Here is a 50,740-nt window from a genome sequence, read left to right on the forward strand (position 1 = left end):
GGTAGGGTCAGGGTATTAGCTCACCAGATGGTTACTATTTTATACTTTCATCATTTCATTTAGTTTCTATCTTTTTCCCTCTTTCTTATTATCTTTAAAGATGTCTGCTCCTAATAACTATACATTTATGACACTTAACATTAAGGTACTGTAATGAATACTCAGGGAGAAAAAGGTGTAGATTCAAGCGCAGAGCGGCAGGTGTGTATTACGCCTTTACAGAAGACAGGAATCGTGGTCACAGGCAGGCAATGGTCATACACAGGTAGGCAAACAGGCAGGTGAATCAAAACTAGGACTGAAGGCTAAAACTGGTTCTCACAAACGAGCTAGGAAAAGGCTTAGTAACTAGTGGTTCTGGTGAAAAATGTATTTTAAGTATCTCCACAATATCCCCATACGTCTTATTACCTGTTCTGTCTGGCTGTAGCAGGCTGCCTAGTAAATTAAATGTCTTTGGCCCCATTACACTAAAACATGGAGGCACAATGTTGTCCTCATCCATGTCATTTACAAGAACAAAATATTCAAACCGTTCCGTATATGAGCTCCACTGCTCAATACTTTTATCAAACTGTCCAATGTTTCCATCAATTCCAATAATTGTTCGTTTCTCAATAAGCTCCTGATTGTCACTCACTTCAATATTGTCCTCAACCAAAGCAATATTTTCCTCAGTCACGTGATCTTCATTCACTTCACTCACTGACGTTTCCTCCTAAGTTCGCTCATTTAGCAGTTTTAATTAAAAGGTTTGTCTTCACAGTTGAATAAATGTCCTTTCCTTTAATCAATGTATATTCCTCCTTTTTAATCATGTTGTTTTCCCGCTCCGATGTCCATCTCGAGTCCTTTTCTGCCGTCCATGACGATGTTAACTCTCTCTCTTAGCTAGCTCTACTATGCACTTGCCTCTGCTAGCAATACACTGTGCTAACATTAGCCTTTTTTTTATATATGTACATTCAGCCAGAGGCACACTCCAACACTCAGACAATTTACAAACAAAGCATTTGTGTTTAGTGAGTCTGCCAGATCAGAGGCAGTAGGGATGTTCTCTTGATAAGTGTGTGAATTGGACCATTTTCTGTCCTGCTAAGCATTCAAAATGTAACGAGTACTTTTGGGTGTCAGGGAAATTGTATGGAGTAAAAAGTACATTATTTTCTTTAGGAATGTAGTGAAGTAAAAGTAAAAGTAGTCAAAAATATAAATAGTAAAGTCAAGTACTGACACCCCAAAAAAACTACTTAAGTAGTACTTTAAAGTATTTTTACTTAAGTACTTTACACCACTGGTTAACTCTCTTTCTTAGCTAGCTGGACTATGCACTTGCCTCTGCTAGCAATACACTGTGCTAACATTAGCCTATTCTGGACGACAGAAAATAACAGTTTTAAACAGTTGTAAAAACTCACTATTCTTCCAGACAGAATAGTTCCTGTAGATTCAGACTTACTCATCACCAATCTTTTGTTATGTCTCGTGGGTTTTATAACCACGTCTGTATAACAATTCAATAATGATGAGACAGGAGACGGGAATCAGTTCAACCATTTATCTGGAACGTGATCATCTCAACACATACAAACCCCCATGATGCTCTGCAGCACAACCCCAATATACAACAAATACATAGATAAGTAAATGGAAACTAAACTAAACTCATAGAGGAATTTAAATGTTCAGTTGTAGAAAGTAGGGCCATGGGATAGGGTCAGAAAGGTCAGTATGTTTGATAACTGGTTACAAAGGTGACATAACAAGCATAAGGTCCATTATAACACAGTGAAGTAGAGGTGGGAGCTAAAAGCAGACATGGACAGTGAGACGGTGTGAGGAGGTCAGGGGTGAAACACTAGATCAGGACAGGTAGAAATGGCAGGGCTGGAAATAGACACAGAGACACATTCTGATCATGGCTCAGACCTGACCTGAGACACCCAAACAGAAGATGCCATAGCAAAGTCCTGTCCAGTAGGCTATATGGGATTTCCTTTCATCAAAATCCAAAACATGGAAATATGTCCAGTGTGTGTGTCCACTGTGTATCCAGTGTGTGAGTGTGTCAAGTGTGTGTGTGTCCAGTGTGAGTCTGTCCAGTGTCTGTGTGTGTGTTTCCAGTGTGTGTGTGTCCAGTGTGTGTGTGTGTGTGTCCAGTGTGTGTGTGTTTGTCCAGTGTGTGTGTTTGTGTGTGTGTCCAGTGTGTGTTTTTGTGTTTGTGTGTGTCCAGTGTGTGTGTCCAGTGTGTTTGTGTGTTCAGTGTGTGTGTGTGTGTGTGTGTGTGTGTGTGTCCAGTGTGTATGTGTGTGTGTCCAGTGTGTGTGTGTGTGTGTGTCCAGTGTGTGTGTGTGTGTGTCCAGTGTGTGTGTGTGTTTGTCCAGTGTGTGTGTCCAGTGTGTGTGTGTCCAGTGTGTCTGTGTGTGCGTGTGTGTGTGTGTGTTTCCAGTGTGTGTGTGTGTCCAGTATGAGTGTGTCCAGTGTGTGTTTGTCCGGTGTGTGTGTGTGTGTCCAGTGTGTGTGTGTGTCCAGTGTGAGTGTGTCCAGTGTGTGTTTGTCCGGTGTGTGTGTGTGTGTGTGTGTGTGTGTCCAGTGTGTGTGTGTACAGTGTGTGTGTGTGTCTAGTGTATGTGTGTGTGTGTCCAGTGTGTGTGTTTGTCCAGTGTGTGTGTGTGTGTGTGTGTGTTTGTGTGTGTCCAGTGTGTGTGTGTGTCCAGTGTGTGTGTGTGTGTGTCTTTGTGTGTGTCCACTGTATGTGTGTGTATATTCAGCATGTGTGTGTTCAGTGTGTGTGTGTCCAGTGTGTGTGTGTGTGTCCAGTGTGAGTGTGTCCAGTGTGTGTTTGTCCGGTGAGTGTGAGTGTCCAGTGTGTGTGTGTGTGTGTTTGTGTGTGTGTGTCTAGTGTGTGTGTGTATGTGTGTATGTGTGTGTGTGTGTGTGTGTACAGTGTGTGTGTTTGTCCAGTGTGTGTGTGTGTGTGTGTTTGTGTGTGTCCAGTGTGTGTGTGTGTGTGTGTGTGTCCACTGTGTGTGTGTGTGTGTTCAGTGTGTGTGTGTGCATTGTGTGTGTGTCTATTGTGTGTGTGTGTGTGTGTCCCCAGTGGGTTTGTGTGTGTGTGTGTTTGTCCGGTGTGTGTGTGTGTGTTTGTCCTGCGTTTGTGTGTCCAGTGTGTGTGTGTGTGTGTGTGTGTGTGTGTGTCCAGTGTGAGTCTGTCCAGTGTGTGTGTGTCCAGTGTGTGTGTTTGTGTGTGTGTCCAGTGTGTGTGTATGTGTGTTTGTGTGTGTCCAGTGTGGGTGACAATGTGTGTGTGTGATCAGTGTGTGTGTGTGTGTCCAGTGTGTGTGGGTCCAGTGTGTGTGTGTGTGTTCAGTGTGTGTGTCTAGTTTGTGTATGTGTGTTCAGTGTGTGTGTGTGTGTGTGTCCAGTGTGTGTGTGTGTGTGTTCAGTGTGTTTGTGTGGTGGTGTTTAGTGTGTGTGTTCAGTGTATGTGTGTCCAGTATATGTGTGTGTGTGTGTGTGTTTGTCCTGCGTGTGTGTGTCCAGTGTGTATGTGTGTGTGTGTGTGTGTGTGTGTGTGTCCAGTGTGTGTGTGTGTCCAGTGTGTGTGTGTGTGTCCAGTGTGTGTGTGTCCAGTGTGTTTGTGTTTGTCCAGTGTGTGTGTTTGTGTGTGTGTCCAGTGTGTGTGTGTGTGTGTCCAGTGTGTGTGTGTGTGTGTGTCCAGTGTGTGTGTGTGTGTGTCCAGTGTGTGTGTCCAGTGTGTCCTGTGTGTGTGTGTCCAGTGTGTCTGTGTGTGTGTGTCCAGTGTGTGTGTGTGTCCAGTGTGTGTGTGTGTGTGTGTGTGTGTGTCCAGTGTGTGTGTGTGTGTGTGTGTGTGTGTCCAGTGTGTGTGTCCAGTGTGTCCTGTGTGTGTGTCCAGTGTGTGTGTGTTTGTCCAGTGTGTGTGTGAGTCCAGTGTGTGTGTCCAGTGTGTGTGTGTGTGTGTCCACTGTGTGTGTGTGTGTGTGTGTCCAGTGTGTGTGTGTGTCCAGTGTGTGTGTGTTTGTCCAGTGTGTGTGTGAGTCCAGTGTGTGTGTCCAGTGTGTCCTGTGTGTGTGTCCAGTGTGTGTGTGTGTCCAGTGTGTCTGTGTGTGTGTGTCCAGTGTGTGTGTGTGTGTGTCCAGTGTGTATGTGTGTGTGTCCAGTGTGTGTGTGTGTGTGTGTGTCAGTGTTACCTTGGTTATTATTTACAGGGACACTGAGGCGCCATCATCCCAAACCCTAAACCCTGGATAGAGGGGCTCAGTGAATGTGGAGTGGAATGTGTTCAGGTGGGTCAGTGTGTCAGAGGAGACTCTGTAGAAGGACAGAGTGCCGGCTGGCCAGTCCAGATACACTCCTACTCTGTGGGGGCTGGAGGGGGCTGGAGGGGGGGACGTCTATGGTAGTGGACTTATTATTGTGCCAGGCATAGTAACTCTTGTCATTGCAGCTCAGACTCCAGGACTTGTCATTCCATCCAATCCTACAGACACCAATCATTCCTCTCCTGCAGATTTCTTTATATGTCACTCCTATACCAGCCCTACTCCCACTCCACTCTACCTCCCAGTAACAGCGCCCAGTCAGACCCTCTCTACACAGCACCTGATGCCAGTACTGAAATCTCTCTGGGTGATCAGGATACGGCTGCTTCTCTTTCGTAAGTGTCACCTTTCTGTTCTCCTCAGACAGAGAGAGGTGTCTGTTTACTGTGTTTAGGTCCAGTGTGAGATCACAGACATCTGATGGACGAAACCAGACACAATATTAGAAATCATCATCATTCACATTAGAATGTTAACTCACTTTTCACTAATTCATTTAATGTAGATGTTTCTAGGTATCAAAAGGAGAAGTTAAGGTAACTTGAGAATTGCAGAATGATCATATGTTATACTGTATGGTAATATAAAACACACTTATTCTAATTAATTACACACAAACACAGACACACACACACACCGGTATGCATGCATGACAAACACACATCCTGAGCACACACACACACACTGGACACACACACACACACACACATACACAGACACACACACATTGTCAAAGCAACTCTTTGTAAACTTTGGTGTCCCTGATTTGTGCTTCTGTAGAACTACAGCTGATATTTAATATGACCAAGTAAGTAATGATGGTGGTCTTTGACTTTGACTTCACTTGAATTAAGACTTATTCTTAGTCATATTCTTCACAGCAGTCAACACTCACATTTTCTAAGTCCAGGTTTCATTGTGTTCTCTCCACCATGTTCCACACTGTAGCGGTAAACAGAAGAACAGACAGTCATTGAGGGATACACCTGAACTCACACACACACACACACACACACACACACACACACACACACACACACACACACACACACACACACACACACACACACACACACACACACACACACACACACACACACACACACACACACACACACACACACACACACACACACACACACACTCACACTCACACACACACACACACTCACACACACACAAACACACATACACACACACACACACACACACTCACACACTCACACACACACACACACACACACAAACACACACACACACACACACAGTCATTATATAACTTTGTCCAAGCGGTCGTAATAACTGTGTGTAACTTGTGTGTGTGTGTGTCGAGTGTGTGTGTGTGTGTCCAGTGTGTCTGTCCAGTGTGTGTATGTCCAGTGTGTGTGTGTGTCCAGTGTGTGTGTGTGTGTCTAGTGTGTGTGTCTAGTGTGTGTGTGTTTCTAGTGTGTGCGTGTGTGTGTGTGTGTGTCTAGTGTGTGTATATCTATTGTGTGTGTGTGTGTCTATTGTGTGTATATCTAGTGTGTGTGTGTGTGTCTATTGTGTGTAGCCAGTTTGTGCTTGTGTGTGTGCGTGTGTGTGTCCTGTGTGTGTGTGTTTGTGTTCAGGGTAAGTTTCTCTGTGTGTGTGTCTAGTGTGTGTGTTAAGTGTGTGTGTGTGTGTGTGTCCAGTGAGTGTGTGTATGTGTGTATGTGTCTAGTGAATATATGTGTCCAGTGTGTGAGTGTGTGTGTGTGTGTGTGTGTGTCCAGTGTGTGTGTGTGTGTGTCCAGTGTGTATGCGGGTCCAGTGTGTGTCTGTGTGTGTGTCCAGTGTGTGTCTGTGTGTGTGTGTGTCCAGAATGTGTGTCCAGTGTGTGTGTGTGCAGTGTGAGTGTGTGTGTGTGTGTCCAGTGTGTGTGTGTGTGTGTGTGTGTGTGTGTGTCCAGTGTGTGTGTTTGTGTGTGTGTGTGTCCAGTGTGTGTGTGTGTGTGTCCAGTGTACTTGTCTGTGTGTGTGTGTGTGTGTGTGTGTGTGTGTGTGTGTGTGTGTGTGTGTGTGTGTGTGTCTGGTGTGTGTGTGTGTGTGTCCAGTGTGTGTGTGTGTGTGTCCAGCGTGTGTGTGTGTGTGTCCAGCGTGTGTTTGTGTGAGTGTGTCCAGTCTGTGTGTTTGTGTATGTGTGCGTCCAGTGTGTGTGTGTGTGTGTGTGTGTCCAGTTAATGTGTGTGTGTGTCCAGTGTACGTGTCTGTGTGTGTGTTGTGTGTGTGTGTGCATCTTGTATGTGTGTTTATGTGTGTGTCTAGTGTGTGCGTCCAGTGTGTGTGAGTGTGTGTGTGTGTGTCTAGCGTGTGAGTGTGTCTAGTGTGTGTGTGTGTGTGTGTGTGTTTGTGTGTGTGTGTGTGTGGGTCCAGTTTGTGTCCAGCGTGTGTGTGTGTGTCCAATGTGTGTGTGTGTGTGTCTAGCGTGTGAGTGTGTCCAGTGTGTGTGTGTGTGTGTGTGTGTGTGTTTGTGTGTTTTTGTGTGGGTCCAGTGTGTGTGTGTGTCCAGTGTGTGTGCGCGTGTGTCCACACCAGACACACACACTGGACACACACTGGAGCCACACAAACACACACACACACACACACACACTGGACACACCGGACACACAGTCTTTATATAACTTAGTCCAAGTGGTGGTCAGAATGTTTGTCTTAACTAGCCTGATAACTAATATGAACATTGACATAAACCCTCTACATACTTGAGTTTCTCCAGTCTGCAGTGTGGATCCTCCAGTCCAGCAGAGAGCAGTCTGACTCCTGAGTCTCCTGGGTGATTGTAGCTCAGGTCCAGCTCTCTCAGGTGTGAGGGGTTTGACTTCAGAGCTGAGACCAGAGAAGCACAGCCTTCCTCTGTGACTAGACAGCCTGACAGCCTGCAAAGAGTCAAATCATATTAAAACCACACTGATTTTCTTTGGTGGTGAAAATAGTGGCAGTGTGTTTTTTCAAAATTTTCAGATATATCAGCATCCTGAAACCTGCCATATCTATTCATAAATGAATGTATCATTATTAACAATAACAAAATATTTTATAGTACAAATATTTGAGTACTGACCATATCAGTTTAAAAAGCAGTATCAGTCAAAAGACAGACAGTGAGGTATCAGATTTAGATTGAATTGAGTATACAGTCCACAACATATCTATTTTGACAGTGAAGCTAACATTTTAAATGTGGCTCTATACTCCAGCATTTTGGATTTGAGATCAAATGTTTCATATGAGGTGACAGTATATAATGTCACCTTTTATTTGAGGGTATTTTAATACAAATCTGTTTCACCGTTTAGAAATGAAAGCACTTTATGTATCTAGTCCCCCTATTTGCAGAAGTCAAACGTATTTTGACAATTTCACTTACAGTGCATTAAAGTAGTCAAAAGTTGAGTATTTGGTTGTAAACTCGTTGGTTGCATTTGCAGTTTGTTTTGGTTGTGTTTTGGGTTATGTTTTGTCCAATAGTAACTGAAGGGTGGATGATGACTGGAGTAATTTTCTGTCTAAGTGAGTAGATAACATGTTTCTAAACACTACTGAATTAATCCGGATGATGACATGATTAAGAAAAATCATGAATGAATCATGAATAATAATGAGTGAGAAAGTTACAGAGGCTACAACAAAACATGCTAACCTCTCACCATTACCAATAACAGAGGGGGTATGATCCTTGTTCCTCTGTAACTTTCTCATTCATCATCATTCATGATTCATCATGATTATTCATAATCATGGTAGCATCCACATGAATGTAGAAGTGTTCAGAAACATCTTCTATTCTTACTGACAATACAAGTGAAGTAACTCCAAAATGACAGGACATTATTCACCATTCAGTTTCTATTGGGAAAAACATCATCCAAAACACAACCAAGACAAACTGCAAATGCATTAAACCAGTTTGTAGAATCACAAGCTTGATGTAATCACTGCAGGTAAGGAATATGGGACCAAATACTAAACTTATGACTACTTTAATACAATATAAGTGAATATGTCCAAATTATTAAGACTTTTTCAAATGGGAGAACTAGATGCATAAAGATATTTCATTTCTAAACAGTAACACAGATATGTATGAAAATACTCTCAAATAAAATGTGACATTCTGTAATGTCACCTAACATGAAACATTCTATCTCAAATCCAAATTGCTGGCGCATAACACCAAATGTAAAACTGTAAGCTTCACTGTCCAAACACATATGGTGTGGACTATGTGTGCAGATAAACACTACTAAATTAATAATTGTGTGTGTGTCCAGTGTATGTGTGTGTGTGTCCATTGTGTGTGTGTGTGTGTGTGTGTGTGTGTGTGTGTGTGTGTGTGTGTGTGTGTGTGTGTGTCCTGTGTGTGTGTGTGTGTGTGTGTGTGTCCAGTGTGTGTCCAGTGTGTGTGTGTTCATTGAGTGATACAGCAATACTGACCTCAGAGTCTCCAGTTTACAGTGAGGATTCCCCAGTCCAGCAGAGAGCAGCTTCACTCCTGAATCATTCAGGTCATTGTTACTCAGAGCCAGCTCTCTCAGGTGTGAGGGGTTTGACTTCAGAGCTGAGACCAGAGAAGCACAGCCTTCCTCTGTGACTAGACAGCCTGACAACCTGCAAGAGTAAAAATATTATTAAAATCACACTGCTATTCTTCAGTGTTGAAAATATATTTTTTCAACATTTTCAGATACATCAGAGTCCTGAAACCTGCAATATCTATTCATATATGTGTATATACAGTACCAGTCAAAAGTTTGAACAAATCTACTCATTCAAGTCTTTGTTTTGTTTTTTTTAAACTATTTTTTTACATTTTAGAATAATAGTGAAGACATCAAAACGATGAAATAACACATTTGGAATCATGTAGTAACCAAAAAAGTGTTAAACAAATCAAAATAGATTTTATATTTTAGATTCTTCAAATAGCCACCCTTTGCACAATCTTGGCATTCTCTCAACCAGCTTCATGACGTAGTCACCTGGAATGCATTTCAATTAACAGGTGTGCCTTCTTAAAAGTTAATTTTTGGAATTTATTTCTTTCTTAATGCGTTTGAGCCAATCAGTTGTGTTGTGACAAGGTAGGGGGGCTATTCAGAAGATAGCCCTATTTGGTAAAAGACCAAGTCCATATTATGGCAAGAACAGCTCAAATAAGCAAAGAGAAACGACAGTCCATCATTACTTTAAGACATGACGGTCAGTCAATACGGAACATTTCAAGAACTGTTAAAGTTTCTTCAAGTGCAGTTGCAAAAACCATCAAGCGATATGATGAAACTGGCTCTCATGAGGACCGCCACAGGAATGGAAGACCCAAAGTTACCTTTGCTGCAGAGGATAAGTTCATTAGAGTTACCAGCCTCAGAAATTGCAGCCCAAATAAATGCTTCACAAAATTCAAGTCACAGACACATCTCAACATCAACTGTTCAGAAGAGACTGTGTGAATCAGGCCTTCATGGTTGAATTGCTGCAAAGAAATCACTACTGAAGGACACCAATAATAAGAAGAGACGTGCTTGGGCCAAGAAACACAAGCAATGGACATTACACCGGTGGACATTTGTCCTTTGGTCTGGAGTCCAAATTGGAGAGTTTTGGTTCCAACTGCCGTGTCTTTGTGAGAAGCGGTGTGGGTGAACAGATGATCTCTGCATGTGTAGTTCCCACCGTAAAGCATGGCTGAGGAGGTGTTATGGTGTGGGGGTGCTTTGCTGGTGACACTGTCTGTGATTTATTTAGAATTCAAGGCACACTTAACCAGCATGGCTACCACAGCATTCTGCAGCGATACGCCATCCAATCTGGTTTGGGCTTAGTGAGACTATCATTTGTTTTTCAACAGGACAATGACCCAACACACCTCCAGGCTATGTAAGGGCTATTTTACCAAGAAGGAGAGTGATTGAGTGCTGCATCAGATGACCTGGCATCCACAATCCCCCGACCTCAACCCAATTGAGATGGTTTGGGATGAGTCGGACGGCAGAATGAAGGAAAAGCAGCCAACAAGTGCTCAGCATATGTGGGAACTCCTTCAAGACTGTTGGAAAAGCATTCCAGGTGAAACTGGTAGAGAGAATGCCAAGAGTGTGCAAAGCTGTCATCAAGGCAAAGGGTGGCTATTTGAAGAATTTCAAATATAAAATATATTTTCATTTGTTTAACACCTTTTTGGTTACTACATGATTCCATATGTGTTATTTCATTGTTTTGATGTCTTCACTATTATTCTACAATGTAAAAAATAGTAAAAAATTAAGAAAAACCCTTGAATGACTAGGTGTGTCCAAACCTTTGACTGGTACTGTATATAAATGAATTAATGTGGGCAGGTAGCTTAGTGGTTAAGAGCGTTGTGCCAGTACCCGAAAGGTCGCTGGTTCTAATCCCCGAGCCCACTAGGTGAAAAATCTGTCGATGTGCCCTTGAGCAAGGCACTTAACCCTAATTGCTCCTGTAAGTCGCTCTGGATAAGAGCGTCTGCTAAATGACCAATTATTATTATTTATTATTATAATGTATCTTTATTAACAGCAGATAAACACTACTAAATTAATCATTGTGTGTGTGTCCAGTGTATGTGTGTGTGTGTCCATTGTGTGTGTGTGTGTGTGTGTCCTGTGTGTGTGTGTGTGTGTGTGTGTGTGTGTGTCCAGTGTGTGTGTGTGTCCTGTGTGTTTGTGTCCTGTGTGTGTGTGTCCAGTGTGTGTCCAGTGTGTGTGTGTTCATTGAGTGATACAGCAATACTGACCTCAGAGTCTCCAGTTTACAGTGGGGATTCCCCAGTCCAGCAGAGAGCAGCTTCACTCCTGAATCCTTCAGGTCATTGTTACTCAGATCCAGCTCTCTCAGGTGTGAGGGGTTTGACTTCAGAGCTGAGACCAGAGAAGTACAGCCTTCCTCTGTGACTAGACAGCCTGACAGCCTGCAAGAGTAAAGATCATATTAAAATCACACTGTTATTCTTTGGTGGTGAGTAATTTTCTGTCTAAATGAGTAGATAACATGTTTCTAAACACTACTAAATTAATCCTAATGATGCCATGATTAAGAAAAATCATGAATGAATCATGAATAATAATGAATGAGAAAGTTACAGAGGCTAAAACAAAACATGCTAACCTCTGACCATTAACCTCAAATAAAAGGTGATATTCTGTAATATCACCTAATATGAAACATTTTATCTCAAATCCAAAATGCTGGAGAACAGCACCAAATGTAACACTATAAGCTTCACTGTCCAAACACATATGGTGTGGACTATGTGTGCCTGGTAAACACATGTGGATCTGGTGAACAGTTCTCACTTGTTGACCAACTACAGGAATACTGACTTCAGAGTCTCCAGTTTACAGTGTGGATTCCCCAGTCCAGCAGAGAACAGCTTCACTCCTGAATCCTTCAGGACATTGTTACTCAGATCCAGCTCTCTCATGTGTGAGGGGTTTGACCTCAGAGCTGAGACCAGAGAAGCACATCCTTTCTCTGTGACTCCACAGCCTGACAGCCTGACAAAGAGATCATCATGATTTCACAAACAAACTGTTATTTTAACACCAGTAGTGTAGATGGACAATGGCAGATGCATTTGGTTTATTCTCTTAAACAATATACAGATTCATCTTCCATCTCCTAGAATTGTATGGTCATATTGTAATACTAATGTGAACATCAATGCATTGATTCATTATGTTATTCAATAATACATATTTTCTCTAAACTTAATATTTATTCCTGATGAGTAGTATTTAAATGTAATTTTATGTACTCACAGAGTAGCTCTGGAGGCTTTGACCACTGGCAGCAGCCTCAGAAGACCTTCCTCTGATCTGGTGTATTTATTCAGGTCAAACACATCCAGCTCCTTTTCTGAAGTCAGCAACACAAAGACCAGAGGTGACCACTGTGCAGGTGACCGTTTGGCCATTGAGAGACTTTGTGAGCTCAGGTAGCTTTGGATCTCCTCCACTAGAGAATGGTCATTCAGTTCATTCAGACAGTGGAACAGATTGATGCACCTCTCTGGAGAGCGATTCTTCCTGATCTTCTCCTTGATGTACTTGACTGTTTCTTCATGGCTCGGTGAGCTGCTTCTTGTCTTTGTCAGTAGACCTCGTAAGTGCTTCTGATTGGACTCCAGTGAGAGGCCCAGAAGGAAGCGGAGGAAAAGGTCCAGGTTTCCTGTCTCACTTTGTAAGGCTTTATCCACAGCACTCTTGTAGACAGTAACTTCAGTAACTTGCGGTTCGGCCATTAGATTCTCATTGTTGTTGATGAATGAGAGGAACACATATACAGCAGCCAGAAACTCCTGAATGCTCAGATGCACGAAGCAGTACACCTTGTCCTGGTACAGCACACATTCCTCTTTAAAGAGCTGTGTGCACAATCCTGAGTACACAGAGGCTTCATTGACATCAATGCCAGCCTCTTTCAGGTCTTCTTCATAGAAAATTTGATTGCCATTCACAAGCTGTTGAAAAGCCAGTTTTCCCAGTGACAGAATGCTCTCTTTTTTCCAGTGTGGACCTGTCTCTTCTTTCCCAAGATACTTTTCATTCTTCTGTTTGGTATGAAACTCCACAAGGTGTGAGTACATCTCAGTCAGAGTCTTGGGCATCTCTTCTGTCTTGTTTGTACTCAACATGTGTTCAAGGACTGTTGCAGAAATCCAACAGATGACTGGAATGTGGCACATGATGTGGAGGCTCCTTGATGTCTTTATGTGTGAGATGATTCTGCTGGCCAGGTCCTCATCACTGAATCTTTTCCTGAAGTACTCCTCCTTCTGTGGGTCATTGAACCCTCGTACCTCTGTCACCTGGTCAACACCCCCTGAGGGGATTTTATTGGCTGCTGCAGGTCGGGTAGTTATCCAGAGGAGAGCAGAGGGAAGCAGATTCCCCTTGATGAGATTTGTCAGCAGAACATCCACTGAGGTTGACTCTTCAACGTCACAACAGATCTTGTTCTTCTGGAAGTCTAGGGGCAGTCGGCACTCATCCAGACCATCAAAGATGAACAGAACTTTGTACTTGTCGTAGTTGGAGATTCTTGATTCTTTGGTTTCCATTGAGAAGTGATTGAGAAGTTCAATGAAAGTGTGTTTTTCCCCTTTCATCAAATTCAGCTCCCGAAAAGGGAATGAAAATACAAATTGGACATTCTGATTTGCTTTTCCTTCAGCCCAGTCCAGAATGAAATTCTGCACAGAGACTGTTTTTCCAATGCCAGCGACTCCCTTTGTCAGCACAGTTCTGATAAGTTTGTTTTGTCCAGTTAAGGGTTTGAAGATGTTGTTACATTTGATTAAAGTCTCTGGTCTTGCTTGTTTCCTGGTTGTTGTCTCAATCTCATATTCAGTCTTGACCTCTCCTTTTCCACCCTCTGTGATGTAGAGCTCTGTGTAGATCTTATTGAGAAGTGTTGGGTTTCCTTGTTTAGCGATCCCCTCAAATACACATTGAAACTTCTTCTTTAGATTAGATTTGAGTTCACGTTGGCAAATCACAGCAAGCTCATCTGAATGAAGAAATAACACAGAGGATATTAATAATATGTCTGTTTTAATGCCTACAGTATTATAGGACTGTGTTATGAACTGACTGTATACATGTGTAAATGTTTAATGCATTCCACACTGGAGTGACTGATTATATTATTATTATTATTTGGTATTACTGATGGTATCATTAATGTTGTCTATATCTCTCTCTGTCTCCTTCTGTCTCTGTCTATCCTCTTCTCTCTGTCTAAATTAATCATCACAACACATCCCTGCTGCTACTTGATGAGGTCACTAGTTCCTTACTTTCTCCCCCTTCCACTTTCCTCTTCCATTTTTGCGGTAAGGCTGCAATTATTTGGTTGTAATTTTGGGTAGAGCAGACATTTCCATATGTTTTTGTTAGCTGCTTGTGCGACATAACTCCACCAGTCCTACAGATTATATCATTTACGAAGATTATACCTTTTTTAAACATTCTGTCAAAAAAAAAGGTTCTTTGTCAATTGGTATATTTGAGTTTAACCACAATATTTGTTGCATTATTTGTTCTGTAGTTTCTGGAGGACTAAATTGATATTGTAACCAACTTTCAATATCTTTTTAGAAATTTAGAAATAGTGATGTTTGGGAGATGATTTACTTTTCAAATAACTGAAAGTGAGAGGTTGTAATCTGAATAAAGGGAAAAAGGCCATTCTTGAACATTGGGTGAGACGATCTTACTAATTTGCTAGAGAACCAGTTCGCATTTAAGTATAACTTTTGTATGACTGAAGCTTTTAGTAATAGGTCTAATGCTTTAATATTTAAACATTTCTGTCCTCCGAATTCATATTCATTATATAAATAGGCCCGTTTAATTTTGTCTGGCTTGCCGTTCCAAATAAAATGGAATATTTTTATATTCTCATATAATTTAAAAAAACTGTTCGCTAGGCGTAGGCAAGACCATAAGCAAATAGGTAAACTGGGATAATACTAAAGAGTTAATCAGGGTGATTTTTCCACAAATTGACAGGTATTTACCTTTCCATGGTAGCAAGATCTTATCTATTTTTGCTAACTTTCTATTAAAATGTATTGGAGTGAGATCATTTATTTCATTTGGGATATGTATTCCGAGTATATCCACATCACCATCAGACCATTTTATTGGTAAACTACATGGTAATGTAAAAACTGTATTTTTTTGTGATCCAATACGTAATATAGTACATTTGTCATAATTTGGTTGTAATCCAGAGAGGTTAGAAAATGTATCTAGAACCTCTATGAGGCTGTGGAGGGATTCTAGTTGTGGATTTAAAAGAAAACATGAATCATCAGCGTACAATGACACCTTTGTTTTTAAGCTCTGGATTTCTAATCCCTTGATATTATTGTTGGATCTGATTTTAATAGCTAACATCTCGATGGCCAAATTAAATAGATATGCCGATAGCGGACAACCTTGTTTCACTCCTCTTGACAGTATAAAACTTTCGGAGAAATAGCCATTATTTACTATTTTACACCTAGGGTTACTATACATGATTTTGACCCATTTTATAAGAGATTCTCCAAAATTGAAATGCTCCAGGCATTTATATATAATCCCCAGTCGTACTTTATCAAATGCTTTTTCGAAGTCTGCTATGAATAGCAGGCCAGGTTTCCCAGATTTTCCATAGTGTTCTATTGTTTCCAGTACTTGCCTTACATTATCTCCAATGTATCTTCCATGTAAAAAACCTGTCTGATTAGAATGAATAATGTCCGACAATACCTTTTTAATTATATGCGCTATACATTTTGCTAGAATTTTTTCATCACAACACAGAAGTGTAAGGGGCCTCCAATTTTTTAAATGGACTGGATCTTTATATTTTCCACTTGTATCCTGTTTCAGTAATAATGAAATCAGACCTTCTTCTTGAGTGTCTGATAATCTACCATTTACATAGGAGTGGTTAAAACATGCTAATAACGGTCCTCTTAGTATATCAAAAAAGGTTTGGTATACCTCGACTGGTATGCCATCCAACCCTGGAGTTTTCACGGACTTAAAGTCTTTAATTGCATCCAGAAGTTCCTCCTCTGTAATTTCACCTTCACATGAGTCTTTCTGTATGGCTGTTAATTTTACATTATCAATAGAAAAAAAATCTCTACAATTAGCTTCAGTTAGAGGAGATGGAGGCGACTGAAACGAAAACGTATGCTTAAAGTACTTTGTTTCCTCCTTCAAAATATAATTTTGTGAATCATGGGTAACAATTTGGTGAATCATGGAGGATTTTTTTTCCTCAATTTGTCTGTCATAGTTGACGTGTACCTATGATGAAAATTACAGGCCTCTCTCATCTTTTTAAGTGGGAGAACTTGCACAATTGGTGGCTGACTAAATACTTTTTTCCCCCACTGTATCTACTAGTTCTAATGTATCCATCTATTCACGATTTCCTTAAGAGCATGTGGATGATTGTTTGTGGTGTGATTTCCTTTACGGTCCATTGAGCTATTTAAAACAGTATAATAATCCCCCACCATAATAATATTGTCTTGAATTGCTTGCAGGGTTGATAATTTATTATATATATTCTCAAAGATGTGTGGATCATCATTATTTGGTCCGTAAAGGTTAATGAGCCATATATGTTTATGGTCCAATAACATATTTAAAATAATCCATCTACCTTGCATATCTATTTGGACAATTTGCACATTCGGATCGAAATTACTATTCATTAATATCATCACCCCTTTTGAGTTTCTTTGCCCATGGGAGAAGTATATTCCTTTTTCCATGCAACTTCATCTAGAATTGTTGAATGACTTTCCTGTAAACAATAGATTTTATATTCCTTCTCTTGGAGCCATGTAAATATTGTTATTCTTTTGTTATTATCAGCTAAGCCATTACAATTATAACTGGCTACAGTGAGGGAAAAAAGTATTTGATCCCCTGCTGATTTTGTAAGTTTGCCCACTGACAAAGACATGATCAGTCTATAATTTTAATGTTAGGTTTATTTGAACAGTGAGAGGCAGAATAACAACAATAAAATCCAGAAAAACGCATGCCAAAAATGTTATAAATTGATTTGCATTTTAATGAGGGAAATAAGTATTTGACCCCTCTGCAAAACATGACTTAGTACTTGGTGGCAAAACCCTTGTTGGCAATCACAGAGGTCAGACGTTTCTTGTAGTTGGCCACCAGGTTTGCACACATCTCAGGAGGGATTTTGTCCCACTCCTCTTTGCAGATCTTCTCCAAGTCATTAAGGTTTCGAGCCTGATGTTTGGCAACTCGAACCTTCAGCTCCCTCCACAGATTTTCTATGGGATTAAGGTCTGGAGACTGGCTAGGTCATTCCAGGACCTTAATGTGCTTCTTCTTGAGCCACTCCTTTGTTGCCTTGGCCGTGTGTTTTGGGTCATTGTCATGCTGGAATACCCATCCACAACCCATTTTCAATGCCCTGGCTGAGGGAAGGTGGTTCTCACCCAAGATATGATGGTACATGGCCCCGTCCATCGTCCCTTTGATGCGGTGAAGTTGTCCTGTCCCCTTAGCAGAAAAACACCCCCAAAGCATAATGTTTCCACCGCCATGTTTGACGGTGGGGATGGTGTTCTTGGGGTCATAGGCGGCATTCGTCCTCCTCCAAACACGGCGAGTTGGGTTGATGCCAAAGAGCTCGATTTTGGTCTCATCTGACCACAACACTTTCACCAAGTTCTCCTCTGAATCATTCAGATGTTCATTGGCAAACTTCAGACTGGCCTGTATATGTGCTTTCTTGAGCAGGGGGAACTTGCCGGCGCTGAAGGATTTCAGTCTTTCATGGCGTAGTGTGTTACCAATTATTTTCTTGGTGACTATGGTCCCAGCTTCCTTGAGATCATTGACAAGATCCTCCTGTGTAGTTCTGGGATGATTCCTCACCGTTCTCATGATCATTGCAACTCCACGAGGTGAGATCTTGCATGGAGCCCCAGGCCAAGGGAGATTGACAGTTATTTTGTGTTTCTTCCATTTGCGAATAATCGCACCAACTGTTGTCACCTTCTCACCAAGCTGCTTGGCGATGGTCTTGTAGCCCATTCCAGCCTTGTGTAGGTCTACAATCTTGTCCCTGACATCCTTGGAGAGCTCTTTGGTCTTGGCCATGGTGGGGAGTTTGGAATCTGATTGATTGATTGCTTCTGTGGACAGGTTTCTTTTTATACAGGTAACAAGCTGAGATTAGGAGCACTCCCTTTAAGAGTGTGCTCCAAATCTCAGCTCGTTACCTGTATAAAAGACACCTGGGAGCCAGAAATCTTTCTGATTGAGAGGGGGTCAAATACAAATTTCCCTCATTAAAATGCAAATCAATTTATAACATTTTTGACATGCGTTTTTCTGGATTATTTTGTTGTTATTCTGTCTCTCACTGTTCAAATAAACCTACCATTAAAATTATAGACTGATCATTTCTTTGTCAGTGGGCAAACATACAACATCAGCAGGGGATCAAAAACTTTTTTCCCTCACTGTATACTTATTTCACCATACACCATAATGAGATACACGTTTCAAGTCCATTTATCATTTATCATTATATACAGTGGGGAAAAAAAAGTATTTAGTCAGCTACCAATTGTGCAAGTTCTCCCACTTAAAAAGATGAGAGAGGCTTGTATTTTTCAAATACTTTTTTTCCACCATAATTTGCAAATAAATTCATAAAAAATCCTACAATGTGATTTTTTGGATTTTTTTCCCTCATTTTGTCTGTCATAGTTGACGTGTACCTATGATGAAAATTACAGGCCTCTCTCATCTTTTTAAGTGGGAGAACTTGCACAATTGGTGGCTGACTAAATACTTTTTTCCCCCACTGTATGTTTGTAAATTTACCAATAAAAAATACTGTAATGATTGAGTGTCCATCCATTGCTGTACCATGATATTTGCATTGCTACTAAGTAACCCTCCAATTGTTCTCCACTAATTCCCCCACTAAAGCACCTCCCCATCCCAAGTTGAGCCGTCAACCCAGTGATCGGCATCCCACCCCCGTCCCTCCGGATCCCTAGGGCCTCGAGAGGCCAGGAGCCATCCATCAAAAACAGCACACAGTGCCACCCACAAAACAGAAGCAGGTTAACCGCCAAAAGCATTTCCAATGCTGTCACCTCAATATATATATATATATAAATATATATATATATATATATATATACAAATATTTAAATTAATAAATTTAAAACATATATATCTATTCAAATATCTTTCATATCTTATTTTCCATCATTATCAATTAATATGCGTAATAATGTTGGCAGTTCATGCGTAGGATTTTAACATATAACCCCGATTGCCATTGTATTACATTTCATTTTTAACAAGCAATTATTATTTTAGCAAACAGTTATTGTGGTTCATCCTATATTCTCCCTGACATCCCCTTGCAACAGATGTGGAATATACACACACTCAACCCCTTTCCTCCACAATCAACCATAAAATCAGATGCTCAACGGTTGTTACATCTCAGAGCCCAACTCAAGAAAGAACCTGATTTACGAATGCATATACAGTTACAGCTGATTGAGAAAGCATGCAAGATTGAGCAGAAATTGACAACAATGTGAGATTTGATTACTCTATTTAATCTGTGTTAAGTCCTAAGTGATGGAGGTCCAGCTACAGCTTTTAAATGTTTGTTATAAAACAGCTTTCAACATGAGGCAGACAACTCTTACTTTTCTCCAGTGTGTCAGCAAGCTCCTTCTGGTTCATTTTCCTCAGGACGTGCAGTGTGATCTTCAGAGCCCCCTCTCTGGCACTGCTCTCCTGCTTCTCATCTTCAGCATCCACCACTTCCTTATCCTGCTTCTGACTCTCAAAGCCTTCTGGGAGTTCTGGACTAAGAATCCTTTTGAACATCTTCAGCTCGTTCTTCACAAATGTCATAATATTCTCTTCAAGCAACTGAAATAAATCAAGTAAATAAGTTAAGCAAGAGACTAAATGCTTTCTCATTAACACATTAATGAATGATTGACAGATCAACATTACTTGAGATAAACAAAAACAAATGTACATAACAGGACCACATACACTGAATATGGAGGTCAGGTCTGTTTGATGACTCTGGGAAGACTGACCACTGAGAATCTCTGACTCTGATCTCTCCTGTTGGTTTCTGTGGACAAAACATGAGATTACATCTCCTCATCCAGGGAGTGCACTCACACTCATACACACACACACACACACACACACACACACACACACACACACACACACACACACACACACACACACACACACACACACACACACACACACACACACACAGACACACACACACACACACACACACACACACACAGGGAGGGAATGTTGTGTTAGTTTAATATTGATTCAGGACCATGAAAATGGAAAAAAGGATTAGCCTATGGATTATGAAAACAATAAAAATAAATTGGAAAATGGGAGAGGAGAAATGACTAGAGACAGTGTTGTTTAACTCACTGACCATGACCCATGAGTTATTCTTACCTTTGTTCAGTAGAAACGTCTCCCTCTCTGAAGAATATAGGTTGATCCATAGACTGGTCACTCTTCATGGACACACAGCTGGGGACAGGGGAGGCTGGTCTCTCTTGCTTGATTGGGCTTCAACACAACAGAGACAAACATTACGTCTCTCATCTACTCTAATCATGTTTTTTGCTAAATACTACATATCTGCCTCACTCTCAGAGAAATAAGTAGTACTGCTATGTTTTACACAGTAATAATATCTGCCTCACTCTCAGAGAAATAAGTAGTACTGCTAGGTTTTACGCAGTAATAATATATATCTGCCTCACTCTCTGAGAAATACGTATTACTGCTAGGTTTTACACAGTAATAATATATCTGCCTCACTCTCAGAGAAATAAGTAGTACTGATAGGTTTTACACAGTAATAATATATATCTGCCTCACTATCAGAGAAATAAGTAGTACTGCTAGATTTTACACAGTAATAATATATCTGCCTCACTCTCAGAGAAATAAGTAGTACTGCTAGGTTTTACACAGTAATACTACATATCTGCCTCACTCTCAGAGAAATAAGTAGTACTGCTATGTTTTACACAGTAATAATATCTGCCTCACTCTCAGAGAAATAAGTAGTACTGCTAGGTTTTACACAGTAATAATATATATCTGCCTCACTCTCAGAGAAATAAGTAGTACTGCTAGGTTTTACACAGTAATAATATATACCTGCCTCACTCTCAAAGAAATAAGTAGTACTGCTAGGTTTTACACAGTAATAATATATACCTGCCTCACTCTCAGAGAAATAAGTAGTACTGCTAGGTTTTACACAGTAATAATATATACCTGCCTCACTCTCAGAGAAATAAGTAGTACTGCTAGGTTTTACACAGTCAAATGTGGCCAACCGGCTCGATTCGATCTTATGTAGCAAAATTTGAAATGGTGTTTTTTACATTGGATAAAAGTAGAGACTCAGCTAGAAAAAGGTATATCATACACTACAGTTGAGGAACAATGGGAAAGTTATTCTGCTTTTAAAGATGATAAACTTGTAACCTCAATTTTGAGAAAATGTCCTTTGAATGTTTTGGTTCACCTACTGGAGAGCTCTTCTTTATCTACAGTGGTGTTACTTTGGCAGATAATGTCACCCATCTAAATAAATAGTTATATATATATATATATATATAGTTAACTAAATGTATGGTGTTTTTGGTTTATGTCAGTTTCATTGTTTGCTATACTATAAATGGTTATTTTATGGTCGTAAGTGGTAAAATGAACTAGAAAATGTCATATTTTGTAATTCTGAGTAATTGCTACCTTAGTAAGGATACACTTTATTCAGTACTACTGCAGTTGCTAAATAATTCCAATAGATGGCAGCATAAGACCATTAATTACATTTTAGAAGGTTGGTTTAGTTTTCTCCCTGGATACACCACCACTCCCCCTCACAGGAAAAATCCTGCACACGCTTTTTACTGTCCCTTTCCACACTGCTAACGTAAGAGGAACGACTGAAAAAGCATTTAACAGATTACTGTGAAATAATATAATGATGATTCATGTTTATTATTACCTGTTTTTATGCTCATGTTTTGAAATTATACTTCATTACTATAACGATTATCAATAAGCCTGAACATTAATTTAGTCACCTCTGGTCGAGAAAAACGTATTTTCCTAGTACATTCATTGTCAGATTCATCAACCACCCGAGCCACTGCCTGTTCACCCCGCTATCATCCAATAGCGAGGTCAGTACAGGTGCATCAAAGCTGGGACTGAGAGACTGAAAAACAGCTTCTATCTCAAGGCCATCAGACTGTTAAATAGCCATCACTAGCACATTAGAGGCTGCTGCTGCCTACTGAAATCACTGTACACTTTAATAATGTTTACATATCTTGCACTACTCATCTCATATGTATATACTGCATTCTATAATATTCTACTGTATCTTAGTCCATGCTGCTCTGTCATTGCTTGTCCATATATGTATATATTCTTAAATTATATTCCTTACTAATTTTGTGTGTATATGTTGTGAAATTGTTAGATATTACTTGTTAGATATTACTACACTGTCGGAGCTAGAAGCACAAGCATTTCGCTACACCCGCTATAACATCTGCTAAACACATGTATGTGACAAATAACATTTGATTTGATGTAATTTAGTGGCGGGCTGGAAGATGCACTCTTGTCTTTTCTATTCTGAGGTTATTTACTCCCAATATCAGATATTAAGATCATGTTTTATAATACATGAATACTAGGGTTGAGGTTAAAGCATCTGACTAGTGATTATTTACCAGGGGTTCAACACCTGCTATAGTCACTATTTAATTGCTCTTCCAAAAGCATCACAGGCCTAATACGAGATATATAGCTAGCTAAAGTAATGAGTGACCATCTTAGAAAATCATGGGACATATAGTATTTGGAGGCATAATATTTTATGTCAATCATATTGCTGCTTGTAGCCTATAACTGATGCTTCGTTGTCTTATGCTGCGATCTATTGGAAATATTTAGCAATTACAAGTTATTAATTCACGTACAGACATTGGTGAGGCAGCTGAGAAATAAAGTGTATTAGATCAGTCTCAAACCTGCCCCACGCCAATTGCTGGACTTTCACACAGAGGTTACTAGGTCACCCAATTCAAACCACATTTGAAAAATAAAACAAATGTGTCTTATTTATCAACTGTTCTGTCTTGCAATTATACATATAATAAAACAACAACAAAATAATCAAAATGCTATTTAATACTATAATTGTATTTACTAAGATAATATTATTACTAAAATAGTTTATAAAAGTGTTCTAGGCTACCCTACCCTAGAATTAGGGGTTAGGGTTACGGCTAAAATAGGTTATAAGTAGGGTAAGAGTTTCTGTATATCACTTTGTGACATCTGCTGGTGTAAAAAGGGCTTTATAAATACATTTGATTGATTGTTAGGTTTAGGGTTTATATGGCAAAAAACAGTATGGGTTTATGGCACTCTTGCGCATCCTTGTGGCCGGATGTGGGTACTACATAACTAATTCATTACATTTACGTCATTTAGCAGACGCTCTTATCCAGAGCGACTTACAGTTAGTGAGTGCATACATTATTTATTTATTTTTTCATACTGGCCCGCAGTGGGTAGCGAACCCACGGGTCTCCTGGTCGCGGACGGCTACGACAACAAGGATCTCTAGTGGCACCTTAGACCACTGCACCACTCGGGAGACCTGACACTTCATGACACTTTCTAGGCTCATAATCTGAAGTAGCAACTGTGTCAGATCTACAAATCCATTAGCTAGACCACCCGATTAGACAACAATCACCCCATTATACCCATTTGGTTTGCAACTCAGTGAACCTGCGCAGCATTCGTAACCTTGTTAATAATAAGTTACCTGAGGTAAACCTACAGGGTTAACGCTCACCAAGTAGCCGTAACCTTGTTAATAATCAGTTACCTGAGGTAAAACTACAGGGTTAACGCTCACCAAGTAGCCATAACCTTGTTAATAATAAGTTACCTGAGGTAAACCTACAGGGTTAACGCTCACCAAGTAGCCGTAACCTTGTTAATAATATATTACCTGAGGTAAACTGTCACGGATTCTGCCGAGGCTGCTCCTCCTCCTGGTACGAGCAGGCATCGGCGGTCGCCGTCCCCGGAGTACTAGCTGCCACCGATCTATGTTTCTGTGTGTGATTGCTTTTGTCTGTCTGTCACACCTGTGTCCTATTGTGTATTCATCACCTGTCCTATAAGTTCCGTCTTTTTGCTTGGTAGGATTGTGTGTTGTTGTTCGCCTGTCTTTGTGCTGCGTGTTTTGTTTCTTGTTTGTTATTTAGTGTTTTACGCATTGTGCGTAAATGCTCGCCTCTTTTTGTTTGAGGTCGTTTGTTTACCGTTTCCTTTTGGAATTTTTGAGTAAACTCTTTTGGACTGAGCCTCGGTGTCCTGCGCCTGACTTCCACCACACATACACCTCACCTCGTGACATAAACCTACAGGGTTAACGCTCACCAAGTAGCCGTAACCTTTGTGGGGTTCTATTTTCTCATAATTGGATCTGTATGTGATGAATAGCTTAGAAGGAATGAAGAACCTGTAACAATGGATCAGTTCTCTGTCTGCCCTGCGTGGTATTTCAGTGAGCCCGTATACGAACCATCATACTTATCATACATACATTTTGCATATAATAAATTTAGCTTGGATTGAATATCCAAGTAGCCGTAACCTTGTTAATAATAAGTTACCTGAGGTAAACCTACAGGGTTAACGCTCACCAAGTAGCCGTAACCTTGTTAATAATAAGTTACCTGAGGTAAACCTACAGTGTTAACGCAGGCAGGTCTCATTGATAACAATAGTGAAGCTGGCTTTGTGACGCAGAACAATGGGCTGGGAATAGAACGTTCTGAAGGCGAGTCGGTGTCACGGAGCTCAATAGAACTAATAGGAGCTGGTAGGGTGAAAAATGACGAAACATAAGGCCTGTTTTTTCGCGATTACTTCATAACCAGGGACAGAAGGTAATATTATGAAACAAGGCTCCATGGCAGATGCAATTAACTACTTTTATCAGAAAAAAAACGTTGTAAAAAATTGAGGCGCCCCGAAAATAATATTCAAAAGTTCAGTCCTTGGACACAGAGGGGTTAAACATTAAAGTTACCGTCCATCTAGTGAAGAGAGGAGAACCGGACAGAGGGAGCGTAGGCCAGCATCCGTCAACGAGAGAGGGAGAAGCCCTCCACGGTATTTAACAGGTGGAAGAAACAACCAGGGAGCTCCATCGGTCCACAATAAATGCAGGAAGCCGGTAATGATTTAGTGGTAGCTAGGGTAACTAGGATGCTGCTGGTAGAGTAGCTAGCTTAGCTAGCTGTACCGACTAGCTTGGCTAACTAGCAGGTCGTTCGTCTGTCCCTTGTCTCGAGGATGATGACGAATCTGGTTAACCACAAAATGAAACAAGAATAGCGAGTGAAAAGGATCTGGCTACACTCATACTGTCCCTGACCGTAAACCAAAAAGCAAATTGAACAATAAACGTCGGTGTCTCAACACTGTATCGAACTCCGTTGTTGTTCCCCAAGATCACCTCAGACCACTCTGCTCCTAACTGGACAATATGCTTGGCGCCAAACCGTACGTGGACGCGGGCAGTTCTGTACGTGGACGCGGGCAGTTCCAGAACGCGGACATGAGCAGAGCCACACAATAAACTAAACCCAGTCTTTACAGTGGCTTGCATTTTTTTAATTATGTAAAACAAACATTCTAAGTTTTTTTTTATAACAATATTTTGAGATCTGGGCCCATATCCACAAAGTGTCTCAGAGTAGAAAATTGGTCATTTAAGTGCTGAGAATAAAGACTTCTACTCTTATGGGTATAAATTAAAGCTATGCATGAAGCCTCTAGTCCCACCTAGTCGGCAGATATTTAGGACACCTCATGAGCTGTCCTAACCAGTTAAGAGTTAACAGAAGGTGTCTTGATAATACTATAGAATATTGCAGTAAGTCAGTGGTTCCTGCGCCACATGTAATTGCTTTGGAGTAGGTCATATATTTCTATATGATCAATCCATAAATAATATAGATATGTCTTGTGCTTTTGGCAATGATTTATGTATAATAATTATGTATAAATGATACCATGTATGTCTTCATAGATTAACTCATGCTTATTTCTGAAGATTAACTCAGGTTTTCGCCCAGCGGCTAAGGAGTTGGAGCAGTGGCAGGAGTTGGACCTATGGCAGAAAGGTGGCTGGTTCGAATCCCGTGCCGGGCGCTGGAAAAAACGGGTGGGCTTGATCTGACCACTGGAGGGCTGCTGGGTTCACATCCTCAAAACATTCACCTTTCGTTGATCAGAACTCTAGAGGTTCTTCTTCACTGAACCCAAAAATATATCTAACTTTTAGTGGTTCCATATATTAAGGAAGTGATAGAAGCCTTTTTGGTTCTATAAGGAACCTTCTTTTCTAAGTGTATAATAAACACGTTTTCTTTTCATTATTTAATTACCTACATCATGTTTTTTCAAGTTATCCCTTTGGAGCGCAACATCACTGTCACACCCTGGTTCTGGGACTCATTATGTTGAGCCAGGGTGTGTGCATTCTATGTGTTTATTTCTAGGTTGGTAGTTCTGTTGTGTCTATTTCTAGGTTGTTGTATTTCTTTGTTTGAGTGACTCCCAATCAGAGGTAACGAGTGTCAGCTGTTGGCTCGTTGTCTCTGATTGGGAGCCATATTTAAACTGTCTGTGTTGACCTTGTGTTTGTGGGATTTTGTTCGTGTGTGTGCGTGTTGTACCACAGACGTCACGGATTCGTTGTTTATTTGTTTTGCTCGTGTGAGCATTTAATAAATACACTATGTTCACTCGCAACGCTGCGCCTTGGTCTCCTGTTCTAGACGATCGTGACAGAAAATCCCACCATACCAAGACCAAGCAGCGTGTCCAGGAACAGGCAACCTGGACGTGGGAGCAGCGTCGGAGGGTCGAGAGGCAACCCCAAGAAATTTGTAGGGGGGGCACACGGCATGGAAGATGGGGCTGACGGAGGCAGAAAAGGGGCGTATTCAGAAGGCCACCAGGTTACGGGGGCTACTGGTCAAAGTAGAGCCAGTGGTGTGTGTCCCCAGTACGGTCCGGCCTGTTACGGTCCGGCCTGTTACGGCCCCTCGCACCAAATGGACGGTGTGCGTCGCCAGCCCGGTCCGGCCTGTTCCTGCCACCCGCACCAAGTCTACGGTGTGCGTCGCCAGCCCGACCCGGCCTGTTCCTGCCACCCGCACCAAGTCTACGGTGCGCGTCGCCAGCCCGGTCCGGCCTGTTCCTGCCACCCGCACCAGGTCTACGGTGCACGTCGCCAGCCCTACCCGGCCTGTTCCTGCCACTCGCACCAAACATACGGTGCGCGTCGCCAGCCCGGTCCGGCCTGTTCCTGCCACCCGCACTAAGTCTACGGTGCGCGTCGCCAGCCCGACCCGGCCTGTTCCTGCCACTCGCACCAAACATACGGTGCGCGTCGCCAGCCCGGTCCGGCCTGTTCCTGCCACCCGCACTAAGTCTACGGTGCGCGTCGCCAGCCCGACCCGGCCTGTTCCTGCCACTCGCACTAAGCCAGGGGTGCGAGAAGTCAGCCTGGTAAGGCCCATTCCTCCTCAACGCACCAAGCCAGGGGTGCGAGTCGACAGCCTGGAAAGGACCGCTCCTGTTAAGTCCAGTCCTGCTCCAGCCGGCGGGGCCAGACTGGACCAGGGGCGCATTGGGGTGGGTATTGAAGGGTGGTGGTCAAGGCCGGAGCCAGAACCGCCACCGAGGAGGTATGCCCGCCCAGCCCTCCCCTGTTTTGGTTAGTTGAGGCGCGGTCGCAGTCCGCGCCTTTAGGGGGGGGTACTGTCACACCCTGGTTCTGGTACTCATTATGTTGAGCCAGGGTGTGTGCATTCTATGTGTTTATTTCTAGGTTGGTAGTTCTGTTGTGTCTATTTCTAGGTTGTTGTATTTCTTTGTTTGAGTGACTCCCAATCAGAGGTAACGAGTGTCAGCTGTTGGCTCGTTGTCTCTGATTGGGAGCAATATTTAAACTGTCTGTGTTCACCTTGTGTTTGTGGGATTTTGTTCGTGTGTGTGCGTGTTGTACCACAGACGTCACGGATTCGTTGTTTATTTGTTTTTTGCTCGTGTGAGCATTTAATAAATACACTATGTTCACTCGCAACGCTGCGCCTTGGTCTCCTGTTCTAGACGATCGTGACAATCACGTTGTTAAAAAATCTTCCTAAATTGGCCATGGCTATAAATTGGGCAATTGAAGGCATCTAGGGCGAAATATGTGTTCGATGAAAATGAACATTGTATGCAACATAGTAGGCAACATTATTGGCAAGGGACTTGATGCCTACGATGCCAAAGCTATTTAGAGTTGTTAAACGGGTGTGAAGAGTGTGTTGGTATAACGGTAATATTGTCAAAATTCCGCTTGTAACAACCATCAGAATTGGTTAAAAATATATACATTCCATTATATTAGGCAATAATGAAGAGTAGGCAAAGTGGTCGTGTCGTGTGAAAATTCTATCAAATGTCTTCCATTGCAACGAGTCCAGTCAGGGTGCTGCAGAACCCCTGCAGTACCTCCACTGACCCCAGATTGAGAACTCCTGATTTAGCAGATACTCTAATCCAGAGTGATTTACAGTAAGTGCATTCATCTTAAGATATCTATTTATTTTAGAAATAAACGTAATAAATTCTTCATAAAATTGTCATCTCACCTCTTAGCTTTGGTGTCATGTTCCCCAGAGAGATGCATTTTAGAGGCAGGGCCCCCCTCCTCTCTCTCCCCAGAGAGACTCCTTTTAGAGGCAGGGCCCCCCTCCTCTCTCTTCCCAGAGAGACTCCTTTTAGAGACAGGGCCCCCCTCCTCTCTCTCCCCAGAGAGACTCATTTTAGAGGCAGGGACCCCCTCATCTCTCTCCCCAGAGAGACTCATTTTAGACCACTGACCCTTAAACAGAGATGCAGCATGTTGGTTGTGGTGAACACAGTGACAACTAATTCTAGAATGTCAATTGTTCTCTTTTACTCATGATCTCTTAGAAATAAAACATTTACTAACAGACATATCCAAACAGTCAGGTGATTTAATTTCATCACATGAACATTGTTACATTCCTCAACATTAAATAAAACATTGTCTCTCAAACAGAAGAAGGAACTAACAAAGAGTCACTAACAACGACCAAAACGAAACAGGTGGTTTTAGGAGGGGTTCTGAAAGACACTCACGCGGGTGTCCACTAGTGGTGGGAAACAGAGGCTTTCTGAACGCTTTGGGGCTTTCACCAAATTGTGCCAAAAATGCCATGGATAGATTTGAGTGCTAATAAACAACATTTAGTTAGAATGTGGGGTTCGCTTTTTGCCTCCAGGTTCACTATGTTTTGAAAAACGATGCATATGTGACTTTCAACGTGGCACCGTCATAGAATGCCACCTTTCCAACAAGTCAGTTCGTCAAATTCCTGCCCTCTTAGAGCTGCATGTTTGTTGATTTATGTAATGGCATATATTTTAATGCTTTATGTAATGTATTTTATCTATTGAAATATAATTTTGATATATTTTAAAATGTAGTTTCATGGTGATTTATTGTGTTTTCCAGAATCTCCAACCAAACTCTGAGATCAGTCTCTCCAGTACCAAGTCATCTGTCCATGAAGAGTGACATCTCTATGGATCATCCTATACATTTTAGTGATAAATCAGGGACCTTTGACCGCAGGTAAGTTACTGGTCAGAATTGATGATATTACTATTGAAGAGGAGAATCTTCTAGATCTGAAACCAGATGTATTTAGTGTATCTGAGCATATCATTTGTTGTTTATGTTACATATTTTAATACACTGAGTGTACAACATTTTCCACAACATTTCCAACGGAGACCATCAGGTTGGTAAGTCATCATACTGTAGCTCAAACCTACTGTGATGACGACCTAACTTTATAATAGTTCGTAGCCTACCAAGCAGAATCTGCCCGTCTTTCTTTCAAAATCAACACATTTATCCGTCTTCTAATGCAGTGGTGTAAAGTACTTAAGTAAAAATACTTAAAAGTACTACTTAGGTCATTTTTTTTAGGTATCTGTACTTTACTATTTCTATTTTTAACAACTTTTACTTTTACTTCACTACATTCATAAAGAAAATAATGTACTTTTTACTCCATACATTTTCCCTGACACCCAAAAGTACTCGTTACATTCAGTAAATGGTCCAATTCGTACTTATCAAGAGAACATCCCTACTGCCTCTGATCTGGCAAACTCACTAAACACAAATGCTTTTTTTAAATGATGTCTGAGTGTTGGAATGTGACCCTGGCTATCTGTAAATGAAAATAACCAGAAAATTGTGCCATCTGGTTTGCTTAATATAAGTAATTTTAATTTTAATTATTCCTACTTTACTTTTACTTTTGATACTTAAGTATATTTTAGCAATTACATTTACTTTTGATACTTAAGTATATTTAAAACCAAATACTTTTAGACTTTTACTCAAGTAGTATTTTACTGGGTGCCTTTCACTTTTACTTGAGTGATTTTCTATTAAGGTATCTTTACTTTTTCCACCACTGTTCTAATGTTCCATATGCGCCACAGTTTGAACAGACATTTTGTAACTGCGTAGGCTACAAAGTCACTTTCAATTTCAAATAAGGAAATAAAGTTATAACGGTGACTGGGTGAATTAGTTTTCCATTGGCCGGCTCCCCGGGTGGGCAGAGTTGGCACGTTTTAGACCATTCCATTGGTCATTAAATTAAATGTCCACCGTAGCACCGGGCCATGCAAAACGAACAGTACCACTGTAGCAGGGCACTGAGACAGAGTTCTGAACCCAGAGGCGTTTAGACTTCAGGGAACGCTTCAAGGTGTCTCCCCTTTACAACAGTAACCAGAGGGTGGCGCTAACAGTCAGTTGCATGCCACAGCAGTAACTCATGACATTGTACCAAATCGTACTTCAGTTTTTTAAAAATTATAGTCCTTCTTCAAGACATCTCTTACATTCTTTTTGATAAATATATAATTTGCTTGAAACCAGGTTTAGCTGTGTTTTTTTCCTAATAAATGTGAATTACTGTAGGCCTTTAATAATTGTAAACAGGCCTACAAATCCAAAAGGTTTTAATTTGAGAATGTTCATTTGTATGCCTCAAATAATAAACTGTCTTAAATTATCTGATGATTAGTTGAATCAGGTGTGTAAATGCTGGGCAAGAACAAAAGGATTGAGAAACCCTGAGATAAACATAAAACCCTATCATTTAAAAGCTCCTCCACCATCTTTACCAGACGTTTGACTGATAACATGTGATAACACTTTGAAAACTGCTGTCTGTCAGCAACTAAGCTCAAGTAGCAGTTCTACTAACTAGTAATATCTCATTCCAGGTATTCATTCTCTTACTCTGTACATTAGAATATATTATTGTTCAGAAATACTCACTTTATTTTTTTGTTCTCTCCATATAGCGTTTTCTGCTCTGTCGTCTCAAAATGGATCCTGTACAAAAGAACAACTTTACTTTCTGTTTCAGCTCAACCGTCTCCCCATCCTGATAATAAAGTGTTTTATTGGTATCTTCCACTAGATGGCAGTAAACACCTGCTGTAACAGTAAATTCTCTCCCGTACCAAGTCATCTGTCCATGAAGAGTGACATCTCTATGGATCATCCTATACATTTTAGTGATAAATCAGGGACCTTTGACCACAGGTAAGTTACTGGTCAGAATTGATGATATTACTATTGAAGAGGAGAATCTTCTAGATCTAAAACCAGATGTATTTTGTGTATCTGATCATATCATTTGTTGTTTATGTTACATATTTTAATTACATTTACATTTACGTCATTTAGCAGATGCTCTTATCCAGAGCGACTTACTGTTAGTGCATACATTATTATTTTCATACTGGCCCCCCGTGGGAAACGAACCCACAACCCTGGCGTTGCAAACGCCATGCTCTATCAACTGAGCTACCTCCCTGCCTGCCATTCCCTCCCCTACCCTGGACGACGCTGGGCCAATTGTGCGCCGCCCCATTGGTCTACCGGTTGCGGCCGGCTACAGCAGAGCCTGGATTCGAACCAGGATCTCTAGTGGCACAGCTAGCACTGCGATGCATTGCCTTAGACCACTGCGCCACTCGGGAGGCCCAATGGGTGTACAACATTTTCCACAACATTTCCAACGGAGACCATCAGGTTGGTAAGTCATCATACTGTAGCTCAAACCTACTGTGATGACGACCTAACTTTATAATAGTTCGTAGCCTACCTAGCAGAATCTGCCCATCTTTCTTTTAAAATCAACACATTTATCCATCTTCTAATGCTGTGGTGTAAAGTACTTAAGTAAAAATACTTTAAAGTACTACTTAGGTCGTTTTTTTTAAGTATCTGTACTTTACTATTTATATTTTTAACAACTTTTACTTTTACTTCACTACATTCATGAATAAAATAATGTACTTTTTACTCCATACATTTCCCCTGACACCCAAAAGTACTCCTTACATTCAGAAAATGGTCCAATTCGCACTTATCAAGAGAACATCGCTGGTCATCCCTACTGCCTCTGATCTGGCAGACTCACTAAACACAAATGCTTTTTTTAAATGATGTCTGAGTGTTTGAATGTGACCCTGGCTATCCGTAAATGAAAATAACAAGAAAATTGTGCCGTCTGGTTTGCTTAATATAAGACATTTTAATTTTAATTATTCCTACTTTACCTTTACTTTTGATACTTAAGTATATTTTAGCAATTACATTTACTTTTGATACTTAAGTATATTTAAAACCAAATACTTTTAGACTTTTACTCAAGTAGTATTTTACTGGGTGACTTTCACTTTTACATTAGTCATTTTCTATTAAGGAATCTTTAATTTTACTCAAGTATGAGAATTGACTACTTTTTCCACCACTGTTCTAATGTTCCATATGCGCCACAGTTTGAACAGACATTTTGTAACTGCGTAGGCTACAAAGTGACTTTTAATTTCAAATAAGGAAATGAAGTTATAACGGTGTCTGGGTAAATTAGTTTTCCATTGGCCGGCTCCCCGGGTGAGCAGAGTTGGCACGTTTTAGACCATTCCATTGGTCATTAAATTAAATGTCCACTCACCCGTAGCACCGGGCCATGCAAAACGAACAGTACCACTGTAGCAGGGCACTGAGACAGAGTTCTGAACCCAGAGGCGTTTAGACTTCAGGGAACGCTTCAAGGTGTCACCCCTTTACAACAGTAACCAGAGGGTGGAGCTAACAGTCAGTTGCATGCCACAGCAGTAACTCATGACATTGTAACGAATCTTGCTTCAGTTTTTTTTTCTTATAGTCCTTCTTACATTATTTTTGATAAACATATAATTTACTCTAAACCAGGTTTAGCTGTGTTTTTTTCCTCCAAAATGTGATTTACTGTAGACCTTTAATAATTGTAAACAGGCCTACAAATCCAAAAGGTTTTAATTTGAGAATGTTCATTTGTATGCCTCAAATAATAAACTGTCTTAAATTATCTGATGATTAGTTGAATCAGGTGTGTAAATGCTGGGCAAGAACAAAATGATTGAGAAACCCTGAGATAAACATAAAACCCTATCATTTAAAAGCTCCTCCACCATCTTTACCAGAGGTTTGACTGATAACATGTGATAACACTTTGAAAACTGCTGTCTGTCAGCAACTAAGCTCAAGTAGCAGTACTACTAACTAGTACTATCTCATTCCAGGTATTCATTCTCTTACTCTGTACATTAGAATATATTATTGTTCAGAAATACTCACTTTATTTTTTTGTTCTCTCCATATAGCGTTTTCTGCTCTGTCGTCTCAAACTGGATCCTGTTCAAAAGAACACATTTACTTTCTGTTTCAGCTCAACCGTCTCCCCATCCTGATAATAAAGTGTTTTATTGGTATCTTCCACTAGATGGCAGTAAACACCTGCTGTAACAGTAAATTCTCTCCAGTACCCAGTAATCTGTCCATGAAGAGTGACATCTCTATGGATCATCCTATACATTTTAGTGATAAATCAGGGACCTTTGACCCCAGGTAAGTTACTGGTCAGAATTGATGATATTACTATTGAAGAGGAGAATCTTCTAGATCTGAAACCAGATGTATTTTGTGTATCTGAGCATATCATTTGTTGTTTATGTTACATATTTTAATTACATTTACATTTACATTTACGTAATTTAGCAGATGCTCTTATCCAGAGCGACTTACTGTTAGTGCATACATTATTATTTTCATACTGGCCCCCCGTGGGAAACGAACCCACAACCCTGGCATTGCAAACGCCATGCTCTATCAACTGAGCTACCTCCCTGCCTGCCATTCCCTCCCCTACCCTGGACGACGCTGGGCCAATTGTGCACCGCGCCATTGGTCTACCGGTTGCGGCCGGCTACAGCAGAGCCTGGATTCGAACCAGGATCTCTAGTGGCACAGCTAGTACTGCGATGCAGTGCCTTAGACCACTGCGCGACTCGGGAGGCCCAATGGGTGTACAACATTTTCCACAACATTTCCAACGGAGACCATCAGGTTGGTAAGTCATCATACTGTAGCTCAAACCTACTGTGATGACGACCTAACTTTATAATAGTTCGTAGCCTACCTAGCAGAATCTGGCCATCTTTCTTTTAAAATCAACACATTTATCCGTCTTCTAATGCAGTGGTGTAAAGTACTTAAGTAAAAATACTTTAAAGTACTACTTAGGTCGTTTTTTTTAGGTATCTGTACTTTACTATTTATATTTTTAACAACTTTTACTTTTACTTCACTACATTCATAAATAAAATAATGTACTTTTTACTCCATACATTTTCCCTGACACCCAAAAGTACTCCTTACATTCAGAAAATGGTCCAATTCGCACTTATCAAGAGAACATCCCTGGTCATCCCTACTGCCTCTGATCTGGCAGACTCACTAAACACAAATGCTTTTTTAAAATGATGTCTGAATGTTGGAATGTGACCCTGGCTATCCGTAAATGAAAATAACAAGAAAATTGTGCTGTCTGGTTTGCTTCATATAAGTAATTTTAATTTTAATTATTCCTACTTTACTTTAGCAATTACATTTACTTTTGATAAATAAGTATATTTAAAATCAAATACTTTTAGACTTTTATTCAAGTAGTATTTTACTGGGTGACTTTCACTTTTACTTGAGTCATTTTCTATTAAGGAATCTTTACTTTTTCCACCACTGTTCTAATGTTCCATATGCGCCACAGTTTGAACAGACATTTTGTAACTGCGTAGGCTACAAAGTCACTTTCAATTTCAAATAAGGAAATGAAGTTATAACGGTGACTGGGTGAATTAGTTTTCCATTGGCCGGCTCCCCGGGTGAGCAGAGTTGGCACGTTTTAGACCATTCCATTGGTCCTTAAATTAAATATCCACTCCCCCGTAGCACCGGGCCATGCAAAACGAACACTACCACTGTAGCAGGGCACTGAGACAGAGTTCTAAACCCAGAGGCGTTTAGACTTCAGGAAACGCTTCAAGGTGTCACCCCTTTACAACAGTAACCAGAGGGTGGGGCTAACAGTCAGTTGCATGCCACAGCAGTAACTCATGACATTGTACCGAATGGTACTTCAGTTATTTTTTTAAATTATAGTCCTTCTTCAAGACGTCTTATATTATTTTTGATAAACATATAATTTACTCTAAACCAGTTTTAGCTGTGTTTTTTTCCTCCAAAATGTGATTTACTGTAGACCTTTAATAATTGTAAACAGGCCTACAAATCCAAAAGGTTTTAATTTGAGAATGTTCATTTGTATGCCTCAAATATTAAACTGTCTTCAAATATTTGATGATTAGTTGAATCAGGTGTGTAAATGCTGGGCAAGAACAAAAGGATTGAGAAACCCTGAGATAAACATAAAACCCTATCATTTAAAAGCTCCTCCACCATCTTTACCAGACGTTTGACTGATAACATGTGATAACACTTTGAAAACTGCTGTCTGTCAGCAACTAAGCTCAAGCAGCAGTTCTACTAACTAGTAATATCTCATTCCAGGTATTCATTCTCTTCCTCTGTCAGTTAGAATAGACTATTGTTCAGATTATTGTTCAGAAATACTTACTTTATTTTTCAGTTCTCTCCATATAGTGTTTTCGGCGCGGTCGTCTGAAAATGGATCCTGTACAAAATAACAACTTTACTTTCTGTTTCAGCTCAACCGTCTCCCCATCCTGATAATAAAGTGTTTTATTGGTATCTTCCACTAGATGGCAGTAAACCACTGCTGTAACTAGACTACGACTATGTGTTCGGTTTCATACATGCAGTTTCCCAGAGGAGGAGTGCTGATCTAGGATCAGGTCCCCCCTGTCCATTTAATCTGTTTCATTATGATCTAAAAGGCAAAACTGATCCTAGATCAGTACTCCTACTCTTTTTAATACTGTCACAGGTGACTCCTCAAGACATTTAAATATTTATCCTTAAACCACTCAAATGTTGTTTTAGCAGTATGCTTAGGGTCATTGTCCTGCTGGAAGGTGAACCTCCATCCCAGTCTCAAATCTCTGGAGGACTGAAACAGGTTTCCCTCAAGAATTTCCCTGTATTTAGCGCCATCCATCATTCCTTCAATTCTGACCAGTTTCCTAGTCCCTGCCGACGAAAAACATCCCCACAGCATGATGCTGCCGCCACCATGCTTCACTGTGGGGATGGTGTTCTCGGGGTGATGAGAGGTGTTGGGTTTGCCCCAGACATAGCGTTTTCCTTGATGGCCAAAAATCTACATTTTAGTCTCATTTGACCAGAGTACCTTCTTCCATATGTTTTGGGAGTCTCCCACATGGCTTTTGGCGAACACCAAACGTGTTTGCTTATTTTTTTCTTTAAGCAATGTCTATTTTCTGTCCACTCTTCCGTAAAGCCCAGCTCTGTGGAGTGTACGGCTTAAAGTGGTCCTACGGACAGATACTCCAATCTCCGCTGTGGAGCTTTGCAGCTCCTTCAGGGTTATCTTTGGTCTCTTTGTTGCCTCTCTGATTAATGCCCTCCTTGCCTGGTCCTTGAGTTTCAGTGGGCGGCCCTCTCTTGGCAGGTTTGTTGTGGTGCCATATTCTTTCAATTTTTTAATAATGGATTTAATGGTGCTCCATGGGATGTTCAAAGTTTCAGATTTTTTTTATAACCCAACCCTGACCTGTACTTCTCCACAACTTTGTCCCTGACCTGTTTGGAGAGATCCTTGGTCTTCATGGTGCCTCTTGCTTGGTGGTGCCCCTTGCTTAGTGGTGTTGCAGACTCTGGGGCCTTTCAGCCCAGGTGTATACAGTACATCTGGAAACCATCATAGGCCTCCCTGTCTCTGTTGTTATTACCCTTTGCCCCCAGGTCACTACATCCTGTCCATCAATATTTAATCAACAAAGGTATAAATTCTCAGTCATCTATCTTATGTGATATCAAACCTCTCAAACCTCTATAAACTCAGTCTAAATAAAAGATAGACACATAATTAACTACTATATATTCAAGCTAATAATCTATGTAGTCAAAACCTTATTTTTATATATAAGGAAAAATCCCAAAGACATCCTCCCTTTTAAAATGACCCCTTTTTCTGATACATGCTAATCAAATATACCCATTACTTATTCATGCTACCAAGAAAACATACATCAACGAACTACCCTAAACATCACTAATCTACTTTGACACAAGGAATGTAGACTTGATGGCCCCAAACTAATTATCCCAGTAACTCTACCTCTGTCCACACAATACTATGACATTTCATCATTACAATATTTTTTTTTTCTTTTGTGGTAAGTGACCTGACTTAACTCCAACAATTCACATATAAATTCATATAAAATTCTATATTCTTTAATCAGTAGTACATATATCCCTGACTAGATCCTAACCTCTGCTAGATAACTGAGAATTAATCCCCTTCCACCTTCTATACCTGAATCCAACCTGATTCTCCATATATTTAATCAACAAAGGTATACATTCTCAGTCATCTATCTTATGTGATATCAAACCTCTCAAACCTCTATAAACTCAGTCTGAGTAAAAGATAAACACATAATTAACTACTATATATTCATGCTAATAATCTATGTAGTCAAAACCTTATTCTTCATATATAAGGAAAAATCCCACATAGACATCATCCCCCCTTTTAAAATAACCCCTTTTTATATACTTCATTTTCAAATATACCAATTTCTTATTCATGCTACCAAGAAAACATACATCAACGAAATTGTGACCATCATGACATCATCCCCACAAATCCAAAGATCCATGACCCTTTGTAAATTACATGGATTTTATCATCTGAACACGTGAATATAAAAATAACAAAAACATCCGTCTACTTCATCCACGCTCTGTCAGAGGAACCCCAAGTTTCTCCCTGGTCACAAGGGGCTCTATCTGATCCACTAAGATAGTCATCTGTCCACATCTTCTTCCTGTAACCCTTAATTCCATGGTATACAATTCCACCTTAACATTCCTTGTCCTCAATCAACATTATTAATGGATTCTAAACTGCAATAAGATGATGTAGAATAATAATAATTAGTCCTCTCCCTCCTTGTATTACCATTAACTGATACATCTCTAACTGTAATCACAGGCATGTTATTAATCTGGTGTACAGATCTTAAAATCAATCCCCGAGAAATTGGAAACAACACCCCATAACTATGGCTGTAATGATTACTATGGCCACTAGAGGACCTAGAATACTTGCCATCCATGTTCCTATGGAATTACCACTAAAACAACCTTTAAAAAACTCCAACAACATTCAAATTACCATATCCTCCTCATCTTAATATAATAGCCTCCAGTTCTATGTGATTATCAATTACACATTCTAATGATTAACATCTCAGACCCAATTGCTTAACAACCCATGATTGTTAAAATATACAATATTCACCTCCTGCTTTGTCCTCCTAATATACCTAATATAACATACACATTATAACACTCTATTATCACTCCCTGTTACATCATCACATCCCTAGACTATTCCTGCTTTAATAATTCAACCAAATTCACATCATATGAAAATATCATAACCCCATGATAATAACCAATTAAGTACTTGCCATTCAACATAGATATGTAGCACCCTTAACATCCATATCAATATCACCCAATACTTCAAATGTATATAATGACTAATATGTTAATACATTAACCCAATTAATCACATATTCATGATTTCATTCACAATCCTCACCTTAACTTCCATGTTTCAAACAGTATGAGTCAACAATGTCTATTCAATAAATCCTATAAATGTATCCTAAGACATGACCTTAATGTATCACTGTTTAAACCCATAATATCTATAGAAAACATTTATATGCTTATACATACTAATAATTCACTTAAATCACTCATTAATCTTATCAATTATAACCAACCAAATTACTGAACTCAACCAAATTTAAAATGACAATTCTTATTCACTTTATCCTTATCACTGAAAATGAAAACTCTCAACTTAATCACCCATTACAACTTTCAGAATGTATACCTATATTAACATACATTATAAACATTCATAATTCAATTATGACTTTCCTCATCCTGAAAATAAATAAAGATCATTATCTCAATGCATTCTCAATACTATCACTTTAGCAGTGTATATACCTACTATCATCTCCAGATCGTCAGTTTCCTCGTAGCCATCTGTAGCATCGGTTGACATGATACCTGTTCAATCTCCCCTCTATCCATACCTCCGTTGGTGTAGACTGGGTGATGATGCATGAACCTTCTTCCTTCACTAGTTCTATGATCATGCAGAGTCCTTCTCCATTTATCACCGTCTCTCTGTGGAGTGTATCCTTCTATCAGCGTACCAATAGTCTCTGCTGCAAAAACACACAGACAAAACAAAACAATGCTCCGCCGAAGCGGTGCCACCTTCCTCCTCTGCGTTAGAAAAGTCCTCCAATGGTCCATATAGATCTAGGAATCTCTCTCTCTTACTTGGCCCTCCATCAAGGTAGCCATCAACACCTATTACTAACCTTCCCACTTGGGTGTTGTCCATCAATGACTTCCTTAATCCTTTACCACCACATAGTCTCCAAGTCGCAGAAAATGTCCAGATTCTCCTGGTAGGTCTGGCAGACAAACCTTTACCTTTTCAAAAGAAAGTCTGCATAACATTGTTAGTTGAGACACAGCATGCTACTTCATCCTGTCTTCTTATCAGTCCTGATAAGCCTTTTATATTAGGAAGTACACATTCTCAGTTTGTTACCTGTATAAAAGACACCTGTCCACAGAAGCAATCAATCAATCAGATTCCAAACTCTCCACCATGGCCAAGACCAAAGAGCTCTCCAAGGATGTCAGGGACAAGAGTGTAGACCTACACAAGGCTGGAATGGGCTACAAGACCATCGCCAAGCAGCTTGGTGAGAAGGTAACAACAGTTGGTGCGATTATTCGCAAATGGAAGAAACACAAAAGAACTGTCAATCACAAAATCAGCAAGGGATCAAATACTTTTTTCCCTCACTGTATGTGTGTATGTATGTGTGTATGTATGTGTGTATATATGTATATATATGTGTATATATATATTTATATATATATATATATATATATATATATATGTGTGTATATGTATGTGTATGTGTATTATCTCCCGAGTGGCGCAGTGGTCTACTAGAGATCCTGGTTCAAATCCAGGCTCTGGCGTAGCCGGCCGCGACCGGGAGACCCATGGGGCGGTGCACAATTTGCCCAGCGTCGTCCAGGGTAGGGGAGGGAATGGCCGGCAGGGATGTAGCTCAGTTGGTAGAGCATGGCTTTTGCAACGCCAGGGTTGTGGGTTCGATTCCCACGGGGGGCCAGTATAGAGAAAAAAATTAAATAATGTATGCACTCACTCACTCTGGATAAGAGCGTCTGCTAAATGACGTAAATGTAAATATGTGTGTATATATATATAAAAAACATGGGGGACTGGAAGTGATGCAGACAATTACATTGATGTAAATTACAATCTATCTGCAATATTAAGCTGATCTACCCCCTTAAAAAAACAAGTCTTAAAATGTCTGCAAAAACCAAATATTGAAATACTGTTAAATATTTAAAAAAACATTGTTATACATTGAGTGAATTGTTATCCATTGAGAGATATAGATGGGGCGGCAGGTAGCTTAGTGGGTAAGAGCGTTGTGCCAGTACCCGAAAGGTCGCTGGTTCTAATCCCCGAGCCGACTAGGTGAAAAATCTGTCGATGTGCCCTTAAGCAAGGCACTTAACCCTAATTGCTCCTGTAAGTCGCTCTGGATAAGAGCGTCTGCTAAATGACTAAAATGTAAATGTAAAATGTAGTATACTAATGTGCTAGATAACATTTTTCTACAACTGTGATGTAACTGAACATCCACTAGGTGGAGCCAGTGGTCCACTCTTGATTAGACACTTAGACACAAAACTCAAGTAGGATAAATACATATGTAGGTAGAGATATATATGTATATAACATTATACTAACATTCTAGATACACACACACACACACACACACACACACATAATCAATTGACAAGTCATTTTTTTCTATAACTGTGATGTAACTGAACATCCACTAGGTGGAGCCAGTGGTCCACTCTTGAGTAGAGACTTGGTTTGGCATGCATTTTAATGGGTCTGAGACACCTTGAGACATGTCACATAAAATTGACATTTGTTTGGTATAAACAGTAGGATATATACATATGTCGGTAGAGTCCATTCTCGTTTAAAAAAATCAATAACACAACATCTCATTCATTACATACTATATCATTTTATACAATACATTATTAAAAATATTCATTTATAATATACAACATAAATAATATATATATGCATAGTTATATATAAAAGCCTTCATAATATTGAAAATTCAACTCACCTTCAAAATGCTCCATGAGGAATAAATGATTCAAGTAGTCTCTTTAAGATGTATGTCTTCAGGCCTTCTGGTCCTCTGGGTCTTTTTTCTTGGTTGGCTGAGTCATCCCACGGACGCTCTTTTATGGGGTCAAATGGATCTGTTTAGGTCAGCAGTAAAACGGGACATCTTTAAGAATACAATTACCTTTTTTGTTTTTAATTGACTGAGACATCCCGGACATTCACGGACGCCCCCCCCCAACCCCCCCCCCCCCCCCCGAGAGCTATTTTTAAAAGGTTAAAGGTTAAACAGGTTTAAAAAAGTAGTTTCAAAGACACTTGGGGGACCCCATGTGTACATACTGTTCCCTTGTGTGTAAGGGAACCCCTAGATGAGCAAACTGTTGACCATTAAAATATGGATAGCTGAGAACTCTTTCTAAAAGGGTAAACAGGTTTACAAAACAGTTGTTTTAAAGAAACACCACACACGCTCACACACACACACACACACACACAACCCAAAGAACCAGTGGCTCTTGTGTAGAGAGAGAGAGAGAGAGAGAGAGAGAGAGAGAGAGAGAGAGAGAGAGAGAGAGAGAGAAGAGAGAGAGAGAGAGAGAGAGAGAGAGAGAGAGATAGAGAGATAGATAGATAGATAGATAGGGGAGGGACGGAGAAAGAGAGAGAGAGCTGTAATTCATTGAAGGTAAATACAATTTTCTTTCAAACCTTTTATTTTCTTCTAAAATGTTGCTACAGAAATAGAAGCATTTATATACAAGTTATTAAAGTTCACTAAACAATATTGAATATTAAACAATGACACTAATGTTTACTACTAAACCTTTATATGAATCATAAACATGTTTAAATGTATAATTATTATAATAATCAGCATTTTTCTCCTTTTCAGGGGCCTTTTGTAACCCGACACCCCCATCAGTCTCCAAATCCCCATCTTCAAGCTGTGAGGGACTCAGACGTTGCCTCTTCCACCAGGCTCTCCATGGCCTTCAAGGTTTCGCATGTTTTCTTTTCCATGATAGATCAACCTTCTTGCCGATAAGCCCAAGTTTTGTCTTGAGAACAGAAGGGACCATCTTCGGAAATGTTCACGATGGTGGAAAAACTGTTGCACTTGTTTCATCATATCAAGCACCATAAAACCAATCACGCCACTTGAAGCTAAAGACAGGCAACAAAATAGTTGACCTCTGTGCAAGCGTTTGAAAATACATACGAACTAACAGATTTGGTGGCATTTGCGCTATTGAATTCAGAACAACCTAAAATTGTCAGTTTGGAGTCTGGACTCTACGCTACTGAAGAGATTCGTATGACTTTCAAATCATCTGGCCCACAGACTTCCTCTTCCAGTACGTACCCAGGCAGGGATGGTCCATTCAGGGCCTTTTAGATCTGACATAGAGCAAGTCTTATCTTAAGCCATTCCCTCATGCGAAACGCAGGAGAAAAACTCCCGGTTTTTGGCTGAAAAAGGTTGTTGAGACAGCTGTGTGTGAAAATCTTCACGTTTGAATCGTCCGGTTGGCCTCCACTCATATCAATCCCGCCATTAAAACAATCAGGTGCATCACAAAGAATGGCATCGATGGTTTTGTCCTTGTGGCCCAGACATGAAGGACACAACACACCTAGAATTGGTCTAGGAGACGTGTTTTCTGGAGTTTTCTGTGGTTGATCTCTCTTGAGGTTTCTTGTCGCTCGTAGTGTTCACAGGACAAGTCTAACACTTACTTATACTCAGGCAGACCTACCCGGAAATTACTTTTTCATTCTACAAGGGGTCACAAGCTCACTACACAGCAGCTCCATAAGTTCACTACAAAAATTCCTAACTGTTTCACATTTTTCAAAAAGTTCAAACTTTAAGTTCAACTAGGTCAGTACACGATACATCAATCACCAGGCCATTATGTTTTATTTCAAACATGTTGTAGAGGGTTCTTTGCACAGTGCTGATATTCTCTTATTCTTAAACAAACTTTAAACTTTAGAAAATGCCACAGACAACGGCTTCTGAGTATATGTAAAATATCCTTCGTTATGCAATTGTAGGCAGAAGTTAATACAGAGTCAACAGGATTTGTATCGCTCTTCATAAGTTCTGCAAATTGTCCAAAACAATCTCTGCTTTTCATCCAAGCACGCCCCTCCCTGGCAGATCAGGAGCCACCATGTTTTCTTCTTGTGGCTGTGTGGAAGCAACGAGAAATTGAAACAATCAAGGTCTACCTGTTCCTCCAGTTGATCTCTATCCCATGTCCTTGACTACACGCCCAGACCAGCTGCAGGGAGCTACCAGGTCTACCTGTTCCTCCAGTTGATCTCTATCCCATGTCCTTGACTACACGCCCAGACCAGCTGCAGGGAGCTAGAGGGAACCATCCTTACCAAAAGCACAGCATTGGTAGTTAAGAAATGTCTCTACTATTGTTAATCATATTCATTGTTAACTATTAATATTTAACAAATCAGGTAAATATGTGCTCTTTCTCTCACAGCATAATAGATCATATATTCCTCATCAATGTGCTTTACTTCAAAGAAACAGCTGCACTATCAAGTTACATAAGCACACACCCTAAATAGTGAAGAGAACATCCGGACAGGATGTCCTTAAAAGGTCATAAACACAGGACACAGGAAAACTCACCAATCACTTTTTGACAGCAACAGTCTACTATATTCTCTCTCACAGGAGTCTGTGAAACAAGACAGTTGGAGATTGAAACATTGTATGTGTATTCCCTTCCCCCAACTGCTCTGTTCACTCAGACAAACAAACCAGACTGCAGTTTCCCACGCAAGAATTGACTTCAAATCCTAAATTACTTGATATCTTTCAGAAATACATCATTTCCCCCCCTCATAATTCCATAGGTCTATAGGAGTGTCCCAGGTTTTCATTACAACCATTTCTAGTGCATATTGTATACGGTTTCAATATTGAACTATTAAATCAGTTAACCTCTTACTATCAGATTTGATAAATAACAGATTATAACATGAAATGCTCAGTGTTGATTTTAAATATAAACATTAACAGTCCACAAAAATGGTGTGTAAAACATTATGTTGGCTTGGCTGATAAAAAGGGTAGATTGAATTTCTCTTGGCAGTTGTGGCTCCCAGGTCTACAGCCAATCAAGGACTAGCTACCCATCCCCCACTGCTGCTCTCACCCCCCACCCCCCACCCCATCCCCTGACATGCTGGACTCTCAGGTTCTGTTCAATAAAGTGCAGCACAGCACAGTACAGTACAACTTTATTAGTCCATGTTACAGGGAACAAAGGGAATTTGTCTTTCTGAAGGGGTTGGTCACAGATCTGCCAGTTCAGATCAAATCCCACGTTTTGTTGTCTGGCTCAGGACTCAAACCAGTGACCTTTCAGTTACTGGACTAATTCTCTAACTTCCACCTCCTAACACTTCTAGCATGGGCTTCTTAGGCTAAGTTCCTTTTACACTATCCCATGTGTGTAGAAAACACGAGTCTGTCTCATGATCTGGTAATGAGATAGTCCTGCCTTCAACTTCAAAATCAGTGTCACCCTCAGGTCAAGAGGGCATTACCTCTTGGTCTAATGGTCAAGACACTGGTTTTTCCCATGGGACACCTGGGTACAGATCCCGCCCATGAAATGTGCACACCTCTCCCAAGGCACCATTCCACTGCTTCCACCAATGTAGTGTTTTTTTGCAAACAGCAACGGTGTAATGCCCCTTTCGTCTCAAACCCGGGTCTCCCTGCCCGTAGGCAAACAAATATATTGTAGTGAATTCAGGGGGTAGCCCCAAACAGGTTTTGAACCTGGGTCCATCAACTGTCAAGCCAACACTTTAAGCGCTAACCCAAGAGGTCCGAACCTCTCAATGATGTGGCTAGGTGTTGGAGTAAGGTCGCTACATTACCCCCTTCCTTGGGGAGAGCATGCCCCCACACTTCTTTATAGCAAGTCTCTCACGTGTACATGCCTCTTTGATGGCCTCACAGGCACTATCCCACTTCTGACACCAATGTAACGAATTAAAGGATAGCTCCAACCGGGACTCGAACCCGGGTCCAGTTACTATCAAGCCAACACCTTATCCATTACACCAAGAGATCTGAAGGTGGTAATTGGTAGGTGTTGGGTTCAGCTTGCTACAGTATATACTTATAAAGAGCAATGTGTGATCTGGGAGCGGCAGCACTACCACTAGTGCTCCTGACACAGCCTAACACAATCTTTACCTTCTGAAGCTTAAAAACTGACCTAAAGTCAGATACATTTAGACAAACCACCATGTGAGCAGCAAGTGTAGGGTTAATGGAGTGAAGTGGGGGATGGGTAGGACCACCAGTATCAACTATATGTCTATGAATGCATTACTATTAATGCAGTACTAAAACGGATGGATGCTCTTCATCAACACCATCTCACCTGTGAAACTAGATATCAGCAATCAATCAACAAGACTAATGAAATGGAGCAAATGAAGACATTAGAACTGCTAAAGGTCAGATATTATATTCTGACACCAATTTCCTACTGGTAGATTTTGTACATGATCTGTCAATCCTGAGAGCAACGCTCTCTCTCCTCCTCTTCCCCCATCTCTCTTTGCTGGGGTGAAGTTTCCCCTAGATACAGATCTAGGATCAGCTTCCCCTCCCCCAAACCTAACAAGGATCATTAGTGGGGGGAATTTAAACCTGATCCAAAGCCAGTGTCTATTTGGGAAACGTGTCCCCTCCCCCACAACTCTACATGTGGATGCGTCTTCCTCAATCTCACCATGTTCACAAAGAAAACGGCAGTGTATTTCAGCTGTAAGTATTTTGAAGTTACTAGCTATATTATTTGAATTGAATCGACCTAGCTTCATTATTATTCAACAATAACTGGGCCAATGTAGCCGTAGCAGCAGTGGTGGTTCTAGAACATTCCCAGTGGGAGGGGCCAGGCTGGGGCCAGTTGTACTGTTAGAGGGGCCAGTTACATCACACATTATTGTTGTCATGTCGTTTTCTTCACTGCATTGCAGGCATCAATAGACAAATGACCATGTTTATAATCATTCAACTATTTATTATTTGCATTTAAATGTTTTACATTTGCATTACATATTCAGTATCAGTTACATCAACTGTATTCTACGTTTTTTGTGGTTTCTTGCAAAAAGATCCGCAAATTCATCTAGATTCAAGGCCTTTGCCCTCCTTGACTCAATACTTAATACAGTGATCCCTCGCCACTTCGCGGTTCACTTATCGCGGATTCGCTATTTCGCGGATTTTCATAATGCATTTTTTTTTTTTTGGTGCATTGTGCTCTGCATTCTGATTCGCTAAAAACTCACTCCCGCTTCTTGTATCAAAACATGCTACGAATTGTGCTATCATTTTGTCGTCTTGTGCAGTTATGTGTACGTACATAAAACAGCTTGGCAAATTTACATTAAGTTGGCCAAATTATCTTGTAATTTCGAACATCTCCTAAACCCATAATGTCGACGAAACGGCCTGGACCGACAAAAGCACCTGCGGATGGGCCCAAACGGCGGAAGATGCTACCTATCTCAGATAAAGTTAAACTTCTGGACATGCTAAGGGAAGGTAAAAGCTATGCAGCCGTTGCTCGCCATTACGGAATCAATGAATCTTCCGTTCGTTACATAAAGAAGGAGGAAAAAAACATAAGGACGACAGCAGCAGTCAATGAGGAGGAAGGACTAACGCTTGGTCGCTTAGCAACCATGGTGCGAATGGCCACTGAACTTAAGCGAGTAGCTGAGGAATGGGACCCTTTGATGAGCCGTTCATTACAGTTCTCCAACGTAATCGATGGTGGCATGTCGGTGTACAAGGATCTTTTTGCAAAGAAGAAAAAAGAGCGACAACAGCTGCCTATCACTATGTTCTTCTCCCGAACAAACACACCTGCACCGCGGGCTTCAGAAGAAGAGAACACTGCAGAGCGCAGTCAGGATGCAGCGGCCCAGTCTGAAGAGCAGTGAAACGGCCTACACGTGAGTCACTGTATTTGTATACATGTAATAGTTGCTAATTGTAAAAAAAAAAAGTTTTCTATTTCGCGGATTTCACTTATCGCGGGTCATTTTCGGAACGTAACCCCCGCGATAAACGAGGGATTACTGTACACCTAAATTGCTTAATCTCTCATCTGACATTGTGGACCTAAGATACGTTTTCACCAGCTTTAGTGCAGAAAAACTCTGTTCACAAGAAGCGGTACTAACAGGGATTGAAACAGATTTTTTACACAGTTTAAAGAGCTGAAAGAAACGTTCTTTATAAGGCTGAATGAATAATACTATCTCTACTACACTGGAGGGTCTCTGCATGCCACTCTGGATTTTCCTTTGTTAAATTCTTCTGAACTGATGTAGTTCATGCCCCAAGTCCTCAATATTTGATTCATACATTCTAGCAAATGGAAACAGGGACTTCTCTTTGAGAAATGCATCACTTTTGGGATTTAGAGTTTGGACGCCATTCATTATGGCAGGCAATCTATCCATAATAGTATGTAGAGCCATATATCGACATGCCCAGCGAGTGTCACTTAGTCTCTGAAGCTCTCTAGGTGCACCTGGGTACATCTCTCTTTGTATTTTTGATGCACATGTATGACCCCGATGTGAAGACATACAGTCTTTCTAGTAAGGAGAAGAACTGTCCTACCTCAGGGACAGCTTTGACTGTATCCACTAAAACTAAGTTTAGACAGTGTGCACTGCAGTGGAGGTAAAAGGCTTTGCTTGTTCTTTAATGCGTTGCCTGGACGCCTGAATGCTCCCACTCATAACTGAAGCACCGTCATATGCTTGGCCTACTAGGTTGTTTTTGTATTCAAGACCATGACTTTCTAATATGTGTATGATTTAGTCAGTAAGCCCTGCTGCATCTAGTGGATCAGCTGATTCAAAGTGGAGACAGCTCTCATGGACAGCTCCACTGAAATAGTACCTGAGTACTGGAGATATCTGATCCTTTTGTTTTAACATCTTTTGTTTTCCGTCTGCCATTATGCTGAAGACCTCACTGTCTTTCACTTCTTCTATCATCTCTGTTGGAACCATGTCTGCCAAACAACTCAGAACCTCATTCTGAATCCCTTTGCTTGTGTATTTTGCATTATGAATGGAAGTCAACCTTTTTTCCACAGTTGTGTCATGCTTAGCTATTGTTTCTAGGATTGCCATGAAGTTCCCTTTATTATCAGACTCTGCAGACTCATCGTGTCCTCTTTGTGCAATGTTTTGTGTGGCTGTAAGTAGTTGTACTTCTCCTATTGTTTTAATATAGTCCCAATTTTCTTGAACCTGTTTGTTGTGTTCCTTGTTTAGGGCATTTACCAGTGTTGCATTACTTTTTACAGCTTTCTGATAGTCTCTCCATGTAATCGTTGCTTGTTTGTGCCGCTCATGAATTGCAGACTTTGTAAGTTGCCTTCTTCCAGTTGTTAAAACCCCATTTTGAATCCAATCCAGTCTCCGAGACAGGGGTAACAAAACACAAGAGTCTGATTTGTTTGAATATTGAAGCCAGGGGTGGATGTGGTACCAGGCCGCCTTGAAGCTCCTCCTCCTGTCCCCCATCAGAGTTCTTGGGTCCATGTTCATCACTGGCTGCACCGGTGGCTCCTCCCGGGATTGGCTGACATCACTCTCAGTCTCTCCAATGGTCTTCCTGCTGTCTCTCTCTGCTCTCTCTTGCTCTCTCCACACCTGAACCCTCTGGCTCTGTCTGACTTTCTGCCTTGTCTTTTCTTTGGAAGAAACATGAAGTCCTTTTTTTCTCTTCGTGTTGGTGACAACTATAGAGCAAAAGCAATGGGGACCAAGCTTATTCATTCATTTACTGAAAATAACTGACTCGCTAGGTAGCTAGCTTTCATGTCTAACCTTTTAACGTTACAATGCGTTTACTGAGTGTGGTTTAAGTAAAAGCACTCAGCAACATGCGTTTTTGATAAAATATTATACCCTTTTTTATATTGCCATACATTTTTGATGCCTGACTGTTAGAATTAGCTACAAAACTAAACCAAAAACAATGCAAACGAATATATAGCCCAGGATTCAAGCCAATTCGTTAATTAATTCACAAAGAAAGTAACAAACGGACAGGTTAACATTAGCTGATCTAACGTTACACTTCTGTAATGCATTTAATAGTTAACGATGTTACAAATACAACATATTCAACATGTTGCTCACCTCTCTTTATTTCCTTCTTCTTGCTTGAACGATATTATTATCAGACTTTGCATTTAGGCCACAAGGGGGTCCAAGCTTGTTGTCACAGGGGCACTGTGGACAAGGGTATAACAAAAATCCAAGAGACACTTTCTGAATGCCTCAGCAAAATTGATTTGCTGATTGATAAACTCCACGAAGACCAGAAAGTCCCATAGAGGTCCATAGAGGTCAGGTTTGGTTAAATAGTGATGTGGCTTTTGACTGGGTTTCAAGCCTAACTATGTAGTTTATATTACTTCAGGGAATTTTTAGCTACTATTACGTTTGCTGGGCTTGTTTCTTGTTAGAGAATGTATGCTAGCGTTAGTGATACCGAGGCAGGGAGAAGCTACTCACTGGCTGGACACCTAATTGCCAGCTAGCTGATAGCTGTACAGTTGTTTGTGTGTGTACATGTGTATATAAATATATATAATGGGGGGTTGGGGAGGGTGAACTCAGGATGATGGTGAGTT

The 50,740-nt window shown here is 40.6% G+C and overlaps 1 protein-coding gene across 1 annotated transcript; it reads right to left on the reverse strand.

Annotated features, from left to right (window-relative positions):
- Positions 1–19,569: 19,569 nt before the first annotated feature.
- Positions 19,570–31,583, reverse strand: LOC311124104 (uncharacterized protein; the record flags this gene model as incomplete). Its single annotated transcript, XM_084198314.1, has 5 exons — positions 31,487–31,583; positions 28,743–28,975; positions 20,422–20,538; positions 19,978–20,062; positions 19,570–19,848 (listed from the first exon to the last, which is right to left on the reverse strand). Exons 2-5 carry the CDS (start codon positions 28,958–28,960, stop codon positions 19,570–19,572), a joined length of 699 nt encoding a protein of 232 aa, XP_084054440.1. The 5' UTR covers positions 28,961–28,975; positions 31,487–31,583.
- Positions 31,584–50,740: the final 19,157 nt, after the last annotated feature.

The sequence above is a fragment of the Coregonus lavaretus genome (genome assembly GCF_964263955.1).
Source record: "Coregonus lavaretus genome assembly, contig: HAP1_SCAFFOLD_4401, whole genome shotgun sequence".
Lineage (NCBI taxonomy): Eukaryota > Metazoa > Chordata > Actinopteri > Salmoniformes > Salmonidae > Coregonus > Coregonus lavaretus.